The sequence below is a fragment of the Salmo salar genome, chromosome 03 (genome assembly GCF_965601325.2).
Source record: "Salmo salar chromosome 03, fSalSal1, whole genome shotgun sequence".
In the NCBI taxonomy this organism is placed as follows: domain Eukaryota; kingdom Metazoa; phylum Chordata; class Actinopteri; order Salmoniformes; family Salmonidae; genus Salmo; species Salmo salar.
In genome coordinates this window covers 14259649-14331737 of record NC_138293.1, presented here as the reverse complement: position 1 = coordinate 14331737, position 72089 = coordinate 14259649, and the positions used below count along the sequence as shown (strand labels likewise).

General features: G+C 42.3%; 4 protein-coding genes and 1 long non-coding RNA gene across 7 annotated transcripts in view; 4 read left to right on the top strand and 1 right to left on the bottom strand.

Annotated features, from left to right (window-relative positions):
• LOC106598872 (CMRF35-like molecule 1) overlaps window positions 1-2698 on the top strand; it is a 19780-nt gene extending 17082 nt beyond the window's left edge. For both annotated transcript variants that reach the window (XM_014189890.3, XM_014189889.3), the window contains one exon: window positions 1-2698. This exon is cut by the window's left edge and continues 3206 nt beyond it. The gene's annotated coding sequence lies outside the window, so the exon portion shown is untranslated.
• Window positions 2699-5191: 2493 nt separating this feature from the next.
• LOC123741610 (uncharacterized) lies at window positions 5192-13039 on the top strand. Its single transcript, XR_006769070.2, has 4 exons — window positions 5192-5410; window positions 7406-7870; window positions 8625-8668; window positions 10758-13039. It is a non-coding gene; the product is annotated as an uncharacterized LOC123741610 (long non-coding RNA).
• Window positions 13040-19917: 6878 nt separating this feature from the next.
• On the top strand, window positions 19918-27425 carry LOC106598870 (uncharacterized). Of its 2 annotated transcripts, XM_014189884.3 has the most exons (6): window positions 19918-20086; window positions 20267-20614; window positions 22682-22816; window positions 23880-23999; window positions 24289-24338; window positions 24886-27425. In XM_014189884.3, the coding sequence occupies exons 1-6, from the start codon at window positions 20041-20043 to the stop codon at window positions 25177-25179; spliced, it is 993 nt and encodes a 330-aa protein (XP_014045359.3). In that variant the 5' UTR covers window positions 19918-20040; the 3' UTR covers window positions 25180-27425. The 2 variants fall into 2 exon arrangements, with proteins under 2 accessions (XP_014045359.3, XP_082829410.1); XM_082973284.1 differs by lacking the exon at window positions 23880-23999.
• An 8063-nt stretch (window positions 27426-35488) lies between these two features.
• Window positions 35489-42207, top strand: LOC106598744 (uncharacterized). Its single transcript, XM_014189760.3, has 7 exons — window positions 35489-35668; window positions 35944-36273; window positions 36510-36687; window positions 38539-38608; window positions 39149-39293; window positions 39610-39659; window positions 40179-42207. The coding sequence occupies exons 1-7, from the start codon at window positions 35623-35625 to the stop codon at window positions 40470-40472; spliced, it is 1113 nt and encodes a 370-aa protein (XP_014045235.3). The 5' UTR covers window positions 35489-35622; the 3' UTR covers window positions 40473-42207.
• Window positions 42208-46097: 3890 nt separating this feature from the next.
• On the bottom strand, window positions 46098-57448 carry LOC106598868 (uncharacterized). The gene is made up of 6 exons (XM_014189883.3): window positions 57277-57448; window positions 56654-57001; window positions 54454-54597; window positions 53284-53379; window positions 53016-53065; window positions 46098-52258 (listed from the first exon to the last, which is right to left on the bottom strand). The coding sequence occupies exons 1-6, from the start codon at window positions 57320-57322 to the stop codon at window positions 51935-51937; spliced, it is 1008 nt and encodes a 335-aa protein (XP_014045358.3). The 5' UTR covers window positions 57323-57448; the 3' UTR covers window positions 46098-51934.
• Window positions 57449-72089: the final 14641 nt, after the last annotated feature.

Sequence of the window (72089 nt, the reverse complement as noted above, 5' to 3'; positions counted from 1 at the left end):
CCTTCCACATAAGACAAGCGTCGGAGCCGGTGTAGTATGATTCAATCTTAGCCCTGTATTGACGCTTTGCCTGTTTGATGGTTCGTCGCCGGGCATAGCAGGATTTAGCAGGGTTAGAGCAGGGTTAGAGTCTCGCACCTTGAAAGCGGCAACTCTACCCTTTAGCTCAGTGTGAATGTTACCTGTAATCCATGGCTTCTGGTTGGAGTATGTACGTACAGTCACTGTGGGGACGACGTCATCGATGCACTTATTGATAAAGCCAGTGACTGATGTGGTGTACTCCGGAACATATTCCAGTCTGTGCTAGCAAAACAGTCCTGTAGTTTAGCATCTGCTTCATCTGACCACTTCTTTATAGACTGAGTCACTGGTGCTTCCAGCTTTAATTTTTGCTTGTAAGCAGGAATCAGGAGGTTAGAGTTGTGGTCGGATTCACCAAATAGAGGGCAAGGGAGAGCTTTGTATACATCTCTGTGTGTGGAGTACAGGTGATCTAAAAAAAAAATCCCTCTGGTTGCACATTTAACATGTTGATCGAAATTTGGTAGAACCGATTTCAGTTTCCCTGCATTAAAGTCTCCGGCCACTAGGAGCGCCGCCTCTGGGTGAGTGGTTTCCTGTTTGCTTATTTCCTTACACAGCTGACTGAGTGCGTTCTTAGTGCCAGCATCTGTCTGTGGTGGTAAATAAACAGCCACGAAAAGATTAGCTGAAAACTCTCTAGGCAAGTAGTGTGGCCTGCAATTTCTAACAATATACCCTACTTCAGGCGAGCAAAATCTAGAGACTTCCTTAGATTTCGTGCACTAGCTGTTGTTTACAAATATGTACAGATTGCCCCCCCCAACCCCCTCGTCTTACCGGAGTGTGCTATTCTATCTTGCCAGTGCAGCGTATATCCCGCTAGCTGAATATCCATGTCGTCATTCAGGCCACGATTCCGTGAAACATAGGATATTACAGTTTTTGATGTCCAGTTGGTAGGATATTCGTGATCGTACCTCGTCTAATTTATTTACCAATGATTGCACGTTGGCGAGTATTATTGACGGTAACGGCAGCTTTCCCAGATGCCTTCTCCGGGTCCTGACCAGGCATCCGGCTCTTTGTCCTCTGTACCTGCGTCACTTCCTCTTGCAAATAACGGGGATGTCGGTCCTGTGGGATGTTTAGAGAATGTCTTGTGCATCGTCCTTGTTGTAGAAAAAATCTTTGTCTAATCCGAGGTGAGTGATCGCTGTCCTGATATCCAGAAGCTCTTTTTTGCCGTAAGATACGGTTGCAGAAACATTATGTACAAAATAAGTTACAAATAATTACGAAAAAAACCACATAAGCTCAATAGCTCAATTGGTTGGGCGCCGTAAAACTGCTGCTATTTCTTCCGGCGCCTTCCGGGCCTGGGAGGGAATTTCTGCTTTATTACAGACAGAAGTTGGTTATGTAATTATAAACTCCTTATAAAGGGTGCCTTAATGTAAACTTTGATACAACCCATTGAAGGCACTCTCCTCACAAGGAGCCGGTCTGCTTACCGTACCTAGATGCAGAACCAAGACGGGGGGTGAAGCGTTCTCTATCAAACCCTCAAATAGGGAACAGCTTGCCCTGTCAAGTAAGAGGGGCAGACACCATTGAGGTTTTTAAATCAGTTTTAAAAATGCACCTTTTAAAATCACAGTTAACAATGTACCTTTTAGCTTGGCCTTTAATCAATGATTGTTTAAGACATCTTCTGTGTTTTATGTTCTTTTATTCATCCTTTTTCTGCTTCCTGTTTGCTTCTACCTTAATTCTGTCATGCCCTGATCTGTTTCACCTGTCCTTGTTATTGTCTCCACCCCCTCCATGTGTCGCTTATTCTCCCGTGTATATATCCCTATGTTTCCTGTCTCTCTGTGCCAGTTCATCTTGTATGTTAGTCAAGTCAACCAGCGTGTTTTTCCCATACTCCTTTTGCTATTCTCTTTTTGATGGTCTTCCCGGTTTTGACCCCTGCCTGACTCTGGACTACTATCCCTTCTGCTCATCCTGCCTGCCCTGACTTTGGTACCTTTTGGACTCTGAACTGGTTTTGACCCTTTTGCCTGTCCACAACCATTCTCTTGCCTTACCTTGGATTAATAAATATTGTAAGATTCCAACCATCTGCCTCCTTTGTCTGCATCTGGGTCTCGCCTTGTGTCATGATAAACTAGATTGTTTTAATGTAAATTGATTTGCAATTGTAAATGCACTTTAAATGAAAGGGGCAGTGCAGTTAAAAATGTGATTTGGCAATTTTTTGTAATGATATTTCTCCACTATGAGGTCGAAATAACACTCTGAAATTGTGAAATTTATGATCATGCCCTTTTTTGCAAGAGCTGTTTGGAAAAAAATGGCTGAATTTTCAGCTTGGTCAGGTGGGATGGAGTTTTTGGCCTAGATCTTGATGTCACAATCTGATCTTATTACAATAGACCAATGACTGTTCCTCTGGGTAAAGGGGTGAGCTCTAGACCAATCAGGGCTGTGCATGTCAATATATTAAAATGTGTTTTCTAACGCCCACACGAACAGACTAAGCATTTCAATGGCCAAAAGAGGCTCAGGGAAATACATTATAAAAAAAATGTTATTGTTATTTTTATTACATAAACACACACAGTGATTTATTAGACATACAATGATGATTAAAAAATACAAGACTGCATTAAGTTTGATTTCATTAGATATTTTCACATCATTGGGAAAATGTAAATGTTTATGAATGTGTGTTGTCCCTGTCAACTAGATACATGATACATAAACACACTCCCTCTCAAAACGACTTGTCATTTGCCTGAGAAAATCACATAGTGATTGTTGGTCAAACATGGAACTGATTTAACAGTCAACAGGGTTACAGACACCTTACAAGTCACGTCTGTAACCCTGGTGCTGGACTCCCCCTAGTGGTGGTATTCCGTCTTTGCAGTCTTTTACGCGTCCTGCATTCAATTTCACACTAAACTGTATCTGCCATTTCTAAAATGCATACCCATATTCCCCGTTCTAAATCAGACCCGTCCTGAAACTGTACATGTATATTACTCCGTCTGGAAAACGCGCCTCATTCCCCTATTCTAACGGCCTATTTGCTGAATAATTGGGAACAATATAGTATGGAATTGGCAGTTTCTAAAACGAAAATCAATGACAAATCTGATCAAATGTTTTTGGGATGTGTCGGCAGAATGTTTTAATCTTTTGCAGTGACTTTGATGTATTTAACAAAGGACACTGACCGTTTCTGAAAAGAAAACGGAATGGCTGTAGATACAAATTCTCTGAAACCGTCTTCATACAAGTCAGAATGTTCTGCGCATGTGCAGGATTCTCTACTTCTCCCACAGTCTCTGCTGTACTGTTTGGCTGCCCAGAGAACAGACTACTACTACAAGTTTCAGTGATGACTGGAGAATGGTGCTTGGAATAGGCCGGTTACAATGATACATTGTTGTGGACCTGTTAGATCGTTTCAATTCAACAATGTTTTTCATTGACTTTTCCACAAATCTAAATATTCTGCACTGCTGCCAATTCTGAAACATACAGTAGTTTACTGAAAATTTTAAATTACAGTAGGACTACTTACAGTAGTAGCCTCAACTGTCTGTTTACCTGTTAAATTCTACTGTAAGCCTATGTTATAAACCACACTCCTATGTGATCGCAGAGAGCAAAATACCTGAAATACATAACCTATTTATTTTCTGTAGGCTGTAGGGACAATTAAATGATAGATGGTAATTTGTTGTATGACTACTTTGAGAATATGAAGCCATCAGGGCCAGAAAAGGGAAGTAATTTGTTCTGCAATGGATATTAACATAAAATAAATAGGAAATATATTCCTTTGTCTAATTATTTTACATTTAAAAATTAAATACATACATTTTCACTATTCTCACTAACGAATGGATGCATCTTGCTATTATGTTTTCCATTAAAAAAATTAAAATAATTATATGAATAAGTGTGTCATCATATCATCCATTTGCACAAAAAAATACTTTCCTGCTTGCAATGCAATACTTCAACCACTAGAAATTGTGTGTACACATTGTCTGAAGTTTGCATAGAAATAATCACATTCTCAAGTCAGGTTCAGTTTTTATGAAAGTCAACTTTTGGGTGAAACCTGGCACACACGTTTTTAGTACCTTGATAGAGGCTAACCGTTTCTTGTCGACCTCCAGTCATTGTGCTAAAGCTAATTAGCAATGACGTGTGAAAAGACCTTCAACTTCCTTCAAACTACATGCAGGGACATACAAATGGTACCCATGAGTTCATCTGACTCTGGGTAGAAAAGGGCTTAATTGCCAAAATCTCACACTGTCCCTTAAATCATTATTTGTCTGATAGGATCTCTGTCACAAGTATTAATCCTTAATGTGTGACCATGTTTATACTGTCACCCAGATGGGTAACATTGTAATAATTTATAAATGTGTTGTAAACCATTAATAAACCATTTTAACTCAGTGGTCAAAATAGTGCGATAGCTGTTCAATGCTTTTTACCAAATAGTATTTATATTTATTTACCTGCCGTTTATAACACTTTATGAAAACACTATCAAATGCTTATAACATGAACCCTTGTGACATCCTGCAGCCTAATTTCAATGGTTGCACAGCTGAACAAGAGATCTTTTCTCACTGTTGGCTGTGATGCATTGGTCAGTGGGTTTGTGCTCAACAAAATGTGTCCTTTTAGACATTATAGATGTTCTTAAATGATTTGTTAATGGTCAGTGGGTTTAAACTTACATTTAAGCAATCGTTTGGGCAGTTATAAATGTAACTCATTAATACATGTTAATACATGTTCATAGGTTTCCACTTTACAATAAGGTATCCTTTCTGTAGTTTTACATTTTGGGAATTTATATGCACACGATCAGTGAGATTACAACGTATTATTAATGTAAATGTAAATCATTTATTGATCATTTAAGCATCCTGATTTGCGTACTTATTCCTTTACCGTTGATATGTTCTTGGTCATTTATGACCTTGTGGAGTTTCAGGAATCTTTACCAATGGTATGTCCAACTTTTTGGAAGATATTCCAATAGTCATTCAAAACATCGAAGTGAATGGTTTCAGGAAGTACTTAGTCAAACAGCAGGACTTCCGTGACTCAGCATAGACACACACACAAATACACAGACTCACAAACAATCAGAGGGGTTCTCGTACACACTGCAGGAGCAGACCTTTCTGTTCTGGAGGTGGTAAATGGACGTACTGTAGAAGTCTGAAGTGACTGAAGTAAGCAGGATGTACAGGGTCTAAAGAGACTTGAACTAGCTGGGAGCCACAAGTCATCATGGTTATCCTGCTGGTCCCCACACTGAAGATTGTCCTCCTCTTAGGTGAGTACATCAGACTGAATGAACACATCTCCAGTGACTCCTCTCTATAGTTGGATACATTTGGTTATAACATTTTACAGTGTAACTCCATTCACTCACTGATAATGTTGTTAGATAAAGGGGAGGGGACACTGAGGAACACAAGGTCCAGTATGTACTGATGGATGTGATGGATCACCAGTGGTGTACCAGACCAGAATCCACTCTTACAGTATGTGAAATGGAAGCTGGGGTGTTTGTACTGGTGTGTCCTACAGCTGCTGTGTGGAGTGTGTGTACAGCAGAGTTGATCACAGTGGAAAGATATGAAGAAAGGTTCAGATCAGATCAGATGCTCCTATAGAGAGGAGTGGAGGAGCCACCACTCTTGCCCCATAGACCTAACTTGAGATCCTTCCACTTTATTCCATATTTTTCATTCACTTTTGCAAATTGTTTTTTAAATTAATGACATATACCCATTTATTCTTGAAATATATAACTTTTAGATGACTCATGAGCTTAGTTCAACTGTCATACCCCACTAATATTCAAAATATTCACTTGTTTAACTTGTAAACAATGTAATTGTAAACATAAACACTATAAAGACTCAAACCATGGTTAAAACTACAATGTTGATCTCATGGATGGTCAGTCCTTGCATCTATAGCTCTGTTTATAAATGTTAGTGGTTAAATTTCTCCAGCCCAAACCCTCAGCCGTTTACCAAAAACAGTGATGGGGTGGCCGCTTTGTTGATGTTTGAACTGCGGATATCCCCTTTAAGAGAACCGCATTTCACATCAAAATTCTGCCCTAAATGAGTCCAGCTCATTCAACTGGCGTGAACAATGTGATCAAACACACACAGTATAGTACATGTATTGGAGGACCACAGATCACACATCATTAATACATTAGACATGGAAGTTTCATGGTGTGCAAGTCCTTGTCATTGCCGTTTCCAAACCACTCTTGTTCTGTTATGGTATATATTTATTTGATAATAAATCGGCTGAACTTCTTTCTGAGCGCTAGGCCTACATGTTTGTTTAAAATGACAGATTGGTGCTGTGAGAATCCCACTGCAGTGACTGGCTACTGTATGAAGAACGGTCAGTCTCCATCCACTGTGTTCATGATGAAAAGTATGAAGACAATCAGAAATACTTCTGCAAAGAGAAGACACGATCTAAGTGTCTAGGTGATGTTAAAGTGACAACAACCAAAAGCCAGAACGGGAGGTTCTCACTGTTCCACAACAAGACAGACAGAGTTTTCACCATGACCATCACCAGACTAACCCAAGAGGACGCTGGGAGATATTTATGTGGCGTACAGGATAACTACATAATCGATACCCTGTCAGTAGTCAGACTATAGACTGAGTGGACAAAACATTAGGAGCACTTTTCTAATATTGAGCTGCACCCCCTTATGCCCTCAGAACAGCCTCAATTTGTCAGAGCATGGACTTTCCAAGGTTTCGAAAGCATTCCACAGGGATGCTGGCCCATGTTGACTCCAATGCTTCCAACAGTTGTGTCAAGTTGGTTGGTAGTGGATCTCTACTCCGAATATCTTGTTCCATCTCATCCCACAGATAATCAATTAGATTGAGATCTGGTGACTGGGCAGGCCACTGCAGTGAGCTGAATTCACTGTTGTGTTCGTGGTCCAGACATCACTAGAGCACACAGATCATATTATCACCATTCAGATAAGTGAAGAGCATATTACTTCCTGGTACACATTATGATGCTGTGTTATTATTTAGTTATTATTAAGGCACATTTCATTCTATCACATAAACATATTTGTGTATTGTACATAGATGGATCTGGCGTCAAATCCCCCCTCTTAGTGGTGTAGTGTAAAGACATGGTGCTCCGACAACACATCTCTGTGTAATAACTACTTTAATACCAGTAGACAACATTTTGTTGTGTTAGCCCAGTGAAAAATGTCCACACATTGTCACAACAACTGTGTTTTGTGGTCCTTTGTTTTTAGCGACACCAACAATAACCACCACAAGAAAACCTGCTACAACAACAACAGCATCAAACCGAGGTTTACCAACGCTGTCATCCTTAACCACCTCCATCTCACCACCATCATCCATCTCTCCACCATCATCCATCTCACAATCACCATCCATCTCACCATCATCATCCATCTCTCAACTATCATCCATCTCTCCACCATCATCCATCTCATCATCATCATCCATCTCTCCATCATCCATCTCACCACCATCATCCATCTCACCACCATCATCAATCTCATCATCATCATCCATCTCACCACCATCATCCATCTCATCACCATCATCCATCTCATCATCATCATCATCCATCTCTCAACTATCATCCATCTCTCAACTATCATCCATCTCATCATCATCATCATCCATCTCATCATCATCATCCATCTCATCATCATCATCCATCTCATCATCAACACACAATGGATTTGGTAAATAAACTTTATGGCCAAAAATCTGACCAATCAGATCAGCCCCGAAAAAGATAGGATGTGAAAAGATCTGGTGCTTGGTCAAAATACCAATTAGTGGAAAAAAGCTTTGTCAATGTAGCCTATGAGCCTTTTTACGCTGCACTAGTTTGAAATCAGTTTCTCTTTGTAACCGGTTTCACAACACATCATTTTGTAATGTAAAGAGACTGATCTGGCGTCAAATCTGACTTTAGGTAATGTGTGACACTTCTATACCAGATTCCTCCTTCTGAGTGGTAGTGAAAAGATAATGTCTCTCCGATTCCACATGCCCCTGCAATAATTACTTTAATACCAGTCGACAGCATTTGTGTTGTGTTAGGCTGCGTTTAAACGTTGTAGACCACCACATCCAAGGCTAATGTCAGGACAGGAAGTAAACAGAAAAGTTACACATCTGATGAGGAAGAGAGGCAGATCTTACTTCACATATTAGTGTAAAAGGCCCTATGTAAGTTGAACAGAAGTGCTGATTGTAAAGTATGTGTTCTAATGGTACTGTTTGTGTTTGTTCAGATACATCCAGTTTTCATTTCCAAGAAACCATTTGCATGTACAATAATCCTTTGGCCCTGGTTGAGAAATAGAGGTCTCATTGTGAACAGGGCTCTGAAACCACTAATAGTGACATGCGTGAAGTGTATGACACTGTGTGTGTGTGTGTGTGTGTGTGTGTGTGTGTGTGTGTGTGTGTGTGTGTTGTCTTCCACAGCTGACTCCTCAGCACCAAGGGTGTACACTGGGATCGACATAGAGGTCAGTGTGTGTGCGTGCAAGTGCCTGCATTTGAGCATCGTTGCATGTCTGTCTTTGTGTGACAGAGAGAGAGAGTTAGAGAGAGTTAGAGATATATATATTCATATATATAGAGCGAGAGAGAGAGATTTAGAGATATATATAGTTATATATATATATGTGTAGAGAGAGATGTAGAGAGAGATTGAGATGTGTTACTCTCCACAATTCAAATGTTAAATGCCTACTCTTCGCAGATGCCTGCTGTCACTCACAGCACATGGCCTACAGCAGAGCCTGGACCTGCTAGAGCAGTACTGCCAGACCTAGGCCCTGGTAGTAAACCCCAAAAAGACTAAAATAATGATTTTCCAGAGAAGATCCAGATCTCAGGGAATTAGACCAAAGTTCTTAATTGGTACAAAATATATAGAGTACTGTACAATTACTTAGGTTTAAAAATAAGCTCAACTGGACACCTTAATGAGGCAGTGAATGAACAGAGAGAGAAAGCACGCAGAGCATTCTACGCCATTAAAAAACCAATTCAAATTGAAATATGTGTCAATCTGTCATTGAACCAATTGCACTTTATGGTCCACTTGCAAAACAAGATTTCACTAAATGGGCCAACACCCCATTGAAACCCTGCATGCAGAGTTCTGTAAGATTCTCCTACATGTCCAGAGGAAAACTACAAACAATTCATCCAGGGCAGAATTAGGCCAATATCCACTAATAATATAAACTCAAAAAAGAGAAATTAAGTTTGGGAAAAATTTAAAATACAGTGACCCCCTATCATATCATTACCAAGCCCTGCAATGCCAAGAGCTGAGCAAAGAAAAGAGTACCCTCATCCAGCTGGTGTCATGGTTGTCGTAGGAAGGGGCGGACCAAAGTGCAGCGTGTGTATCGTTCCACATTTTTATTGAACTGTGAAACTATGCAATACATATAAATAAACTGAATAACAAAACAACAAACCGTGATGCAGAGGTGAAACAAACACTAACTCAAAGACAATCTCCCACAAACCCAGGTGGAAAAAAACCCTACTTAAGTATGATCTCCAATTAGAGACAACGAGGACCAGCTGCCTCTAATTGGAGATCATCCCAAACAAAATCCAACATAAAAATACAAAACTAGAACCTGACAACATAGAAAAAACTAAACTAGAACACCCCCCTGTCATGCCCTGACCTACTCTACCATAGAAAATAACAGCTTTCTATGGTCAGGACGTGACAGCGGGTCCTGGGGCTGAGTTCACAAACCTGTTCTACTAACACACTGAAGCCTCAGGACCAGAACATCCAATCAATCAGAATAAACCAAATTACAACACAATCAAAACAAAACTTAATTTCTTATTGGGAAACACAAGCACAAGCACAAAGCAAAATACAGTGCTATCTGGCCCTAAATCGACAGTACACCATGGCTAACTATTTGAACATGGTTACTGATCAAAACCTTAGAAAAACCTTAACAAAGTACAGGCTCAGTGAGCACAGCCTTGGCATTGAGAAGGGTAGACACAGGAAAGCCTGGCTCCTTGTAGAGGAAAGGCTGTGCAACCACTGCACAACAGCAGAACCTGAGACAGAGCTCCATTTCCTGACAAAATGTAAAAAATATAAAACAATTAGAGACTGTCATTTCACCAAATTTGAAACCCTTATTCAAGGTTTCAAAGACCTCTCTGATGAGAGTAGGCTACCCATCCTGTTGGGGGAGGATGCAGAGCTGTGGGTTGGCAGCGCACTACATTGCTGCCTGCCATAAGATGAGGGACAGTGTCTGACAGACCAATCAACCTGCACATGTCCTCTACTGTATGCTTATTGTTATTGCTCAATGTATGGTTATTTTGACCCTTGGTTATTGTTGTTACCGTTGTCCCGTTGACAATTTTGATTCTTATTATTTTCATATTGTAAATATCAAAAGTAAGCTTTGGCAATATGTACATCGTTACGTCATGCCAATAAAGCAAATTGAATGAATGAATGAGAGAGAGAGAGAGAATGTTCTAATCTACTAATCTATGTTCTTCACTCCCTTATCATGTCCTCCCATCCCTCCTCCCTTTCCTCCTCTCCAGGGTTGTCATGGTGACAATAAGGAGGTAAAGGATCGCCCCCTACAGTCCAGCTCAGGTAGTGAGACCACCACCATCTACTCCACCGCCAACTTACCCACAAGCTCCTCTGACTCTCTCAACTACGCCAGCGTCAACTTCCACAAGAACCCCAGCTGCCCCAATGAAGCCACTGTCGCCATCGCTAAAGAGGGTACTTTTTCTGGTGACTATGCCACTGTCAAAGTCAGTTAAAGACACCCCTACTCTACTGTCAATCATCCACACAGATACTCTGAGGCTCCTCCCATCTACTCCACAGTGAACAAAACCAGAGACACCTGAGTCACTGACAACCAATCACGAGGGACATGCACACACTGGCAACCAATCACAAGAAACATGTCATGAACTACGTTTGCCACTAACAGCCTCTTGAGCACTGAGCTCTGTTTTTAGCAGACAGCTGCATCATGTGTTTCATGTCCTCACAATGTGTTTCCCTGACTTCTCTCTTCCATCAGATGTGTTACCCTGACTTCTCTCTTCCATCAGATGTGTTTCCCTGACTTCTCTCTTCCATCAGATGTGTTTCCCTGACTTCTATCTTCCATCAGATGTGTTTCCCTGACTTCTCTCTTCCATCAGATGTGTTACCCTGACTTCTCTCTTCCATCAGATGTGTTTCCCTGACTTCTATCTTCCATCAGATGTGTTTCCCTGACTTCTCTCTTCCATCAGATGTGTTTCCCTGACTTCTCTCTTCAACTTGTCTTAATGTTAGTCACTTAATTGCATGTTAATATCTGCAGATAAATATTGTCTCAATATTTTCCAAGCACTGAAAAAGGTATCACACCTTTTGACCAAGGCATTATAACTGTCTATTAACTGGGTTTTTTACACATTTATAAATAATTAAATAAGCATTAATGATGTCATGATAAACTCCCTATAAAGGGTGCCTTTAAAACCACCCCCTTTTAGCTTGGCCTTTAACCAGTGATTGTTTTAGACATCCTCTGTGTTTTATGTTCTATTATTCATCCTTTTTACTGCTTCCTGTTTGCTTCTACTTTTTTATTTGATTGTTTTTATGCAAATTGGGATGCGATTTTCAATGCAATTGAAATTAAAGAGGCAGTGCACTTTAAAATGTTAATTTCCAGTTGTTTTAATGATATTTCCACCATATGAGGTCGAATTAACACTCTGAAATTCTGAGAATGATGAGAATGCCCTTTTGTGTGAGAGCTGTTTGAAAAGAATACCTGGAATTTCAGCATGTTCTTGATGCCACAATCTGATCTGATTGTAATAGACCAATGACTTGTCATTTGGGTAAGTGGGTGGTCTCTAGACCATCCTATCAGCCAGTCAGGGCTGTTTAAGTAAATATCTTCACATTTGTTTCCTAACGCCCACACGATCAAACTGAGAATTTCAATGTCCACAAGAGGCTCAGGGAAATACATTATAAAAAATATACTTTTGAGTTATTTTTATCAAATATACACACACAGTGACTATATACAAATGACATTGAAATAACTGCATGGGGGCCTTAAGTTGGATTTGATATTTTCACATACAGTATGTTGCAGTTGGTACAAAACAGAGCAGCACGTATTGCACTTAGATGTACACGGAGGTTCAAATGTCAACGACATGCATGTCTATCTCTCCTGACTCAAAGTTGAGGAGAGATTGACTGCATCACTATTGGTCTTTGTGTGAGATGTTGATGTGTTGAAGCTACCGAACTGTCTGTTTAGGCAGTTGGTTCACAGTTCAGACACTCATTGGTACCAGACAAGACATGCAACCAGAGGTCCCTTCACATTCCCCAGGGCCAGAACAGAGGCTGGGAAACACAGTATTAAATAGAGCCATGACTACATGGAACTCTCTGCCACCTCAGGTAACTCAAGCTAACAGATACAAGACCACCTTATTGCAGGATAGAGACTGTGAAGAGACACAGACATGTTTATGCATTTTGTATTGTTTTCTGCATTGTATTATGTGTTGCATTATGTATGTGATACGTGGTTAGGATCCGACTTTGATATGTGGTTGTCTCATCTGGCTATCTTAAGATGAATGTACTGGCTGTGGGTCACTGTGGATGGGAGCGTCTGCTGTATGGCTCAATTGTAATGTAAATGTAGTGCTGTATACTTATGTATATTTTGTATTTTATTTGTTATTTTGTTTCATGTTTGGACCCCAGGAAGAGTAGTTGCCTCAGCAACAGCTAAAGGGGATAATAATAAATACCAAATACATCAATGTGAAAATGTAAATGTCTGTGAATGTGCTTTGTCCCTGTCAACTAGATACATAAACACACTCCCTCTCAAAATGATTTGTCATTTGCCTGAGAAAATCACACAGTGATTGGTGGTCATACGGTGAACTGATATAACAGTCTCTTACTGTTACATCCTGTGGCGTTCTGCATTAGCATCGAATAGCCCCCGTGATATGCAACTTTTCAGGGAAGTTAGGAACAAATATACACAGGCAGTTAGGAAAGCTAAGGCTAGCTTTTTCAAGCTGAAATGTGCATTCTGTAGCACAAACTCAAAGAAGTTCTGGGACACTGTAAAGTCCATGGAGAATAAGAGCACCTCCTCCCAGCTGCCCACTGCACTGAGGCTAGGAAATATTTTCACCACCGATAAATCCACAATAATTGAGAATTTCAATAAGCATTTTTCTACGGCTGGCCATGCTTTCCACCTGGCTACCCCTACCCCGATCAACAGCCTTCCACCCCCCCACAGCAACTCGCCTAAGCCTCCCCATTTCTCCTTCACCCAAATCCAGATAGCTGATGTTCTGAAAGAGCTGCAAAATCTGGACCCCTACAAATCAGCCGGGCTAGACAATCTGGACCCTCTCCCTCTCTCTCCTAAAATTATCTGCTGAAATTGTTGCAACCCCATATTATTAGCCTGTTCAACCTCTCTTTCGTATCGTCTGAGATTCCCATAGATTGGAAAGCTGCCGCAGCCATCCACCTCTTCAAAGGGGAGACACTCTAGACCCAAACTGCTACAGACCTATATCTATCCTACCCTGCCTTTCTAAAGTCTTCAAAGCCAAGTTAACAAACAGATTACCGACCATTTTGAATCCCACCGTACCTTCTCCGCTATGCAATCTGGTTTCAGAGCTGGTCATGGGTGCACCTCAGCCACGCTCAAGGTCCTAAAGGATATCATAACCACCATCAATAAGAGACATTACTGTGCAGCCATATTCATCGACCTGGCTAAGTCTTTCGACTCTGTCAATCACAACATTGTTATTGGCAGACTGAACAGCCTTGGTTTCTCAAATGACTGCCTCGCCTGATTCACCAACTACTTCTCTGATAGAGTTCAGTGTGTCAAATCGGAGGGCCTGTTGTCCGGACCTCTGGCAGTCTCTATGGGGGTGCCACAGGGTTCAATTCTCGGGCCGACTCTCTTCTCTGTATACATCAATGATGTCGCTCTTGCTGCTGGTGATTCTTTGATCCACCTCTACACAGACGACACCATTCTGTATACCTCTGGCCCTTCTTTGGACACTGTGTTAACCTGTCTGGGCTAGGGGGCAGTATTTTCACTGCCGGATAAAAAACGTACCTGATTTAAACTGGTTACTACTCTTGCCCAGAAATGAGAATATGCATATTATTAGTAGATTTGGATAGAAAACACTCTGAAGTTTCTAAAACTGTTTGAATGGTGTCTGTGAGTATAACAGAACTCATATGGCAGGCAAAAACCTGAGAAAATTCCAAGCAGGAAGTGGCCTGTCTGAGAATTTGTAGTTCTTCTTTTGATTCTCTATCAAAACTACAGTATCTCTGGGTTTACGTAGCACTTTCTAAGGCTTCCATTGGCTCTCTAAAGCCTTCAGAAAGCGGATTGAGGCGTCTCCTGTCTCTGGGCAGAGTATAGTAGCTCAGTTTGTCAGTGGTCTGCCTGGTGACAAAGAGATTGGATATGCTTGTTCACGTACCGCGTTCACATATATGAATATGCTCGTTCACGTAAAAACGCAGTTTTTTCTTTTCCTCTTTGAATGAATACACTATTGTCCGGTTGGAATATTATCGCTATTTTACGAGAAAAATACCATAAAAATGGATTTTAAACAGCGTTTGACATGTTTCTTAGTACGGTAATGGAACATTTTGAATTTTTTTGTCTCTAAATGCGCTCGCGCGTTACCCTTTGGATAGTGAGCTGAACGCACGAACAAAACGGAGGTATTTGGACATAACTATGGATTATTTGGAACAAAAACAACATTTCTTGTGGAAGTAGCAGTCCTGGGAGTGCATTCTGACGAAGATCAGCAAAGGTAATACAATTTTTCTAATACTAATTTTGAGTTTAGTGTGCGCCGAAGTTGGCGGGTGTCAAAATAGCTAGCCGTGATGGCTGAGCTATGTACTCAGAATATTGCAAAATGTGCTTTCGCCGAATAACTATTTTAAAATCTGACATAGCGATTGCATAAAGGAGTTCTGTATCTATAATTCTTAAAATAATTGTTATGTATTTTGTCAACGTTTATGATGGGTAATTTAGTAAATTCACAGGAAGTTTTCGGTGGGGATACATTTTCTGAACATCACATGCCAATGTAAAAAGCTGTTTTTTTTCATATAAATATGAACTTGATTGAACAAAACATGCATGTATTGTTTAACCTATTAGGGCTAGGGGGAAGTATTGACACGGCCGGATAAAAAACGTACCCAATTTAATCTGGTTACTACTCCTGCCCAGTAACTAGAATATGCATATAATTATTGGCTTTGGATAGAAAACACCCTAAAGTTTCTAAAACTGTTTGAATGGTGTCTGTGAGTATAACAGAACTCATATGGCAGGCAAAAACCTGAGAAGATTCTGAACAGGAAGTGGCCTGTCTGACAAGTTGTTGTTCATCTTGGCTCTTTTCATTGAAGACTGAGGATCTTTGCTGTAACGTGACACTTCCTACGGCTCCCATAGGCTCTCAGAGCCCGGGAAAAAGCTGAATGATATCGAGGCAGCCCCAGGCTGAAACACATTATCGCGTTTGGATAGTGGCTGGTCAGAGTACTCTGAGACTCAGGCTCGTGCACGAGGGCACGAGATGTTTTTATTTTCTCTCTCGTTGTACGTATACACGCTTTCCCGGTCGGAATATTATCACTTTTTTACGAGAAAAATTGCATAAAAAAAGATTTTAAACAGCGGTTGACATGCTTCGAAGTACGGTAATGGAATATTTAGAATTTTTTTGTCACGAAATGCGCCATGCTCGTCACCCTTATTTACCCTTTCGGATAGTGTCTTGAACGCACGAACAAAACGCCGCTATTTGGATATAACAATGGATTATTTGGGACCAAAGCAACATTTGTTATTGAAGTAGAAGTCCTGGGAGTGCATTCTGATGAAGAACAGCAAAGGTAATAACATTTTTCTTATAGTAAATCTGACTTTGGTGAGTGCTAAACTTGCTGGGTGTCTAAATAGCTAGCCCTGTGATGCCGGGCTATCTACTTAGAATATTGCAAAATGTGCTTTCACCGAAAAGCTATTTTAAAATCGGACATATCAAGTGCATAGAGGAGTTCTGTATCTATAATTCTTAAAATAATTGTTATGTTTTTTGTGAACGTTTATCGTGAGTAATTTAGTAAATTCACCGGCAGTGTTCGGTGGGAATGCTAGTCACATGCTAGTCACATGCTAATGTAAAAAGCTGGTTTTTGATATAAATATGAACTTGATTGAACAAAACATGCATGTATTGTATAACATAATGTCCTAGGGTTGTCATCTGATGAAGATCATCAAAGGTTAGTGCATTTAGCTGTGGTTTGGGTTTATGTGACATTATATGCTAGCTTGAAAAATGGGTGTCTGATTATTTCTGGCTGGGTACTCTGCTGACATAATCTAATGTTTTGCTTTCGTTGTAAAGCCTTTTTGAAATCGGACAGTGTGGTTAGATTAACGAGAGTCTTGTCTTTAAAATGGTGTAAAATAGTCATATGTTTGAAAAATTTAAGTTTTTGCATTTTTGAGGTATTTGAATATCGCGCCACGGGATTACACTGGCTATTGAGTACGTGGGACGATTTCGTCCCACCTAGCCCAGAGAGGTTAAATTCTTGTTAATCTAACTGCACTGTCCAATCTATTACAGTGAAATAATACCATGCTATTGTTTGAGGAGAGTGCACAGTTTTGAACATGAAAAGTTATTAATAAACAAATTAGGCACATTTGGGCAGTCTTGATACAACATTTTGAACAGAAATGCAATGGTTCATTGGATCAGTCTAAAACTTGGCACATACACTGCTGCCATCTAGTGGCCAAAATCTAAATTGCAGCTGGGCTGGAATAATACATTATGGCCTTTCTCTTGCATTTCGAAGATGATGGTACAACAGAAAATACAAAAGAATGGTTGTTTTTTTTCTTTGTATTATCTTTTACCAGATCTATTGTGTTATATTCTCCTACATTTACACAAACTTAAAAGTGTTTCCTTTCAAATCGTACCAAGAATATGCATATCCTTGCTTCAGGGCCTGATTTACAGGCAGTTAGATTTGGGTATGTAATTTTAGGCGAAAATTGAAAAACTTCTTAGGGATAGGCGTTCTGTCAACGGGACAACTGTAAATCAGGTAGCGCCGTGTTTCATGATCACACATTTTAGAGAAACAACAAATGTTGGTTCATATAAGTGTCTTATATTGGCTGAAAGCATAAATTCTTGTTAATATAACTGCACTGTCCAATTTACAGTAGCTATTACTGCAAAAAAAATGCCATGCTATTGTTTGAGGAGAGCTAAAAACAACAATACACTTTTCACCGCGACAGGTTTGATAAATTCACCTCTGAAGGTAAAATGTGTACTTCCATTCTGAAATCTTGCTCTGATTTATCATCCCAAGGGTCCCAGAGATAACATGAAGTGTCGTTTTGTTAGATAAAATCCTTTTTCATATTCTAAAAAGGTCTCTGTGAAAATCTAACCCTAAACGTTGTTTCAACCAGTCAAATTACTTTTGTATTTATTCTTCAGAGATCCTAGAACGTAACCAGACTTCACTATATCATTAGGAGTGTAGTATATCCTATAGGACACCAAATTTGGTCAGAGAACGACGCCTTCATGGCGCACCGATGACATGGGCGGTCTTCACTTGATTGACTAAAACTTTGTCAAATAAGCACCAATCGGAGTCAAACAAAGCTTGCTAGATAGCCAATGAGCTGGGCTTTACGGGATTATGTGTATCTGTCGCACAACCCCATATCTGTCACACAATTTTGCTGCTAACCTTGTGCGACAGCAAGCCTTTTTCTTTTGGACAAAATTTGCAAGAATATGGAGAGTTATAAAGTTATGAAAACTGTGTGTTTTGCAAATGGTAGCCATTTACAATATGGCTACTAATACTGTAAAAGCTAAATCAAAGTCCAAATATATAGATTTAACAATATTCTTGCAGAAAAATGTAATGTAAATGTAAACGTGTCCTTCACGATTTGGCCAAATGTACCTGGGTGACTTCACACTAAATGTCATGTAGCTTGCTCATACTTCAAGTTATCAGTCTGAAACTTTGCACATACACTGATGCCCTCTTGTGGACACCATTGGAATTACAACTAGAGTGATGGCTATATTTGGGACCTTTCGGGACCTTTCTGTTGCATTTCAAAGATAAATCAATCAATCAAATGTATTTAAAAAGCCCTTCTTACATCAGCCGATGTCACAAAGTGCTGTACAGAAACCCAGCCTAAAACCCCATACAGCAAGCAATGCAGGTGTAGAAGCACGGTGGCTAAGAAAAACAGAAAACAATATCCCTATAATGGCCAGAACCTATGAAGAAACCTAGAGAGGAACCAGGCTATGAGGGGTGGCCTGTCCTCTTCTGGCTGTGCCGGGAGGCGATTATAACAGAACATGGCCAAGATGTTCAAATGTTCATAGATGACCAGCAGGCTCAAATAATAATAATCACAGTGGTTGTCGAGGGTGCAACAGGTCAGCACCTCAGGAAAAAATGTCAGTTGGCTTTTCATAGCCGATCATTCAGAGTATCTCTACCACTCCTGCTGTCTCTAGAGAGTTGAAAACTGCAGTTCTAGGACAAGTAGCACGTCCGGTGAACAGGTCAGGGTTCCATAGCCGCAGGCAGAACAGTTGAACCTGGAGCAGCAACACGACCAGGTGGACTGGGGAAAGTAGGGAGTCATCAGGCCACGTAGTCCTGAGGCATGGCCCTAGGGCTCAGGTTCTCCGAGAGAGAGAAAGAAAGAAAGAAATAGAGAAAGAGAGAAAGAAAGAGAGAAAAAGAGAGAGCATACTTAAATTCACACAAGACACCGGAAAAGACAGGAGAAATACTCCAGATATAACAGACTGACCCTAGCCCCCCGACACATAAACTACTGCAGCATAAATACTGGAGGCTGAGATGGTAGTTTTTTTTTTTTTTAAACGGTTCATTTGTGTTGTATTCTCCTACATTCAATTATATTCTCCTACATTCAATTCACATTTTCCACAAACTTCAAAGTGTTTCCTTTCAAATGGTACCAAGAATACGCATATCCTTGCTTCAGGGCCTGAGCTACAGGCAGTTAGAGTTGGGTTTGTCATTTTAGGTGAAAATTGAAAAAAAAGGGGCTATCCCTAAGTTAAAATAATTCCATATCTAAGTTTATAATATAAGGATCTATATGTTATTAATCATTTACATTTTCATCATTTCACAGACGCTCTTATCTGGAGTGACTTACAGGAACATTTAAGGTTAAGTGCCTTGCTCAAGGGCACAGACAGATTATTCATTTAGTCTGCTTGGGGATTTGAACCAGCAAGCTTTCAGTTACTGGCCCAATGCTCCTAACTGCTGGGCTACCTGCCACCCTAATTAATAACCATTAATACATATTTTAAAAGTTGTTTGAATAACTGTCCATATATATTATGATTAATGAATGATGAGAAAGCTATTTATAAATGACTCATATACGGTTTATTGCTGGATGTTATTAAAAAGTTTTACAGAGTAGTGAAATGATTTCAGGAAGTACTTAAACAGCAGGACTTCCTGCACTAAACACACTAACAGAGTGGTTCTCATGCACACTGCAGGAACAGACCTTCCTGTACTGGGTGGTAACTGGACGTAGAAGTATTGAGGGGACTGGAGTAAACAGGATGTACAGGGTCTAAAGAGACTTGAACTAGCTGGGAGCCACAAGTCATCATGGTTATCCTGCTGGTCCCCACACTGAAGATTGTCCTCCTCTTAGGTGAGTACATCAGACTGAATGAACACATCTCCAGTGACTCCTCTCTATAGTTGGATACATTTGGTTATAACATTTTACAGTGTAACTCATTCACCAGAGTAGAATCCCCTTTTACAGTATGTGAAATGGATGCTGGGTTGTTTGTACTGTTTGTAATGAGACTGTTGGTGTGTCCTACAGCTGCTGTGTGGAGTGTGTGTTCAGCAGAGTTGATCACAGTGGAAGGATATGAGGGGGGCAAGGCAGAGATCAGATGCCCCTATAGAGAGGAGTGGAGGAGCCACCATAAGTACCTCTGTAAAGGGGATTGTTCTCTTTATTATAAAGACAAAGTTATTAAGACTGAGGCGGGGGAAAACAGCACTTCTAGAGGGAGATACTCTCTGAAGGACATCAGAGAGGAAAGTGTCTTCCTTGTAACCATCACGAACTTGACATTAAACGATGCTGGGAGATACTGGTGTGGAGAGGAAACAGCCACATGGAAACCTGATCATTACGTTGAAATCAACCTTATTGTCTCTGAAGGTACTGTAAACCTTTCATTCTCAAAACTTTAGCACTTCCAAACTAAACATATTATAATACACATTCCTAATCAAGCTTCTACACTTGTCCTGAATCCTAACCTGAGATCCCTGCACATTAGTACATTTTTATCCACATTATTCAGTGACACAATGCATGGGTTTTGTACATGTTGACTTAAAGGGGCAATCTGTGATTGCTACATACTGTACTTTTAAATTATTTATATTTGCCCATTGATTCTTGAAGAATATAACTTATAAATGCCTCATGAGCTTAGTTAAACTGTCGTAACCCACTAAAACTCAAAATATACTTGTTTTACTCCATTTTTTGTAACCAATGTAATTCTTAACATAAACACTGTAAAGACTCAAACCATGTTTAAAACTACAATGTTGATCTTGTGGATGGTCAGTCCTTGCATCTATAGCTCTGTTTATAAATGTTAGTGGTTAAATTTCTCCAGCCCAAACCCTCAGCTGTTTACCAAAAACAGTGATGGGGTGCCGACTTTGTTGTTTGATCTGCAGATTTTCCCTTTAAGGGAACTGCATCTCAACAAGATTCCACCCTAAATGAGGACAGGTCATTCAACTTTCATGAACAATGTGATCAAACACACCACACAGATCACATCATTAATACATTAGACAAGGAAGTTAGATGTGTTTAAAATGACAGATTGGTGTTGTGAGAACCTTACTGAAGTGACAGGCTGTGAAGAACTGTCAGTCTCCATCCATTGTGTGTATGAAGAAAAGCATGAAAACAATGACATGTAAAAGTGACAACCAAAAGCCAGTACTGGAGGTTCTAACTGTTCGACAACAAGACAGTCAGCGTTGTCAGCGTTACCATCACCAGCCTAATCCAAGAGGATGCTGGGAGATGTCTGTGGCGTGCAGAACAACCACACTCTTCGTACCCCGTCAACAGTCCAGCTAGATATCAAGAGTAAGGGTTCTATTGCATGAGCCTGTTCTGCATTGTGAGACAGATTGATCAGGACAAAACGTAACTTTCTGTGTGATGTATTGCATGTTTATACGTCTGTCTCGGATTCAGAAACCTGCCAGTATTACTCAGTCTTCAGCTGTTGTATATTTAGGGTATTTGCTCCTATGTATGAGAGAGAGATGTGGATCTTTAAATGACAACTACAATATCTGCACAGGAAGAGCAGAAACCACACTTCCTTCTATGCATCTGCCAGTGAGTATTGGTCAGGGTACATTTACATTTCAGGAATTATACAGAAATTCAGCTTCTCTTTAATGCTTATCATTAACCATGCTTCCATCCAGTTTTTATGCGAGTAAAGTTGTACCATATGACAAAAAAAAAATATATATATATATATAAAAATCAGGACAGATGTGATGGAAACAGGAAGTGTCGGTACAATTTTATAAATGCTGACAGATAATTTGTTCTTTCGACATGGTTGGGTCTTTTTGTCGGTAAAATTAATTTTGCGAGAAATAGCAGTGGAAACACCTTTATGCACTAACATTTATTTAATAAACATCATATCGAAGTAAACTAGGAGACAATCAGATATTCTCACACTTATCCATAATAATCTCATAGTGTATACTAGTCTACGCAGTACCCTCACAGCCGACTGTATCTTTGAGCTGTTGGCTAGAGCACACATGCCAAGTCCAGAGGTGAAACATTCGCTATATAACGCAGCAGTTTTTGGGAAAACTATTGGTGGAGTTGAAAATGAGATGGAAACACATTGAACTTCAGATTTGTATTCTGTACATGAAAACTGAAGCGAAAAAGTACATTTTGTGTGAAGTACATCATCACGTTCCGCAACAAGTTTGTTAATAAGTGGAAACCACTTATTCTTTATGCAGATTTAATAATATTTGCATGAAAATCTGTCACCAATTGGAGGGAAACCTAGATAAAGACAAATCATTTTGGAATTTGGTTTACTTCCTGAATTGACTGTAATTGAAATGACCCCAACCCGGGTAGTATTTGAGTAATTTCACCTGTCACACACTCAAGCATACTATATGTGTCTCTTTCTCTCCCTCTAAAACCCAGTGTCACCAGCTCTATCATCCCCACCTACCACCACCACCTCACCACCTACTGCCAACTCCATCTCACCATCACCCATATCCATGTCTTCACCATCACCCATATCCATGTCTTCACCATCATCACACAACAGATCTGGTGAATAAACAATGAGCCTTTTTACACTATGCTAGTTTGTAAACACATTTTTGAAGTGTAAAGACACAGATCTGGGGTCAAATCTGACTTTGGAATGAGATTCCCAGGGTCTAAAGAGACTTGAACTAGTTGGGAGCCACACATCATCATGGTTATCCTGCTGGTCCTCACACTGAAGATTGTCCTCCTCTTAGGTGACTACATCTGTCACGTTCGTCTAAAGGAGTAGACCAAGGCGCAGCGTTCTTAGAGTTCCACATGTTTAATAAATATGAAACTCACCAAAACAATACAGACGAAAACGAAGCATGACGTTCTGGGCTGCTCACAGGCAGCCACACAAACACAAGATCCCACAAAGCACAGGTGGGAAAAGGCTGACTAAGTATGATTCCTAATCAGAGACAACGATAGACAGCTGCCTCTGATTAGGAACCATACTTGGCCCAAAACAAAGAAATACTAAAACATAGAAAAAGGAACATAGAACGCCCACCCTAGTCACACCCTGGCCTAACCAAAATAGAGAACAAAACCCTCTCTATGGCCAGGGTGTGACAACATCAGACTGAATGAACACATCTGCAGGTATTGTGGGACACTATGGTGGGACACTCATACCAAAACTATGTCTCTCCGAAAGCACATGTCCCTGCAAGAATAACTTTAATACCAGTACACAGCATTTGTTGTGTTAGCCAACTGAAGAATTAAACTCTTTAAAAATATCAACACATTTGTGAATTGATGCCTAATTCAAGTGTGCAATATGGTTTAGATGAGAATCTCCTGTATAGTTTGAACAGCTAGCCTTCTTTTGTCAGTCTACATACTATGGTGTATACAGTATGCTAATAGCTGCACCCAGACATGAAGCATGAATGTTGGCCACCACATCCAAGGCTAATGTGAGGACAGGATGTAAACAGAAAAGTTACACATCTGATGAGGAAGAGAGGCATATCTTACTTCACATATTAGTGTAAAAGGCCCTATGTAAGTTGAACAGAAGTGCTGATTGTAAAGTTTGTGTTCTAATGGTACTGTTTGTGTCTGTGTTCAGATACATCAGTGGTCATCATAGTATCTGGGATTCTGGTCATGCTGCTATTGGTGCTTGTGGTCAGCCTGCTTGTGGTCAGCCTGCTCATAGTCTATAGAGGGAAATTCAACAAGGAAACAGGTGACACACACACACACACACACACACACACACACACACACACACACACACACACACACACACACACACACACACACCTGTGTTAAATAAGGGGCAATTAATATTTTTGCACCCAGTTTTCATTTCAAAGAAAACATTTGCATATACAATCCTCCTTTGACCCTGGTTGAGAAATAGAGGTGTCATTGTGAACACGGCTCTGAAAACCACCTGAACAGACTTCTGCAGCCCAATAGTAACATGTGTGAATTGTATGACACTCTGTGTACGTGTGTGTTGTGTTCCACAGCTGACTCCTCAGCACCCAGGGTGAACACAGACACTAGGATCAACAGAGAGGTCAGTGTGTGTGCGCGGGCCTGTCTGTTTGACTGACTGAGTGTGTGTGTGTGTGTGTGTGTGTGTGTGTGTGTGTGTGTGTGTGTGTGTGTGTGTGTGTGTGTGTGTGTGTGTGTGTGTGTGTGTGTGTGTGTGTGTGTGTGAGTGAGTGTGAGAGAGAGAGAGCGAGAGAGAGAGAATTATCTAATCTATGTTCCACAGCTGACTCCTCAGCACCCAGGGTAAACACAGAGGTCAGTGTGTGTGGGCCGGCCTTCGTGCGGCGTTGTGTGTGTGAGAGAGTGAGTGAGTGAGTGAGTGAGTGAGTGAGTGAGTGAGTGAGTGAGTGAGTGAGTGAGTGAGTGAGTGAGTGAGTGAGTGAGTGAGTGAGTGAGTGAGTGAGTGAGTGAGTGAGTGAGTGAGTGAGTGAGTGAGTGAGTGAGTGAGTGAGTGAGTGAGAGAGAGAGCGAGAGAGAGAGAGAGAGAGAGAGAGAAAGAATGTTCTAATCTATGTTGTTCCTGTCTCATCATGTCCTCTCGTTCCTCTCCTCCTTTCTCTCCTCTCCAGGGTTGTCATGCTGATGGTGACAGTGAGGAAATAAAGGACCGCCCCCTACAGTTCAGCTCAGGTAGTGAGACCACCACCATCTACTCTACCACCAAGTTACCCACTAGCCCCTCTGACTCTCTCAACTATGCCAGCGTCAACTTCCACCAGAACCCCAGCTGCCTCAATGAAGCCAGAGTCGCCTTCTCTAAAGTGGCCACTTGTTCTGGTGACTATGCAGCTGTCAACATTGGTCAAAGCCCCACCTACTCTACTGTCATCTACTCTACAGTGAGCCAATCCGGAGAACTCTGAGTCACTGACAGCCAATCTCAAGGGACGTACACATACTGGCAACCAATCACAAGAAACATGTCATGAACTACGTTTGCCACCAACAGCCTATTGAGCACTGAGCTCTGTTTTTAGCAGACAACTGCATTATGTGCTTCATGTCCTCACAATGTGTTACCCTGACTTCTCTCTTCCATCAGATGTGTTTCCCTGACTTCTCTCTTCCATCAGATGTGTTTCCCTGACTTCTCTCTTCATTCTGATGTGTTTCCCTGACTTCTCTCTTCCATCAGATGTGTTACCCTGACTTCTCTCTTCCATCAGATGTGTTTCCCTGACTTCTCTCTTCCATCAGATGTGTTTCCCTGACTTCTCTCTTCCATCAGATGTGTTACCCTGACTTCTCTCTTCCATCAGATGTGTTTCCCTGACTTCTCTCTTCCATCAGATGTGTTTCCCTGACTTCTCTCTTCCATCAGATGTGTTTCCCTGACTTCTCTCTTCCATCAGATGTGTTAACCTGACTTCTCTCTTCCATCAGATGTGTTTCCCTGACTTCTCTCTTCCATCAGATGTGTTACCCTGACTTCTCTCTTCCATCAGATGTGTTTCCCTGACTTCTCTCTTCCATCAGATGTGTTAACCTGACTTCTCTCTTCCATCAGATGTGTTTCCCTGACTTCTCTCTTCCATCAGATGTGTTTCCCTGACTTCTCTCTTCCATCAGATGTGTTTCCCTGACTTCTCTCTTCCATCAGATGTGTTACCCTGACTTCTCTCTTCCATCAGATGTGTTTCCCTGACTTCTCTCTTCCATCAGATGTGTTTCCCTGACTTCTCTCTTCCATCAGATGTGTTTCCCTGACTTCTCTCTTCCATCAGATGTGTTTCCCTGACTTCTCTCTTCCATCAGATGTGTTTCCCTGACTTCTCTCTTCCATCAGATGTGTTTCCCTGACTTCTCTCTTCATTCTGATGTGTTTCCCTGACTTCTCTCTTCCATCAGATGTGTTACCCTGACTTCTCTCTTCCATCAGATGTGTTACCCTGACTTCTCTCTTCCATCAGATGTGTTACCCTGACTTCTCTCTTCCATCAGATGTGTTTCCCTGACTTCTCTCTTCCATCAGATGTTTCCCTGACTTCTCTCTTCCATCAGATGTGTTTCCCTGACTTCTCTCTTTCCATCAGATGTGTTTCCCTGACTTCTCTCTTCCATCAGATGTGTTTCCCTGACTTCTCTCTTCCATCAGATGTGTTTCCCTGACTTCTCTCTTTCCATCAGATGTGTTTCCCTGACTTCTCTCTTCCATCAGATGTGTTTCCCTGACTTCTCTCTTCCATCAGATGTGTTTCCCTGACTTCTCTCTTCATTCTGATGTGTTTCCCTGACTTCTCTCTTCAATCAGATGTGTTTCCCTGACTTCTCTCTTCATTCTGATGTGTTTCCCTGGCTTCTCTCTTCCATCAGATGTGTTACCCTGACTTCTTGTCTTAATGTCATTTAATTGCATGTTAATATCTGCAGATAAATATTGTCTCACTTTTTGGCAAGCACTGAATAAGGTATCACACCTTTTGACCAAGGCATTATAACTGTCTATTAACTGTTTTTTTTACACAGTTGTAAATAATTAAATAAGCATTAATGATGTCATGATAAACTCCCTATAAAGGGTGTCATTTAAAACCACCCCCTTTTAGGTTGGCCTTTAACCAGTGATTGTTTTAGACATCCTCTGTGTTTTATGTTATTTTATTCATCCTTTTTACTGCTTCCTGTTTGCTTCATCATTTTAATTTGATTGTTTGTATGCAAATTGTGTTGCGATTTTCAATGCATTTGAAATTAAAGGGGCAGTGCAATTAAAATTTGATTTTCCAGTTGTTTTAAGATTATTTCCACCATATTAGGTCGATTTAACACTCTGAAATTCTGAGAATGATGATAATGCCCTTTTGTGTGAGAGCTGTTTGAAAAGAATACCTGGAATTTCAGCCTGTTCATGATGCCACAATCAGATCTGATTATAATAGACCAATGTCATGTCATTTGGGTAAGTGGGTGGTCTCTAGACCATCCTATCAGCCAGTCAGGGCTGTTTATGTAAATATCTTCACATTTGTTTCCTAACGCCCACACGATCAGACTGAGAATTTCAATGTCCAAAAGAGGCTCAGGGAAATACAATATAAAAAATATACTTTTGAGTTATTTTTATCAAATGTACACACACAGTAACTATTAATAAATGACATTGAAATAACTGCATGGGGGCCTTAAGTTTGATTTGATATTTTCACATACAGTATGTTGCAGTTGGTACAAAACAGAGCAGCACGTATTGCACTTAGATGTACACAGAGGGCAAATGTCAACGACATGCATGTCAATCTCTCCTGACTCAAAGTTGAAGAGAGATTGACTGCATCACTATTGGTCTTTGTGTGAGATGTTGATGTGTTGAAGCTACTGAACTGTCTGTTTAGGCAGTTGGTTCACAGTTCGGACACTCATTGGTACCAGACAAGACATGCAACCAGAGGTCTCTTCACATTCCCCAGGGCCAGAACAGAGGCTGGGAAACACAGTATTAAATAGAGCCATGACTACATGGAACTCTCTGCCACCCCAGGTAACTCAAGCTAACAGATACAAGACCACCTTATGGCAGGATAGAGACTGTGAAGAGACACAGACATGTTTATGAATTTTGTATTGTTTTCTGCATTGTAATATGTGTTGTATTATGTATGTGATATGTGGTTAGGATTCGACTGTGATATGTGGTTGTCTCATCTGGCTATCTTAAGATGAATGTACTGGCTGTGGGTCACTGTGGATGGGAGCGTCTGCTGTATGGCTCAATTGTAATGTAAATGTAGTTCTGTATACTTCTGTACTTTATTTGTTATTTTGTTTCATGTTTGGACCCCAGGAAGAGTAGTTGCCTCAGCAACAGCTAAAGGGGATTATAATAAATACCAAATACATCAATGTGAAAATGTAAATGTCTGTGAATGTGCTTTGTCCCTGTCAACTAGATACATAAACACTCTCCCTCTCAAAATGATTTGTCATTTGCCTGAGAAAATCACACAGTGATTGGTGGTCATACGGTGAACTGATATAACAGTCTCTTACTGTTACATCCTGTGGCGTTCTGCATTAGCATCGAATAGCCCCCGTGATATGCAACTTTTCAGGGAAGTTAGGAACAAATATACACAGGCAGTTAGGAAAGCTAAGGCTAGCTTTTTCAAGCAGAAATTTGCATCTTGTAGCACAAACTCAAAAAAGTTCTGGGACACTGTAAAGTCCATGGAGAATAAGAGCACCTCCTCCCAGCTGCCCACTGCACTGAGGCTAGGAAACACTGTCACCACCGATAAATCCACTATAATTGAAAATTCCAATAAGCATATTTCTACAGCTGGCCATGCTTTCCACCTGGCTACCCCTACCTTGATCAACAGCCCTCCACCCCCCACAGCAACTCACCCAAGCCTCCCCCATTTCTCCTTCACCCAAATCCAGATAGCTGATGTTCCGAAAGAGCTGCAAAATATGGACCCCTACAAATCAGCCGGGCTAGACAATCTGGACCCTCTCTTTCTAAAATTATCTGCCGAAATGGTTGCAACCCCTATTATTAGCCTGTTCAACCTCTCTTTCTTATCATCTGAGATTCCCATAGATTGGAAAGCTGCCGCGGTCATCCCCCTCTTCAAAGGGGGAGACACTCTAGACCCAAACTGCTACAGACCTATATCTATCCTACCCTGCCTTTCTAAAGTCTTCGAAAGCCAAGTTAACAAACAGATTACCGACCATTTCGAATCCTACCGTACCTTCTCCACTATGAAATCTGGTTTCAGAGCTGGTCATGGGTGCACCTCAGCCACGCTCAAGGTCCTAAACGATATCATAACCGCCATCAATAAGAGACATTACTGTGCAGCCATATTCATCGACCTGGCTAAGGCATTCGACTCTGTCAATCACAACATTCTTATTGGCAGACTGAACAGCCTTGGTTTCTCAAATGATTGCCTCGCCTGGTTCACCAACTACTTCTCTGATAGAGTTCAGTGTGTCAAATCGGAGGGCCTGTTGTCCGGACCTCTGGCAATCTCTATGGGGGTGCCACAGGGTTCAATTCTCGGGCCGACTCTTTTCTCTGCATACATCAATGATGTCGCTCTTGCTGCTGGTGATTCTTTGATCCACCTCCACGCAGACAATACCATTCTGTATACCTCTGGCCCTTTTTTGTTAACTACCCTCCAGACGAGCTCCAATGCCATGCATCTCTCCTTCCTTGGCCTCAAACTGCTCTTCAATGCAAGTAAAACTATATGCATGCTCTTCAACCGATCGCTGCCTGAACCTGCCCGCCCGTCCAGCATCACTACTCTAGACGGTTCCAACTTAGAATATGTTGACAACTACAAATACCTAGGTGTCTGGTTAGACTTTAAACTCTCCTTCCAGACTCACATTAAACATCTCCAATCTAGAATTGGCTTCCTATTTTGCAACAAAGCAACCTTCACTCATGCTGCCAAACATACCCTCATTCAACTGACCATCTTACCGATCCTCGACTTCGGCAATGTCATTTACAAAATAGGAGACACTCTACTCAACAAATTGGATGCAGTCTATCACAGTGACATCTGTTTTTTCACCAAAGCCCCATATACTACCCGCCACTGCGACCTGTACAAACTCTCGTTGGCTGGCCCTCGCTTCATACTCATCGCCAAACCCACTGGCTCCAGGTCATCTACAAGTCTCTGCTAGGTAAAGCTCTGCCTTATCTCAGCTCACTGGTCACCATAGCAGCACCCACTCGTAGCACACGCTCCAGCAGGTATATCTCACTGGTCACCCCCAAAGCCAATTCTTCCTTTGGCCACCTCTCCTTACAGTTCTCTGCTGCCAATGACTGGAACGAACTGCAAAAATCACTAAAGCTGGAGACTCTTATCTCCCTCACTAGTTTTAAGCACCAGCTGTCAGAGCAGCTCACAGATCACTGCTCCTAGCCCATCTGTAAGTAGCCCATCCAACTACCTCATCCCATTACTGTATTTATTTATTTATCTTCCTCCTTTGCACCCCAGTATCTCTACTTACACATTCATCTTCTGCACATTCTACCATTCCAGTGTTTAATTGCTATATTGTAATTACTTCGCCACCATGGCCTATTTACTGCCTTACCTCCCTTATCCTAACTCATTTGCACATGCTGTATATATACTTTTTCTACTGTATTATTGATTGTATGTTTGTTTATTCCATGTGTAACTCTGTGTTGTTGTATGTGTCGAACTGCTTTGCTTTATCTTGGCCAGGTCACAGTTGCAAATGAGAACTTGTTCTCAACTAGCCTACCTGGTTAAATAAAGGTAGGCTAGGGCTACCCCTTAGTGGTGGTGTATAGTCTTTGCAGTCTTTGACTTCAATTCAAATTGTATTAGTCACAAATACAACAGGTGTAGACCTTACAGAGAAATGCTTACTTACGAGCCCCTAAACAGCAATGCAGTTAAAAAAAATACGGATAAGAATAAGAAATGAAAGTATCAAGTAATGTGTTCTGCAGTCAGGTCATCCAATGGGACGAGGAGTATTGTATTGAGATGATTCTCAGTTCAACTAGTTGGTATATAGGCTGTACTGATTGCATTATAATAGAAATCTGGTACAACATCTGCAACACAGCCTTTCAATCAAATTTGTTTTGCTCTCTCTGATGTATCCCGTCATGTGCAGTTGATCAATATCCCAACAACGTCTTGTGGATAGACCAATTACCCTCAGGGGTACCAATACCACAGGTTGAGAAACGTTGCTTTAGAAGTGGGAACCTAACTGGTTGTATGCTGGTCAGGGGGGCCTGCACTCTGGGGTAGCTGTCCTGGTTGTAGTCCTTGGCCAGGTTGGTCCAGAAGGCTTGGATGGTGGTCCTACTCTGCTCAAGGAGCCTGGAGAACAGGGAGTCCATGGTTTTGTGGATCTCCTCTCTGCCCTCTCTCTCCAGAGTCTCCTATGGGTGGTCATAGCAAAACATTTATCAGTCATACAATGTTCCATGTAGAAAATGGTACAGTGAAACATAGACAGATTTTTAAAGAGATAAAGAATAAGATATTGATGATCTACAAGGTAATCTCTGCACCCAGAATACAATCGGTCCACTAACCCATAGAGCAGTGGAAAGGGATCATCGATTGCCATGGAGATGTCTGTGCAGAATTTCTTGAGCTGTGAACGCGATTCAGAATCCCAGAAGCCTCGACTCTGGGCATGGCTCACAGTTAGCATAAATAGTATGATGTTTATTAATATTTGAGTTTAAGCTAGAGATATGTTTTTTTGCATGGGCTGCATCTCAATCCACCGCATCCACCTATGTCGCAGAACTACAGTGCTGTTTGTCAGATATGAGACATCCCAAAAATAGGTCTTCTCATGAAAACGTCTGATGCATCCGAACGGTTTGGTTTTGCTCTATGACCCACCATGAGTGCCATGGGATTCGTCGGAAGTCAGTAACACCAATGTTCCAACTTTTGTCTGTAGCATCTGACCCATTTGGGCTACAAACTAATATGACCCCACTGTAGAAAGTGGAGACTGTCACAAACACAATTGTGTTCACGTGACTCGTCTGAAGGTAACCCAAATGAATGAAAGTATGGAGGCAGTTTTGTGGCAACAAAAATAAGGGGTTAAAACTTCTTCGGGGTCGGTGTCCCTTCCATGGGACGGTTGAGCTAATGTAGACTTGTGATTAGCATGAAGTTGTAAGTAACAAGAACATTTCCCTGGATATAGACATATCTGATATTTGCAGAAAGCTTAAATTCTTGTTAATCTAACTGCACTGTCCAATCTATTACAGTGAAATAATACCATGCTATTGTTTGAGGAGAGTGTACAGTTTTGAACATGAAAAGTTATTAATAAACAAATTAGGCACATTTGGGCAGTCTTGATACAACATTTTGAACATAAATGCAATGGTTCATTGGATCAGTCTACACCTTTGCACATACACTTCTGCCATCTAGTGGCCAAAATCTAAATTGCAGCTGGGCTGCAATAATACATTATGGCCTTTCTCTTGCATTTCAAAGATGGTACAAAAGAAAATACAAAAGAACGGTTGTTTTTTTCTTTGTATTATCTTTTACCAGACCTATTGTGTTATATTCTCCTACATTTCCACAAACTTCAAAGTGTTTCCTTTCAAATGGTACCAAGAATATGCATATCCTTGCTTCAGGGCCTGAGTTGCAGGCAGTTAGATTTGGGTATGTCATTTTAGGCGAAAATTGAAACACTTCTTAGGGATAGGCGTTCCGTCAATGGGGCAGTTGTAAATCATGTAGCGCCGTGTGTCATGATCGCACATTTTAGAGAAACAACAAATGTCGGTTCATATAAGTGTCTTATATTGGCTGAAAGCATAAAATCTTGTTAATATAACTGCATTGTCCAATTTACAGTAGCTATTACTGCGAAAAAATTCCATGCTATTGTTTGAGGAGAGCTCAAAACAACAAAACACTTTTTTCACCGCAACAGCTTTGATAAATTCACCTCTGAAGGTGAAATGTGTACTTACATTCTGAAATCTTGCTCTGATTTATCATCCCAAGGGTCCCAGAGATAACATGAAGTGTCGTTTTGTTAGACAAAATCCTTTTTCATATTCTAAAAAGGTCTCTGTGAAAATCTAACCCTAAACGTTGTTTCAACCAGTCAAATGACGTTTGTATTTATTCTTCAGAGATCCTAGAACGTAACCAGACTTCACTATATCATTAGGAGTGTAGTATATCCTATAGGACATCAAATTTGGTCAGAAAGCGATGCCTTCATGGCGCGCCGATGACACGGGCGGTCTTCACTTGATTGACTATAACTTTGTCAAATAAGCACCAATCGGAGTCAAACAAAGTTTGCTAGATAGCCAATGAGCTGGGCTTTACGGAAGTATGTGTCACGTCCTGGCCAGTATATAAAGTTAATTGTTTTGTAGTTTGGTCAGGGCGTGGCAGAGGGTATTTGTTTTATGTGGTTCGGGGTGGTGTGTTTGTTAAAAGGGTGTTTGGTTTAGTATTTCCGGGTTTTGGTTTATGTCTAGGTAGTTCTATGTGGAGTCTAGTGAGTGTATGTCTATGTTTGGTTAATTGGGGTTGTGACTCTCAGTTGAAGGCAGGTGTGGTCTATCTGCCTTTGATTGAGAGTCCCATATATTAGGGTGTGTTTGTGTTTGTGATTTGTGGGTGATTGTTCTGTGTTGAGCCTATGCTAGCCAGACTGTTTGTAGTTGTTCGTTCGTTCTTTTTGTTTTGTGATTTTGTACGTTCATTTTTTGAAGTTAATAAATTCTCAAGATGAGCATACACGTACCTGCTGCGTATTGGTCCTCCTTCAACGACAACAACCGTGACAGTATGTGTATCTGTCTCACAACCCCATATCTGTCACACAATTTTGCTGCTAACCTTGTGCGACAGCAAGCCTTTTCCTTTTGGACAAAAATTGCAAGAATATGGAGAGTTATGAAGTTATGAAAACTGGGTGTTTTGCAAATGTTGAACTTACAATATGGCTATTAATACTGTAAAAGCTAAATCAAAGTCCAAGTATACAGATTTAAAGATATTCTTGCAGAAAAATGTAATGTAAATGTAAATGTGTCCTTCACGATTTGCCCAAATGTACCTGGGTGACTTCACACTAAATGTCATGTAGCTTGCTCATACTTCAAGTTATCAGTCTGAAACTTTGCACTGCTGCCCTCTTGTGGACACCATCGGAATTACAACTAGAGTGATGGCGATATTTGGGACCTTTCGGGACCTTTTAAAAGATAAATCAATCAATCAAATGTATTTATAAAGCGCTTCTTACATCAGCCGATGTCACAAAGTGCTGTACAGAAACCCAGCCTAAAACCCCATACAGCAAAAACATAGAAATAAATATCCCTATAAAAGGCCAGAACCTAGGAAGAAACCTAGAGAGGAACCAGGCTATGAGGGATGGCCAGTCCTCTTCTGACTGTGCCGGGTGGCGATTATAACAGAACATGGCCAAGATGTTCAAATGTTCATAGATGACCAGCAGGCTCAAATAATAATAATCACAGTGGTTGTCGAGGGTGCAACAGGTCAGCACCTCAGGAGTAAATGTCAGTTGGCTTTTCATAGCCGATCATTGAGAGTATCTCTACCGCTCCTGCTGTCTCTAAAGAGTTGAAAACAGCAGGTCTGGGACAGGTAGCACATCCGGTGAACAGGTCAGGGTTCCATAGCCGCAGGCAGAGCAGTTGAACCTGGAGCAGCAGCACGACCAGGTAGACTGAGGAAAGTAGGGAGTCATCAGGCCAGGTAGTCCTGAGGCATGGTCCTAGGGTTCAGCTCCTCCGAGAGAGAGAAAGAAAGAAATAGAGAAAGAGAGAAAGAAAGAGAGAAAAAGAGAGAGAATAAGAGAGAGCATACTTAAATTCACACAGGACACCGGATAAGACAGGAGAAATACTCCAGATATAACAGACTGACAATAGCCCCCCGACACATAAACTACTGCAGCATAAATACTGGAGGCTGAGATGGTGATAGAAAAAAAATTACAAAAAAACGGTAGTTTTTTTCTTTGTATTTTCTTCTTCCAGATCATTTGTGTTATATTCTCCTACATTCAATTATATTCTCCTACATTCAATTCACATTTTCCACAAACTTCAAAGTGTTTCCTTTCAAATGGTACCATGAATACGCATATCCTTGCTTCAGGGCCTGAGCTACATGCAGTTAGAGTTGGGTTTGTTATTTTAGGCGAAATTTAAAAAAAAAAGGTGCTATCACTAAGTTAAAATAATTCAATATCTAAGTTTATAATATAAGGATCTATATCTTATTAATCATTTACATTTTCATCATTTCACAGACGCTCTTATCTGGAGTGACTTACAGGAACATTTAAGGGTAAGTGCCTTGCTCAAGGGCACAGACAGATTTTTCATTTAGTCTGCTTGGGGATTTGAACCAGCAAGCTTTCAGTTACTGGCCCAATGCTCCTAACTGCTGGGCTACCTGCCACCCTAATTAATAACCATTAATACATATTTTAAAAGTTGTTTAACTGTCCATATATATTATGATTAATGAATGATGAGAAAAGCTATTTATAAATTATTCATAAACGGATGTTATTAAAACGTTTTACGGAGGAGTGAAACGATTTCAGGAAGAAATTAATCAAACAGCAGGACTTCCTGCACTACACAGACTAACAGAATGGTTCTCATGCGCACTGCAGGAACAGACCTTCCTGTACTGGGGTGGTAACTGGACGTAGAAGTATTGAGGGGACTGGAGTAAACAAGATGTACAGGGTCTAAAGAGACTTGAACTAGCTGGGAGCCACAAGTCATCATGGTTATCCTGCTGGTCCCCACACTGAAGATTGTCCTCCTCTTAGGTGAGTACATCAGACTGAATGAACACATCTCCAGTGACTCCTCTCTATAGTTGGATACATTTGGTTATAACATTTTACAGTGTAACTCACTTCACTCACTGATAATGTTGTTAGATAAAGGGGAGGGGACACTGAGGAACACAAGGTCCAGTATGTACTGATGGATGTGATGGATCACCAGTGGTGTACCAGACCAGAATCCACTCTTACAGTATGTGAAATGGAAGCTGGGGTGTTTGTACTGTTGGTAATGAGACTGATGGTGTGTCCTACAGCTGCTGTGTGGAGTGTGTGTTCAGCAGAGTTGATCACAGTGGAAGGATATAAGGGAGGCAAGGCAGAGATCAGATGCCCCTATAGAGAGGAGTGGAGGAGCCACCAGAAGTACCTCTGTAAAGGCAGCAAAATGGAGTGTATAACATTTTTGGGAGACAATGATATTGAGACTGAGGATGAAGAATGGACCTCTAAATGGAGATACTCCCTACATGATGACAAAGGGGTCAGAGTCTTCATTGTGACCATCACCAACATGATGTCAGATGGTGCTGGAACATACTGGTGCGGAGTGGAACGAATTGGACTGGACCCTGAAGTGTATGGAGGTACTGTAAACCTTTGATTCTCATCCTCAAAACTTTACCACTTTCATCCTCAACATTTTACATTAAACATTCCTAATGAGGCCTCTGCTATTGGCCCGACTCCTAATTTGAGATCGCTGCACATTACTCAAGATTTTAGGCATATTTTTTATTGACTCAATGCATGAATTAAGCGATCCTCAACAAAAGGGAACACATTTCATTCTGTGCTCCGACATGTTTGTTTACAATTACAGATTGGTGTTGTGAAAACCCCACTGAAGTGACAGGCTCTGAAGAAGTGACAGGCTATGAAGAACTGTCAGTCTCCATCCATTGTATGTATAATGAAAAAAATGAAGACAGAACAACCACACAATCGATATCCTGTCAGCAGTCCAGCTTGATATCAAGAGTAAGACTGTTCTTTAATTAGCCTGTTCTGCATTATGAGACAGATTGATCAGGACACAGTTGTACGTCAGTGAAGTGAGAAGCTTCAGAGGACACAATAATGGAGAGGGCTGGGTGTGTCTGTGTGAGTAGAGACAACATCTTAACTTCCTATGTGTTTAAATGTACTTACTTCATGTACATATGTATTTAGGGCATTTGCACCCGTGTATGAAAAAAGAGAAAGATATATAGAGAGGAGTAGTTCGCTAAATGAGAACCCAAATATCTGAACAGGAAGAGCAGAAACCACACTTCTTTCTTTACGCCTGTCTGTGGGGATCAAATCAAATCAAATTGTATTAGTCACATGCTCTTAATACAATGAGTGTAGACCTTGCAGTGAAATGCTTACTTACAAGCACCTAACCAACAATGCAGTTTAAAAAAAATAAGAATAAGAAAATAAGAATAAGAAATAAAAGTAACAAGTAATTAAAGAGCAGCGGTAAAATAACAATAGCCAGACTATAGACAGGGGTACAGAGTCAATGCACCGGTTAGTCGAGGCAATTGAGGTAATATGTACATGTAGGTAGCGTTATTAAAGTGACCATGCATAGATCATAACAACAGAGAGTAGCGGGAGGGGGTGGAGGGGCAATGCAGATAGTCTGGGTAGCCGTTTGATTAGATGTTTAGGAGTCTAATGGCTTGGGGGTAGAAGCTGTTTAGAAGCCTCTTGGATCTAGACTTGGTGCTTGTTATCGCTTGCCGTGCGGTAGCAGAGAGAAGAATGAATGACTAGGGTGGCTGGAGTCTGACAATTTCTAGGGCCTTCCTCTGACACCGCCTGGTTTAGAGGTACTGGATGGCAGGCAGCTTAGCCCCAGTGATGTACTGGGCCGTAAGCACTACCCTCTGTAGTGCCTTGCGGTCGGAGGACGAGCAGTTCCCATACCAGGCAGTGATGCAACCAGTCACGATGCTCTCGATGGTGCAGCTGTAGAACCTTTTGAGGATCTGAGGACCCATGCCAAACCTTTTCAGTCTCCTGATGGGGAATAGGTTTTGTCGTGCCCTCTTCACGACTGTCTTGGTGTGCTTGGACCATGTTAGTTTGTTGGTGATGTGGATACCAACGAACTTGAAGCTCCCACCTGCTCCACTACAACCCTGTCGATGAGAATGGGTGCGTGCTCGGTCCTCTTTTTCCTCTAGTCCACAATCATCTCCTTAGTCTTGATCACTTTGAGGGAGAGGTTGTTGTCATGGCACCACACGGCCAGGTCACTGACCTCGTCCCTATAGGCTATCTCATCGTTGTCGGTGATCAGGCCTACCACTGTTGTGCCATCGGCAAACTTAATGATGGTGTTGGAGTCGTGTATATAGTATAGTGGTCAGGGTACATTTACATTTCAAACAATTCAGGAAGTACACTGAAATTTAGCTTCTCTTCAATGCTTTCATTTACTACGCTTCTATTCACAATTCTTATGAAGACATTTTTTTTCATAACAGCTGTGATTAGATTCAGCTAGTTTTGATACAATTAGTATAGATATGATGAGAGATCATTTGTTCTTTTGACATGGTGGGGTCTTCTTGTGTTGGTAAAATACATTTTGAGAGATATAGTTGTGGAAACACCTTTATGCACAACTATTTATATAATAACCATCATATCAAAGTAAACTTTGCCGTTTATTACGCTACAGATGAAATAACTTGTGATGAAGTTCAAAGGGTGGTGAAAGTACACGGGAGAGCTTGATGGTCGTTTCCAATGACTATCGAGGGTCTTATTCTGGTGAAATACTGATCGATGCTTGACTGCCATTTGACAAATATAAATATTCTTATCCATAATAATCTCATAGTGTATGCTAGTCTACGCAGTACCCTCACAGCCGACTGTATCTTTGAGCTGTTGGCTAGAGCACACATGCCAAGTCCAGAGGTGAAACATTCACTATATAACGCAGCAGTTTTTGGAAAAACTATTGGTGGAGTTGAAAATGAGATGGAAACACATTGAACTTTCTATTTTTATTCGGTAAATTAAAACTTAAGTAAAAAAGTACATTTTGTGTGAACTACGTCAACACATGCCCCTGCAAGAATGACTTTAATACCAGCACAAAACATTTGTAGTGTTAGCTAACTGAAAAAGTAAAACCTTTTAAAATATCAACACATTTGTGAATTGATGCCTAATTCAAGTGTGCAATATGGTTTAGATGAGAATCTCCTGTATAGTTTGAACAGCTAGCCTTCTTTTGCCAGTCTACATACTATGGTGTATACAGTATGCTAATAGCTGCACCCAGACATGAAGCATGAATGTTGGTCACCACATCCAAGGTTAATGTCAGGACAGGATGTAAACAGAAAAGTTACACATCTGATGTGGAACAGAGGCAGATCTTACTTCACATATTAGTGTAAAAGGCCCTATGTAAGTTGAACAGAAGTGCTGATTGTAAAGTATGTGTTCTAATGGTACTGTTTGTGTCTGTGTTCAGATACATCAGTGGTCATCATAGTATCTGGGACTCTGGTCATGCTGCTATTGGTGCTTGTGGTCAGCCTGCTTGTGGTCAGCCTGCTCATAGTCTATAGAGGGAAATTCAACAAGGAAACAGGTGACACACACACACACACACACACACACACACACACACACACACACACACACACACACACACACACACACACACACACACACACACACACACACACACACACACTGTGTTAAATAAGGGGCAATTAATATTTTTGCACCCAGTTTTCATTTCAAAGAAAACATTTGCATATACAATCCTCCTTTGACCCTGGTTGAGAAATAGAGGTGTCATTGTGAACACGGCTCTGAAAACCACCTGAACAGACTTCTGCAGCCCAATAGTAACATGTGTGAATTGTATGACACTCTGTGTACGTGTGTGTTGTGTTCCACAGCTGACTCCTCAGCACCCAGGGTGAACACAGACACTAGGATCAACAGAGAGGTCAGTGTGTGTGCTCGGGCCTGTCTGTTTGACTGACTGAGTGTGTGTGTGTGTGTGTGTGTGTGTGTGTGTGTGTGTGTGTGTGTGTGTGTGTGTGTGTGTGTGTGTGTGTGTGTGTGTGTGTGTGTGTGTGTGTGTGTGTGTGTGTGTGTGTGTGTGTGTGTGTGTGTGTGTGTGTGAGTGAGTGTGAGAGAGAGAGAGAGAGCGAGAGAGAGAGAATTATCTAATCTATGTTCCACAGCTGACTCCTCAGCACCCAGGGGGAACACAGAGGTCAGTGTGTGTGGGCCGGCCTGCGTGCGGCGTTGTGTGTGTGAGTGAGTGAGTGAGTGAGTGAGTGAGTGAGTGAGTGAGTGAGTGAGTGAGTGAGTGAGTGAGTGAGTGAGTGAGTGAGTGAGTGAGTGAGTGAGTGAGTGAGTGAGTGAGTGTGAGAGAGAGAGAGAGAGAGAATGTTGTAATCTATGTTGTTTCTCTCTCATCATGTCCTCTCGTTCCTCTCCTCCTTTCTCTCCTCTCCAGGGTTGTCATGGTGATGGTGACAGTGAGGAAATAAAGAACCGCCCCCTACAGTCCAGCTCAGGTAGTGAGACCACCACCATCTACTCCACCGCCAAGTTACCCACTAGCCCCTCTGACTCTCTCAACTATGCCAGCGTCAACTTCCACCAGAACCCCAGCTGCCTCAATGAAGCCAGAGTCGCCTTCTCTAAAGTGGCCACTTCTTCTGGTGACTATGCAGCTGTCAACATTGGTCAAAGCCCCACCTACTCTACTGTCATCTACTCTACAGTGAACCAATCCGGAGAACTCTGAGTCACTGACAGCCAATCTCAAGGGACATACACATACTGGCAACCAATCACAAGAAACATGTCTTAAACTATGTGTGACACCAACAGCCTCTTGAGCACTGAGCTCTGTTTTTAGCAGATAGCTGCATTATGTGCTTCATGTCCTCACAATCACATGTGTTTCCCTGACTTCTCTCTTTCATCAGATGTCTTTCCCTGACTTCTCTCTTCCATCAGATGTGTTTCCCTGACTTCTCTCTTCCATCAGATGTGTTTCCCTGACTTCTCTCTTCATTCTGATGTGTTTCCCTGACTTCTCTCTTCCATCAGATGTGTTTCCCTGACTTCTCTCTTCCATCAGATGTGTTTCCCTGACTTCTCTCTTCCATCAGATGTGTTACCCTGACTTCTCTCTTCCATCAGATGTGTTTCCCTGACTTCTCTCTTCCATCAGATGTGTTTCCCTGACTTCTCTCTTCCATCAGATGTTTCCCTGACTTCTCTCTTCCATCAGATGTGTTACCCTGACTTCTATCTTCCATCAGATGTGTTTCCCTGACTTCTCTCTTCCATCAGATGTGTTACCCTGACTTCTCTCTTCCATCAGATGTGTTACCCTGACTTCTATCTTCCATCAGATGTGTTTCCCTGACTTCTCTCTTCCATCAGATGTGTTACCCTGACTTCTCTCTTCAACTTGTCTTAATGTCTTTTAATTGCATGTTAATATCTGCAGATAAATATTGTCTCAATATTTTCCAAGCACTGAAAAAGGTATCACACCTTTTGACCAAGGCATTATAACTGTCTATTAACTGGGTTTTTTACACATTTATAAATAATTAAATAAGCATTAATGATGTCATGATAAACTCCCTATAAAGGGTGCCTTTAAAACCAACCCCTTTTAGCTTGGCCTTTAACCAGTGATTGTTTTAGACTTCCTCTGTGTTTTATGTTCTATTATTCATCCTTTTTACTGCTTCCTGTTTGCTTCATCATTTTAATTTGATTGTTTGTATGCAAATTGTGTTGCGATTTTCAATGAATTAGAAATTATAGGGTCAGTGCAATTAAAATTTGATTTTCCAGTTGTTTTAAGGATATTTCCACCATATTAGGTCGATTTAACACTCTGAAATTCTGAGAATGATGATAATGCCCTTTTGTGTGAGAGCTGTTTGAAAAGAATACCTGGAATTTCAGCCTGTTCATGATACCACAATCTGATCTGATTATAATAGACCAATGACTTGTCATTTGGGTAAGTGGGTGGTCTCTAGACCATCCTATCAGCCAGTCAGGGCTGTTTAAGTAAATATCTTCACATTTGTTTCCTAACATCCACACGGTCAGACTGAGTATTTCAATGTCCAAAAGAGGCTCAGGGAAATACAATTTAAAAACCACCTTATGGCAGGATAGAGACTGTGAAGAGACACAGACATGTTTATGCATTTTGTATTGTTTTCTGCATTGTATTATGTGTTGTATTATGTATGTGATACGTGGTTAGGATCCGACTGTGATATGTGGTTGTCTCGTCTGGCTATCTCTAGATGAATGTACTGGCTGTGGGTCACTGTGGATGGGAGCGTCTGCTGTATGGCTCAATTGTAATGTAAATGTAGTCCTGTATACCTGTGTACTTTATTTGTTATTTTGTTTCATGTTTGGACCCCAGGAAGAGTAGTTGCCTCAGCAACAGCTAAAGGGGATAATAATAAATACCAAATACATCAATGTGAAAATGTAAATGTCTGTGAATGTGCTTTGTCCCTGTCAACTAGATACATAAACACACTCCCTCTCAAAATGATTTGTCATTTGCCTGAGAAAATCACACAGTGATTGGTGGTCATACGGTGAACTGATATAACAGTCTCTTACTGTTACATCCTGTGGCGTTCTGCATTAGCATCGAATAGCCCTCGTGATATGCAACTTTTCAGGGAAGTTAGGAACAAATATACACAGGCAGTTCGGAAAGCTAAGGCTAGCTTTTTCAAGCAGAAATTTGCATCTTGTAGCACAAACTCAAAAAAGTTCTGGGACACTGTAATGTCCATGGAGAATAAGAGCACCTCTTCCCAGCTGCCCACTGCACTGAGGCTAGGAAACACTGTCACCACCGATAAATCCACTATAATTGAAAATTCCAATAAGCATATTTCTACAGCTGGCCATGCTTTCCACCTGGCTACCCCACCTTGATCAGCAGCCCTCCACCCCCCACAGCAACTCACCCAAGCCTCCCCCATTTCTCCTTCACCCAAATCCAGATAGCTGATGTTCTGAAAGAGCTGCTAAATCTGGACCCCTACAAATCAGCCGGGCTAGACAATCTGGACCCTCTCTTTCTAAAATTATCTGCTTCGTTTTACTGAAGGCGATAGCCAAATCGGCATATTCAGAGGGAATGTGCACGGTAGTGACTGGGTCTGGACTTTCCACCATGGTCGCACCGATGGAAACTCCTATACACCTGACTGAGCACTCCCCGACCACCAACCTGTATGGGATAGTGGGCAGTATTTTCATGGCCGGATAAAAAACGTACCCGATTTAAACTGGTTACTACTCTTGCCCAGAAACGAGAATATGCATAGTATTAGTAGATTTGGATAGAAAACACTCTGAAGTTTCTAAAACTGTTTGAATGGTGTCTGTGAGTATGACAGAACTCATATGGCAGGCAAAAACCTGAGAAAATTCCAAGCAGGAAGTGGCCTGTCTGCGAATTTGTAGTTCTCCTTTTGCTTCTCTATCAAAACTACAGGATCTGTGGGTTTACATGACACTTTCTAAGGCTTCCATTGGCTCTCTAAAGCGTTCAGAAAGCAGATTGAGGCGTCTCCTGTCTCTGGGCAGAGTATAGGAGCACAGTTTGTCAGTGGACTGCCTGGTGACTAAGAGATTGGAAATGCGCGTTCACGAGACCTCGCCATTTTTTCTTTTGTCCTTTGAATGAATACACTATTGTCCAGTTGGAATATTATCGCTATTTTACGAGAAAAATACCATAAAAATTGATTTTAAACAGCGTTTGACATGCTTCTAAGTACGCTAATGGAACATTTTGAAATGTTTTGTCTCGAAATGCGCTCGCGCGTTACCTTTTGGATAGCGACGTTAATGCACGAACAAAACAGAGGTATTTGCACATAACTATGGATTATTTGGAACAAAAACAACATTTGTTGTGGAAGTAGCAGTCCTGGGAGTGCATTCTGATGAAGAACAGCAAAGGTAATCCAATTTTTCTTATAGTAAATCTGAGTTTGGTGAGTGCCAAACATGGCGGGTGTCAAATTAGCTAGCCGTGATGGCTGAGGTATGTACTCAGAATATTGCAAAATGTGCTTTCGCCGAAAAGCTATTTTAAAATATGACATAGCGATTGCATAAAGGAGTTCTGTATCTATAATTCTTAAAATAATTGTTATGTATTTTGTCAACGTTTATCATGAGTAATTTTGTAAATTCACCAGAAGATTTTGCTGGGAATGCATGTTCTGAACATCACACGCCAATGTAAAAAGCTGTTTTTGGATATAAATATGAACTTGATTGAACAAAACATACATGTATTGTATAACATAATGTCCTAGGAGTGTCATCTGATGAAGATCATCAAAGGTTAGTGCTGCATTTAGCTGTGTTTTGGGTTTTTGTGACATATATGCTTGCTTGAAAATGGCTGTGTGGTTATTTGTGTCTATGTACTCTCCTAACATAATCTAATGTTTTGCTTTCGCTGTAAAGCCTTTTTGAAATCGGACAATGTGTTTAGATTAACGAGAGTCTTATCTTTCAAAGGGTGTAAAATAGTCGTATGTTTGAAATATTGAAATTATTGCATTTTTGAGGTTTTCGTATTTCGCGCCACGCTCTTCCACTGGCTGTTGAATAGAGTGGGACGCTAACGTCCCACCTTGCCCATAGAGGTTAAGAGCCCTCTGCCTCCACAAAATCTTAGGGTTGTGAGTGGCTAGCCAGGGAATTCCCAGTACCACCGGAAATGCCGGGGAATCAATGAGGAACAGGCTGATACGTTCCTCATGCCCCACCCCCGCGTCACCATGACCAGTGGCACTGTGACCTCCCTCACTTGGCCGGACCCTAGTGGTCGACTATCTAGGGCGTGCACGGGGTAGGGTTGGTCCAGCTGAACCAGGGGAATCTCTAACTTCTTGGCGACCCCACGGTCCATAAAACTCCCAGCTGCGCCTGAATCGACTAGTGCCTTATACTGGAAGTGAGAGGAAAACTCAGGAAAAGAAACAGAGGTGTACATGTGGTCGACAGGGGGCTCTGGGTGTGGCTGTTGCTGACTCACCTGGGGGGTCGATGTGGTGCTCTGCCTGCCATCTGAACTCCCGGGTGGACCTCTCCAGCACCGGTCTGCAGTGTGTCCTCTACGACTACAGTGGGCGCAGGAGAGGCCCCCCCCTCTGGTCCTCCTAGCTGCAGCCCCTCCTATCTCCATGGGCATTGGAGCAGGAGGGCTGGGAGGTCGAACAAACAGGCCCCGACTGGAACGCCCCCGGGCAGCCAGCAGGTTGTCCAGCCTGATGGACAAATCTTTGAGCTGGTCCAGGGTGGTAGTATTGTCCCAGCAAGCCAGCTCCCGGCAGACGTCCTCACAAAGACTACATCCGTAGTGGTCAATCAGGGCCCGCTCATTCCACCCTGATCCTGCTGCGAGAGTCCGGAAATCCAGGGCAAAGTCCTGAGCGCTCCTCATCTCCTGCCTCAGGTGGAATAATCTCTCACCCGCCGCCTTGCCCTCCGGGGGATGATCGAATACCGCCCGGAAGCGGTGGGTGAACTCCGGGTAGTCGCCCCTAGCCGAGTCTGGGCCCTCCCAGACTGCGTTGGCACATTCTAGGGCTCTACCCGTGAGGCATGAGATGAGGACGCTCACCTATCTGACCTGATGACTCTTTGCTGTCCCCAGTCCACCTGGTTGTGCTACTGCTCCAGTTTTAACGGTTCTGCCTGCAGCTATGGAACCCTGGCCTGTTCACCGGACATTCTCCCAGACCTGCTGTTTTCCACTCTCTCTCTCTGCCGCACCTGCTGTCTCTAACTCTGAATGATCGGCTATGAAAAGCCAACTGACATTTACTCCTGAGGTGCTGACATTTTGCACCCTCTACAACAACTGTGATTATTATTATTTGACCTTGCTGGTCATCTGTGAACGTTTAAACATCTTGGCCATGTTCTGTTCTGTTATAATCTCCACCCGGCACAGCCAGAAGAGGACTGGCTACCCCTCAGAGCCTGGTTCCTCTCTAGGTTTCTTCCTGGGTTCCTGCCTTTCTAGGGAGTTTTTCCTAGCCATCGAGCGTCTACATCTGTAGTGCTTGCTGTTTGGAGTTTTAGGCCGGGTTTCTGTACAGCACTTTGTGACATCGGCTGATGTAAAAAGGGCTTTATAAATACATTTGATTGATTGACTGATGAACAGTCATTGGTCTCTTATAATCAGATCAGATTGTGTGATCATGAACAGGCTGAAATTCCAGGCATTCTTTTCAAACTGCTCTCACACAAAAAGGGCATTATCATAATTTTCACAATTTCAGAGTGTTATTTCCACCTCATAGTGTGGAAATATCATAAAAAATGAAAAATCAAGTTAACTCCACTGCCCATTTAATTTAAATTTCATTGAAACTCGCAACACAATTCACATTAAAACAATCAAATAAAAAAGTAGAAGCAAACAGGAAGCAGTAAAAAGGATTAATAAAATAACATAAAACACAGAGGACGTCTAAAACAATCACTGGTTAAAGGCCAAGCTAAAAGGGGGTGTTTTTAAAGGCACCCTTTATAAGGACTTTCCAAATACATCATTCATGGTTATTTAATCAATTATACATTTGTAAAAAAAACATTAATAGACTGTTATAATGCCTTGGTCAAAAAGGTGTGATAGCCTTGTCAGTGCTTGCCAAATAGTGAGCCAATATTTATCTGCAGATATTAACATGCAATTAAATGACATAAACATTAAGACAAGTTGAAGAGAGAAGTCAGGTTAACACACCTGATGGAAGATAGAAGTCAGGGTAACACATCTGATGGAAGAGAGAAGTCAGGAAAACATATCTGATGGAAGAGAGAAGTCAGGGTAACACATCTGATTGTGAGGACATGAAGAAGGGCCCGGTTCCCCAAAAGCATCTTAAGACTAAGTTCATCGTTAGAACCTTCGTAGGAGCATCGTTAAATCTCTGAGCTGTTTCCCAAAACCATCTTTACTAAAGTTGCACTTGAAAACGCTAAATGAAGCTGTGATTTTGTGCATCGTTATTGGGTAGCCGCCACAATACTTGCAGGCAGCTATACGTGGTAATATACTGAACAAATATACTGCTCAAAAAAATAAAGGGAACACTTAAACAACACATCCTAGATCTGAATGAAAGAAATAATCTTATTAAATACTTTTTTCTTTACATAGTTGAATGTGCTGACAACAAAATCACACAAAAATAATCAATGGAAATCCAATTTATCAACACATGGAGGTCTAGATTTGGAGTCACACTCAAAATTAAAGTGGAAAACCACACTACAGGCTGATCCAACTTTGATGTAATGTCCTTAAAACAAGTCAAAATGAGGCTCAGTAGTGTGTGTGGCCTCCACGTGCCTGTATGACCTCCCTACAACGCCTGGGCATGCTCCTGATGAGGTGGCGGATGGTCTCCTGAGGGATCTCCTCCCAGACCTGGACTAAAGCATCCGCCAACTCCTGGACAGTCTGTGGTGCAACGTGGCGTTGGTGGATGGAGCGAGACATGATGTCCCAGATGTGCTCAATTGGATTCAGGTCTGGGGAACGGGCGGGCCAGTCCATAGCATCAATGCCTTCCTCTTGCAGGAACTGCTGACACACTCCAGCCACATGAGGTCTAGCATTGTCTTGCATTAGGAGGAACCCAGGGCCAACCGCACCAGCATATGGTCTCACAAGGGGTCTGAGGATCTCATCTCGGTACCTAATGGCAGTCAGGCTACCTCTGGCGAGCACATGGAGGGCTGTGCGGCCCCCCAAAGAAATGCCACCCCACACCATGACTGACCCACCGCCAAACCGGTCATGCTGGAGGATGTTGCAGGCAGCAGAACGTTCTCCACGGCGTCTCCAGACTCTGTCACGTCTGTCATGTGCTCAGTGTGAACCTGCTTTCATCTGTGAAGAGCACAGGGCGCCAGTGGCGAATTTGCCAATCTTGGTGTTCTCTGGCAAATGCCAAACGTCCTGCACGGTGTTGGGCTGTAAGCACAACTCCCACCTGTGGACGTCGGGCCCTCATACCACCCTCATGGAGTCTGTTTCTGACCGTTTGAGCAGACACATGCACATTTGTGGCCTGCTGGAGGTCATTTTGCAGGGCTCTGGCAGTGCTTCTCCTGCTCCTCCTTGCACAAAGGCGGAGGTAGCGGTCCTGCTGCTGGGTTGTTGCCCTCCTACGGCCTCCTCCACATCTCCTGATGTACTGGCCTGTCTCCTGGTAGTGCCTCCATGCTCTGAACACTACGCTGACAGACACAGCAAACCTTCTTGCCACAGCTCGCATTGATGTGCCATCCTGGATGAGCTGCACTACCTGAGCCACTTGTGTGGGTTGTAGACTCCGTCTCATGCTACCACTAGAGTGAAAGCACCGCCAGCATTCAAAAGTGACCAAAACATCAGTCAGGAAGCATAGGAACTGAGAAGTGGTCTGTGGTCACCACCTGCAGTACCACTCCTTTATTGGGGGTGTCTTGCTAATTGCCTATAATTTCCACCTGTTGTCTATTCCATTTGCACAACAGCATGTGAAATTTATTGTCAATCAGTGTTGCTTCCTAAGTGGACAGTTTGATTTCACAGAAGTGTGATTGACTTGGAGTTACATTGTGTTGTTTAAGTGTTCCCTTTATTTTTTTGAGCAGTGTATATAAACACAACATGGAAAGTGTTGGTCCCATGTTTCATGAGCTAAAATAAAAGAGCCCAGAAATGTTCCATATTGTCACGTCCTGGCCAGTATAAGGTTAATTGGTATTGTAGTTTGGTCAGGACGTGGCAGAGGGTATTCGTTTTATGTGGTTCGGGGTGGTGTGTTTTGTTGAAGGGGCATTTGGTTTAAGTATTCCCGGGGTTTTTGGGCACTGTTTGGTTTTCAGGTATTCTATGTTTAGTCTAGTATGTCTGTTTCTATGTTTGGTTAATTGGGGTTGGGACTCTCAGTTGAAGGCAGGTGTTGTCTATCTGCCTTTGATTGAGAGTCCCATATATTAGGGTGTGTTTGTTATTGGTGGGTGTTGTTCTGTGTTAGCCTTGTGCCTTGCAGACTGTCAGTCAATCGTTATTTCTGTTTGTTATTTTGGTGTTCATTTTGTATTCATTAAAACGTTGAGATGAGCATTCACATACCTGCTGCGTTTTGGTCCTCTTTAACCGACGACAAGCGTGACAGAATTACCCACCAACTATGGACCAAGCAGCAGAGGAAGAAGCAGAGGGACTTCCAGTTGGACTGGCGGGAGAAGTGGACCTGGGAGGAAGTTCTGGACGGGGCCGGACCTTGGCACCAGGCTGGGGATTATCGCCGCCCGCAGTGGGAAATTGAGGCAGCCAAGGCAGAGAGGCGGAGGTACGAGGCCATGGACGCGCTGAGGGAGAAGCACGAGAGGCACCCCCAATAAAAAAAATTGGGGGGGCACACGGGTAGTTTGGCTAGGCCTAGGAAGAGCCGGAAGCCAGCTACCCGTGGTTATATGGAGGAGCGTATGGGGGGGAGAGCGCCATGTTTCGCTGAGGAGCGCACTATCTCACCCATACGCACGCACAGTCCGGTGTGCGTTGTTCCAGCCCCTCGCAGGTGCCGTGCTAGAGCGGGCATCCAGCCTGGTAGGAGGATGCCTGCGCAGCGCATCTGGTCGCCGGTACGCCTCCGAGGACCAGGCTACCCAACTCCCGCTCTACGCACGGCTACCATCAGGCCCCTGCACAGCCCAGTCTGCCCTGTACCAGCACCCCGCTCGTACAGGGCTACTAGTTCCATCCAGCCAAGACGGGTTGTGCAGGAGGTAAGATCAAGACCGACTGTGCGCCTCCATAGCCCTGGGTTTCCAGCTCCTGTCTCTCGTGCGGACCCGGAAGTGCGTCAACCCAGTCCGACTCGTCCTGTTCCCGCTCCCCACACTAGCCTTCAAGTGCGTAAACCCAGCCACGCCAGTCAACAGTCACCGGAGCTGTCCGCCAGTCAACAGTCATCGGAGCTGCCCGCCAGTCAACAGTCGTCGGAGCTGCCCGCCAGTCAACAGTCGTCGGAGCTGCCCGCCAGTCAACAGTCGTCGGAGCTGCCCGCCAGTCAACAGTCGTCGGAGCTGCCCGCCAGTCAACAGTCGTCGGAGCTGCCGGAGTGGCCAGACTGCCCTGAACTGCCGGAGTGGCCTGACTGCCCTGAACTGCCGGACTGCCCTGACTGCCCAGACTGCCCCGAGTGGCCAGACTGCCCGGACTGTCCCGAGTGGCCAGACTGCCCGGACTGTCCCGAGTTGCCAGACTGCCCGGACTGTCCCGAGTTGCCAGACTGTCCCGAGTTGCCAGACTGCCCGGACTGTCCCGAGTTGCCAGACTGCCCGGACTGTCCCGAGTTGCCAGACTGTCCCGAGTTGCCAGACTGCCCGGACTGTCCCGAGTTGCCGGACTGTCCCGAGTTGACAGACTGCCCGGACTGTCCCGAGTTGCCAGACTGTCCCGAGTTGCCAGACTGCCCCGACTGTCCCGAGTTGCCAGACTGTCCCGAGTTGCCAGACTGCCCGGACTGTCCCGAGTTGCCAGACTGTCCCGAGTTGCCAGACTGCCCCGACTGTCCCGAGTTGCCAGACTGTCCCGAGTTGCCAGACTGCCCGGACTGTCCCGAGTTGCCAGACTGCCGGGACTGTCCCGAGTTGCCAGACTGCCCGGACTGTCCCGAGTTGCCGGACTGTCCCGAGTTGCCAGACTGCCCGGACTGTCCCGGGTTGCCAGACTGTCCCGAGTTGCCAGACTGCCCGGACTGTCCCGAGTTGCCAGACTGCCCGGACTGTCCCGAGCTGCCAGACTGCCCCGACAGCCTGGAACGGCCTGAGCCGGAGCCACCTCCAGAGATAGGTCGGTTGGGGAGGGGGGGTGTAGCACAGTGCCGTCGTTGACGGCAGCCACCCTCCCTTCCCTCCCTTTAGTAAGGGGGAATTTTTATTTTTGGTGTTGCTTGGGGTTATTTTTGTTAAGGTGCTTCCGGGGTTAGCACCTTTAAGGGGGGGGTCCTGTCACGTCCTGGCCAGTATAAGGTTAATTGGTATTGTAGTTTGGTCAGGACGTGGCAGAGGGTATTCGTTTTATGTGGTTCGGGGTGGTGTGTTTTGTTGAAGGGGCATTTGGTTTAAGTATTCCGGGGTTTTTGGGCACTGTTTGGTTTTCAGGTATTCTATGTTTAGTCTAGTATGTCTGTTTCTATGTTTGGTTAATTGGGGTTGGGACTCTCAGTTGAAGGCAGGTGTTGTCTATCTGCCTTTGATTGAGAGTCCCATATATTAGGGTGTGTTTGTGTTTGTTATTGGTGGGTGATTGTTCTGTGTTAGCCTTGTGCCTTGCAGACTGTCAGTCAATCGTTATTTCTGTTTGTTATTTTGGTGTTCATTTTGTATTCATTAAAACGTCGAGATGAGCATTCACATACCTGCTGCGTTTTGGTCCTCTTTAACCGACGACAAGCGTGACACATATGTACAAAAAGCTTATTTCTCTCATATTTTGTGCGCAAGTTTGATCACATCCCTGAGGAGTATTTCTGTCTGTAATAAACCCTTTTGTGGAGAAACTCATTCTGATTGGCTGGGCGTGGCTCCGCACTGGGTGGACCTGGCTCCCAAGTGGGTGGGCCTATGCCCTCCCAGGCCCACCCATGGCTGCGCCGCAGCCCAGTCATGTGAAATCTATAGATTAGGGCCTAATGCGTTTCTTTCAATTGGCTTATTTCTGTAAATGAACTGTAACTCAGTAAAATCTTTGAAATTGTTGCATGTTGCGTTTATTTCTTTGTTCAGTATATCTCTCTAGGAGCTGAACAGTCGTCAATATTGTGCAATAATTCTAATGCCAAGATAAGATTTGAATGGAGGAAGTGACACTGCCTTTCTTTCCATCCTATCAGTATCAACATATGGTCCAATTAATCACTTAGCGAACGTTCTAGCTGCGTGGGAAACGCAGGTTACATCTTCGGCTGTTGTAGGAACCACACATCGTTAAAACACTCGTAAGCCTAAGTTCCATCGCTATCAGGAACTCAGGCCCTGATCATGCAGCTGTTTTCTAAAAACAGAGGCTGTCGGTGGAACATATAGTTATAACTATTATAATAATATGTCACTTATGATTGGTTGCCAATGTGTGTATGTCCCTCGTGATTGGTTGTCAGTGACTCAGGTGTCTCTGGTTATGCTCAATGTGGAGTAGATGGGAGGAGCCTCAGAGGAGCTGTGTGGATGATTGACAGTAGAGTAGGCAGGGTTTTGACTGACGTTGACAGTGGCATAGTCACCAGAAGTGCCCTCTTTAGTGATGGCGGCAGTGGCTTCATTGGGGCAGCTGGGGTTCTTGTGGAAGTTGACGCTGGCGTAGTTGAGAGAGTCAGAAGGGCTTGTGGGTAAATTGGCGGTGGAGTAGATGGTGGTGGTCTCACCACCTGAGCTGGACAGTAGCGGGCGGTCCTTTATCTCCTCATAGTCACGATCACCATGACAACACTGGAGGAGAGGGACAGGAGGACATAATGAGGGAGGAAAGAATTAAGCAATAAGGCACGAGGGGGTCTATATACCATGGTAAAGGGCTGGTCAAAGGGCTGTTCTTTCGCACAACGCAACGCGGAGTGCCTGGATACAGCCCTTAGCCGTGATATATTGGCCATATACCTCAAACCCCTGAGGTCCCTTATTGCCATTATAAACTGGGACCCAACATATTTATAGCAGTAAAAATAATTGTTTTGTTATACCCACGGTATGCGCTCTGAAAAACCATGGCTGTCAGCCAATCAGCATTCAGAGCTCAAACCACCCAGTTTTTTACATAGATTAGAACATGATCTCTCTCTCTCTCTTTCCCACACACACACACACACACACACACACACACACACACACACACACACACACACACACACACACACACACACACACACACACACACACACACACACTCAGTCAGTCAAACACACAGGCCCGCACACACACTGACCTCTCTGTTGATCCTAGTGTCTGTGTTCCTAGTGTCTGTGTATCATGGCTGTCAGCCAATCAGCATTCAGAGCTCAAACCACCCAGTTTTTTACATAGATTAGAACATGATCTCTCTCTCTCTCTTTCCCACACACACACACACACACACACACACACACACACACACACACACACACACACACACACACACACACACACACACACACACACACACACACACACACACTCAGTCAAACAAACAGGCCCGCGCACACACACTGACCTCTCTGTTGATCCTAGTGTCTGTGTTCACCCTGGGTGCTGAGGACTCAGCTGTGGAACACAACACACACGTACACAGAGTGTCATACAATTCACACTATTGGGCTGCAGCAGTCTGTTCAGGTGGTTTTCAGAGCCCTGTTCACAATGAGACCTTTATTTCTCAACCAGGGTCAAAGGAGGATTGTATATGCAAATGTTTTCTTTGAAATGAAGACGGGGTGTGAGTAACTTCCCCTTGTGTGTGTGTGAGAGGGATTGTTACCCACCTGTTTCCTGGTTGAGTTTCCATCTATAGACTATGAGCAGGCTGACCACAAGCACCAATAGCAGCATGACCAGAATCCCAGATACTATGATGACCACTGATGTATCAGAACACAGACACAAACAGTACCATTAGAACACATACTTTACAATCAGCACTTCTGTTCAACTTACATAGGGCCTTTTACACTAATATGTGAAGTAAGATCTGCCTCTGTTCCACATCAGATGTGTAACTTTTCTGTTTACATCCTGTCCTGACATTAGCCTTGGATGTGGTGGCCAACATTCATGCTTCATGTCTGGGTGCAGCTATTAGCATACTGTATACACCTGTATACACCACCGTATGTAGACTGACAAAAGAAGGCTAGCTGTTCAAACTATACAGGAGATTCTCATCTAAACCATATTGCACACTTGAATTAGGCATCAATTCACAAATGTGTTGATATTTTTAAAGAGTTTAATTCTTCAGTTAGCTAACACTACAAATGCTGTGTACTGGTATTAAAGTTATTCTTGCAGGGACATGTGCTTTCGGAGAGACATAGTTTTGGTATGTGTCCCACAATAGTGTCCCACAATACCTGCAGATGTGTTCATTCAGTCTGATGTTGTCACACCCTGGCCATAGAGAGGGTTTTGTTCTCTATTTTGGTTAGGCCAGGGTGTGACTAGGGTGGGCGTTCTATGTTCCTTTTTCTATGTTTTTGTATTTCTTTGTTTTGGGCCAAGTATGGTTCCTAATCAGAGGCAGCTGTCTATCGTTGTCTCTGATTAGGAATCATACTTAGGCAGCCTTTTCCCACCTGTGCTTTGTGGGATCTTGTGTTTGTGTGGCTGCCTGTGAGCAGGCCAGAACTTCACGCTTCGTCTGTATTGTTTTGGTGAGTTTCATATTTATTAAACATGTGGAACTCTAAGAACGCTGCGCCTTGGTCTACTCCTTTAGACGAACGTGACAGATGTAGTCACCTAAGAGGAGGACAATCTTCAGTGTGAGGACCAGCAGGATAACCATGATGATTTGTGGCTCCCAACTAGTTCAAGTCTCTTTAGACCCTGGGAATCTGATTCCAAAGTCAGATTTGACCCCAGATCTGTGTCTTTACACTTCCAAAATGTGTTTACAAACTAGCATAGTGTAAAAAGGCTCATTGTTTATTCACCAGATCTGTTGTGTGATGAGGGTGATGGTGAAGACATGGATGAGGGTGATGGTGAAGACATGGATGAGGGTGATGGTGAAGACATGGATATGGGTGATGGTGAAGACATGGATATGGGTGATGGTGATGATAGAGCTGGTGAAACTGGGTTTTAGAGGGAGAGAAAGAGACACATATAGTATGCTTGAGTGTGTGACAGGTGAAATTACTCAAATACTACCCGGGTTGGGGTCATTTCAACTACAGTCAATTCAGGAAGTAAACCAAATTCCAAAATGACTTGTCTTTATCTAGGTTTCCCTCCAATTGGTGACAGATTTTCATGCAAATATTATAAAATCTGCATAAAGAATAAGTGGTTTCCACTTATTAACAAACTTGTTGCGGAACGTGATGATGTACTTCACACAAAATGTACTTTTTCGCTTCAGTTTTCATGTACAGAATAAAAATCTGAAGTTCAATGTGTTTCCATCTCATTTTCAACTCCACCAATAGTTTTCCCAAAAACTGCTGCGTTATATAGCGAATGTTTCACCTCTGGACTTGGCATGTGTGCTCTAGCCAACAGCTCAAAGATAGTCGGCTGTGAGGGTACTGCGTAGACTAGTATACACTATGAGATTATTATGGATAAGTGTGAGAATATCTGATTGTCTCCTAGTTTACTTCGATATGATGTTTATTAAATAAATGTTAGTGCATAAAGGTGTTTCCACTGCTATTTCTCGCAAAATTAATTTTACCGACAAAAAGACCCAACCATGTCGAAAGAACAAATTATCTGTCAGCATTTATAAAATTGTACTGACACTTCCTGTTTCCATCACATCTGTCCTGATTTTTCTTTTTGTCATATGGTACAACTTTACTCGCATAAAAACTGGATGGAAGCATGGTTAATGATAAGCATTAAAGAGAAGCTGAATTTCTGTATACTTCCTGAATTGACTGAAATGTAAATGTACCCTGACCAATACACTCACTGGCAGATGCATAGCAGGAAGTGTGGTTTCTGCTCTTCCTGTGCAGATATTGTAGTTGTCATTTAAATATCCACATCTCTCTCTCATACACAGAAGCAAATACCCTAAATATACAACAGCTGAAGACTGAGTAATACTGGCAGGTTTCTGAATCCGAGACAGACGTATAAACATGCAATACATCACACAGAAAGTTACGTTTTGTCCTGATCAATCTGTCTCACAATGCAGAGCAGGCTCATGCAACAGGACCCTTACTCTTGATATCTAGCTGGACTGCTGACGGGGTATGAAGAGTGTGGTTGTTCTGCACGCCACAGAGACATCTCCCAGCATCCTCTTGGATTAGGCTGGTGATGACAACGCTGACTGTCTTGTTGTCGAACAGTTAGAACCTCCAGTACTGGCTTTTGGTTGTCACTTTTACATGTCATTGTTTTCATGCTTTTCTTCATACACACAATGGATGGAGACTGACAGTTCTTCACAGCCTGTCACTTCAGTAAGGTTCGCACAACACCAATCTGTCATTTTAAACACATCTAACTTCCTTGTCTAATGTATTAATGATGTGATCTGTGTGGTGTGTTTGATCACATTGTTCATGAAAGTTGAATGACCTGGCCTCATTTAGGGTGGAATCTTGTTGAGATGCAGTTCCCTTAAAGGGAAAATCTGCAGATCAAACAACAAAGTCGGCACCCCATCACTGTTTTTGGTAAACAGCTGAGGGTTTGGGCTGGAGAAATTTAACCACTAACATTTATAAACAGAGCTATAGATGCAAGGACTGACCATCCACGAGATCAACATTGTAGTTTTAAACATGGTTTGAGTCTTTACAGTGTTTATGTTAAGAATTACATTGGTTACAAAAAATGGAGTAAAACAAGTATATTTTGAGTTTTAGTGGGTTATGACGGTTTAACTAAGCTCATGAGGCATTTATAAGTTATATTCTTCAAGAATCAATGGGCAAATATAAATAATTTAAAAGTACAGCATGTAGCAATCACAGATTGCCCCTTTAAGTCAACATGTACAAAACTCATGCATTGTGTCACTGAATAATGTGGATAAAAATTTACTAATGTGCAGGGATCTCAAGTTAGGATTCAGGACAAGTGCAGAAGCTTGATTAGGAATGTGTATTATAATATGTTTAGTTTGGAAGTGCTAAAGTTTTGAAAATGAGAATGAAAGGTTTACAGTACCTTCAGAGACAATAAGGTTGATTTCAACGTAGTGATCTGGTTTCCATTTGGCTGTTTCCTCTCCACACCAGTATCTCCCAGCATCATCTAATGTCAAGTCAGTGATGGTTACAAGGAAGACACTTTCCTCTCTGATGTCCTTCAGAGAGTATCTCCCTCTAGAAGTGCTGTTTACCCCCGCCTCAGTCTTAATAACTTTGTCTTTATAATAAAGAGAACAATCCCCTTTACAGAGGTACTTATGGTGGCTCCTCCACTCCTCTCTATAGGGGCATCTGATCTCTGCTTTGCCCCCCTCATATCCTTCCACTGTGATCAACTCTGCTGTACACACACTCCACACAGCAGCTGTAGGACACACCAACAGTCTCATTACAAACAGTACAAACACCCCAGCTTCCATTTCACATATTGTAAGAGTGGATTCTGGTCTGGTACACCACTGGTGATCCTTCACATCCATCAGTACATACTGGACCTTGTGTTCCTCAGTGTCCCCTCCCCTTTATCTAACAACATTATCAGTGAGTGAAGTGAGTTACACTGTAAAATGTTATAACCAAATGTATCAAACTATAGAGAGGAGTCACTGGAGATGTGTTCATTCAGTCTGATGTACTCACCTAAGAGGAGGACAATCTTCAGTGTGGGGACCAGCAAGATAACCATGATGACTTGTGGCTCCCAGCTAGTTCAAGTCTCTTTAGACCCTGTACATCCTGTTTACTCCAGTCCCCTCAATACTTCTACGTCCAGTTACCACCCCAGTACAGGAAGGTCTGTTCCTGCAGTGTGCATGAGAACCACTCTGTTAGTGTGTGTAGTGCAGGAAGTCCTGCTGTTTGATTAAGTACTTCCTGAAATCATTTCACTACTCTGTAAAACTTTTTAATAACATTCAGCAATAAACCGTATATGAGTGATTTATAAATAGCTTTCTCATCATTCATTAATCATAATATATATCGACAGTTAAACAACTTTTAAAATATGTATTAATGGTTATTAATTAGGGTGGCAGATAGCCCAGCAGTTAGGAGCATTGGGCCAGTAACTGAAAGCTTGCTGGTTCAAATCCCCAAGCAGACTAAATGAAAAATCTGTCTGTGCCCGTGAGCAAGGCACTTAACCTTAAATGTTCCTGTAAGTCGCTCCGGAAAAGAGTGTCTGTGAAATGATGAAAATGTAAATGATTAGTAAGATATAGATCCTTATATTATAAACTTAGATATGGAATTATTTTAACTTGGGGATAGCCCTTTTTTTTCAATTTTCAAATCTAACTGCCTGTAGCTCAGGCCCTGAAGCAAGGATATGCGTATTCATGGTACCATTTGAAAGGAAACACTTTGAAGTTTATGGAAAATGTGAATTGAATGTAGGAGAATATAATTGAATGTAGGAGAATACAACACAAATGATCTGGTAGAAGAAAATACAAAGAAAAAAACAACCGTTAAAAAAAAAAAAAATCTACCATCTCAGCCTCCAGTATTTATGCCTCAGTAGTTTATGTGTCGGGGGGCTATGGTCAGTCTGTTATATCTGGAGTATTTCTCCTGTCTTCTCCGGTGGCTTGTGTGAATTTAAGTATGCTCTCTCTTTTTCTCTCTTTTTCTCTCTTTCTTTCTCTCTTTCTCTATTTCTTTGTTTCACTCTCTCGGAGAACCTGAGCCCTAGGACCATGCCTCAGGACTACGTGGCCTGATGACTCCCTGCTTTCCCCAGTCCACCTGGTCGTGCTGCTGCTCCAGGTTCAACTGCTCTGCCTGTGGCTATGGAACCCTGACCTGTTCACCGGATGTGCTACTTGTCCCAGAACCGCAGTTTTCAACTCTCTAGAGACAGCAGGAGTGGTAGAGATACTCTGAATGATTGGCTATGAAAAGCCAACTGATATTTACTCCTGAGGTGCTGACCTGTTGCACCCTCGACAACCACTGTGATTATTATTATTTGAGCCTGCTGTTCATCTATGAACATTTGAACATCTTGGCCATGTTCTGTTATAATCGCCACCCGGCACAGCCAGAAGAGGACTGGCCATCCCTCATAGCCTGGTTCCTCTCTAGGTTTCTTCCTAGGTTCTGGCCTTTTATAGGGATATTTATTTCTATGTTTTTCCTAGCCACCGTGCTTCTACACCTGCATTGCTTGCTGTATGGGGTTTTAGGCTGGGTTTCTGTACAGCACTTTGTGACATCGGCTGATGTAAGAAGGGCTTTTTAAATACATTTGATTGATTGATTTATCTTTGAAATGCAACAGAAAGGTCCCGAAAGGTCCCAAATATAGCCATCACTCTAGTTGTAATTCCGATGGTGTCCACAAGAGGGCAGCAGTGTTTGTGCAAAGTTTCAGACTGATAACTTGAAGTATGAGCAAGCTACATGACATTTAGTGTGAAGTCACCCAGGTACATTTGGCCAAATCGTGAAGGACACGTTTACATTTACATTACATTTTTCTGCAAGAATATTGTTAAATCTGTATATTTGGACTTTGATTTAGCTTTTACAGTATTAGTAGCCATATTGTAAATGGCTACCATTTGCAAAACACCCAGTTTTCATAACTTCATAACTCTCCATATTCTTGCCATTTTTGTCCAAAAGGAAAAAGCTTGCTGTCGCACAAGGTTAGCAGCAAAATTGTGTGACAGATATGGGGTTGTGCGACAGATACACATACTTCCGTAAAGCCCAGCTCATTGGCTATCTAGCAAGCTTTGTTTCACTCCGATTGGTGCTTATTTGACAAAGTGTTAGTCAATCAAGTGAAGACCGCCCGTGTCATCGGCGCGCAATGAAGGCGTCGCTCTCTGACCAAATTTGATGTCCTATAGGATATACTACACTCCTAATGATATAGTGAAGTCTGGTTACGTTCTAGGATCTCTGAAGAATAAATACAAACGTAATTTGACTGGTTGAAACAACGTTTAGGGTTAGATTTTCACAGACACCTTTTTAGAATATGAAAAAGGATTTTGTCTAACAAAACTACAATTCATGTTATCTCTGGGACCCTTGGGATGATAAATCAGAGCAAGATTTCAGAATGTAAGTACACATTTCACCTTCAGAGGTGAATTTATCAAAGCTGTTGCGGTGAAAAAAGTGTTTTGTTGTTTTGAGCTCTCCTCAAACAATAGCATGGAATTTTTTCGCAGTAATAGCTACTGTAAATTGGACAGTGCAGTTATATTAACAAGAATGTATGCTTTCAGCCAATATAAGACACTTATATGAACCGACATTTGTTGTTTCTCTAAAATGTGCGATCATGACACACGACGCTACATGATTTACAACTGCCCCATTGACGGAACGCCTATCCCTAAGAAGTGTTTCAATTTTTGCCTAAAATGACATACCCAAATCTAACTGCCTGCAACTCAGGCCCTGAAGCAAGGATATGCATATTCTTGGTACCATTTGAAAGGAAACACTTTGAAGTTTGTGGAAATGTAGGAGAATATAACACAATAGGTCTGGTAAAAGATAATACAAAGAAAAAAACAACCATTCTTTTGTATTTTCTGTTGAACCATCATCTTCGAAATGCAAGAGAAAGGCCATAATGTATTATTCCAGCCCAACTGCAATTTAGATTTTGGCCACTAGATGGCAGCAGTGTATGTGCAAAGTTTTAGACTGATCCAATGAACCATTGCATTTCTGTTCAAAATGTTGTATCAAGACTGCTCAAATGTGCCTAATTTGTTTATTAATAACTTTTCATGTTCACAACTGTGCACTCTCCTCAAACAATAGCATGGTATTATTTCACTGTAATAGATTGGACAGTGCAGTTAGATTAACAAGAATTTAAGCTTTCTGCAAATATCAGATATGTCTATGTCCTGGGAATTGTTCTTGTTACTTACAACCTCATGCTAATCACATTAGCCTACATTAGCTCAACCGTCCCGTGGAAGGAACACCGATCCCGAAGAAGTTTTAACCCCTTATTTTTGTTGCCACAAAACTGCCTCCATACTTCCATTCATTTGGGTTACCTTCAGATGAGTCACGTGAACACCATTGTGTTTGTGACAGTCTCCACTTTCTACAGTGGGGTCATATTAGTTTGTAGCCCAAATGGTTCGGATGCTACAGACAAAAGTTGGAACATTAGACAAACAGTACTGTAGTTCTGCGGCATAGGTGGATGCGGTGGATTGAGATGCAGCCCATGCAATAAAACATATCTCTAGCTTAAACTCAAGTATTAATAAACACCTTACTATTTATGCTAACTGTGAGCCATGTCCAGAGTCGAGGTTTCTGGGATTCTGAATCGTGTTCACAGCTCAAGAATTTCTGCACAGACATCTCCATGGCAATCGATGATCCCTTTCCACTGCTCTATGGGTTAGTGGACCGATTGTATTCTGGGTGCAGAGATTACCTTGTAGATCATCAATATCTTATTCTTTATCTCTTTAAAAATCTGTCTATGTTTCACTGTACCATTTTCTACATGGAACATTGTATGACTGATAAATGTTTTGCTCTGACCACCGATAGGTGACCCTGGAGAGAGAGGGCAGAGAGGAGATCCACAAAGCCATGTACTCCCTGTTTTCCAGGCTCATGGAGCAGAGTAGGACCACCATCCAGGCCTCCTGGACCAACCTGGCCAAGGACTACAACCAGGACAGCTACCCCAGAGTGCAGGCCCCCCTGACCAGCATACAACCAGTTAGGTTCCCACTTCTAAAGCAACGTTTCTCAACCTGTGGTATTAGTACCCCTGAGGGTAATTGGTCTATCCACAAGACGTTGTTGAGATATTGATCAACTGCACATGACGGGATACTTCAGGGGGAGCAAAACAAATTTGATTGAAAGGCTGTGTCGCTGAGTTGAAGCAGTTTAGTTGAAGTGACATAGGAGCACTGCTGTAATTTAATTAGAATAGATTCTATGGGTGGTGTTCATTCAGTCAGGTAGGGAGGTGATGGGCTCAAAGCAGGGGAAGAGATTCCCTGGAGGGTCTCGAGGGTCCCACAGTAGGAAGAGGAGCCTGGGGGAGAATCAGCTCTATACAATACTCCTCTGTCCCACTGAATGACCTGACTGCAGAACACATTACTTATTACTTTTATTTCTTATTCTTATCCCAAAAAATTCTAATGCATTGCTGGTAAGTGGCTTGTAAGTAAGCATTTCTCTGTAAGGTCTACACCTGTTGTATTTGTGACTAATACAATTTGATTTGAAGTCAAAGACTGCAAAGACTATATACCACCACTAGGGGTAGCCCTAGCCTACCTTTATTTAACCAGGTAGGCTAGTTGAGAACAAGTTCTCATTTGCAACTGTGACCTGGCCAAGATAAAGCAAAGCAGTTCGACACATACAGCAACACAGAGTTACACATGGAATAAACAAACATACAATCAATAATACAGTAGAAAAAGTATATATACAGCATGTGCAAATGAGGTCGGATAAGGGAGGTAAGGCAGTAAATAGCCCATGGTGGCAAAGTAATTACAATATAGCAATTAAACACTGGAATGGTAGAATGTGCAGAAGATGAATGTGTAAGTAGAGATACTGGGGTGCAAAGGAGCAAGATAGATAAATAAATACAGTATTGGGATGAGGTAGTTTGATGGGCTATTTACAGATGGGCTATGTACAGGTGCGGTGATCTGTGAGCTGCTCTGACAGCTGGTGCTTAAAACTAGTGAGGGAGATAAGAGTCTCCAGCTTTAGTGATTTTTGCAGTTCGTTCCAGTCATTGGCAGCAGAGAACTGTAAGGAGAGGTGGCCAAAGGAAGAATTGGCTTTGGGGGTGACCAGTGAGATATATATGCTGGACCGTGTACTACGGGTGGGTGCTGCTATGGTGACCAGTGAGCTGAGATAAGGCAGAGCTTTACCTAGCAGAGACTTGTAGATGACCTGGAGCCAGTGGGTTTGGCGATGAGAATGAAGCGAGGGCCAGCCAACGAGAGTGTACAGGTCACAGTGGTGGGTAGGATATGGGGCTTTGCTGACAAAACGGATGGCACTGTTGTAGACTGCATCCAATTTGTTGAGTAGAGTGTTGGACGCTATTTTGTAAATGACATCGCGGAAGTCGAGGATCGGTAAATTCGTCAGTTCTACAAGGGTATGTTTGGTAGCATGAGTGAAGGTTGCTTTGTTGCGAAATAGGAAGCCGATTCTAGATTTAATTTTGGATTGGAGAAGTTTAATGTGAGTCTGGAAAGAGAGTTTACAGTCTAACCAGACACCTAGGTATTTGTAGTTGTCCACATATTCTAAGTCAGAACCGTCCAGAGTAGTGATGCTGGACGGGCGGGCAGGTGCGGGCAGCAATCGGTTGAAGAGCATGCATTTAGTTTTACTTGCATTTAAGAGCAGTTGGAGGCCACGGAAGGAGAGTTGCATGGCATTGAAGCTTGTCTGGAGGTTAGTTAACCTCTCTGGGCTAGTGGGACGTGACCGTCCCACTCTATTCAACAGCCAGTGGAACAGCGTGGCGCGAAATACAAAAACCTCAAAAATGCAATAATTTCGATTTTTCAAACATACGACTATTTTACACCATTTTAAAGATAAGACTCTCGTTAATCTAACCACATTGTCCGATTTCAAAAAGGCTTTACAGCGAAAGCAAAACATTAGATTATGTTAGGAGTGTACATAGCCCAAAATAATCACACAGCCAATTTCCAAGCAAGCATATATGTCACAGAAACCCAAAACACAGCTAAATGAAGCACTAACCTTTGATGATCATCATCAGATGACACTCCTAGGACATTATGTTATACAATACATGCATGTTTTGTTCAATCAAGTTCATATTTATATCAAAAAACAGCTTTTTACATTGGCGTGTGATGTTCAGAAAATGTATCCCCACCGAAAAACTTCCGGTGAATTTACTAAATTACTCATCATAAACGTTGACAAAATACATAACAATTATTTTAAGAATTATAGATACAGAACTCCTTTATGCAATCGCTATGTCAGATTTTAAAATAGCTTTTCGGCGAAAGCACATTTTTAAATATTCTGAGTACATAGCTCAGCCATCACGGCTAGCTATTTTGACACCCGCCAACTTCGGCGCACACTAAACTCAAAATTAGTATTAGAAAAATTGCATTACCCTGCTGATCTTCGTCAGAATGCACTCCCAGGACTGCTACTTCCACAAGAAATGTAGTTTTTTTTCAAAATAATCCATAGTTATGCCCAAATACCTCCGTTTTGTTCGTGCGTTCAGCTCACTATCCAAAGGGTAATGCGCGAGCGCATTTCGAGACAAAAAAATCAAAATGTATTACCGTACTTAGAAGCATGTCAAACGCTGTTTAACCTCTCTGGGCTAGGCGGGACGAATTCGTCCCACCTACGTAACAGCCAGTTCAATCCTGTGGCGCGATTTTCAAAACGTTTGAAATGCTATTACTTCAATTTCTCAAACATATGACTATTTTACAGCTATTTAAAGACAAGACTCTCGTTAATCTAACCACACTGTCCGATTTCAAAAAGGCTTTACAATGAAAGCAAAACATTTGATTATGTCAGCAGAGTACCAAGCCAGAAATAATCAGACACCCATTTTTCAAGCTAGCATATAATGTCACAAAAACCCAGAAGACAGCTAAATGCAGCACTAACCTTTGATGATCTTCATCAGATGACAACCCTAAGACATTATGTTATACAATACATGCATGTTTTGTTCAATCAAGTTCATATTTATATCAAAAACCAGCTTTTTACATTAGCATGTGACTAGCATTCCCACCGAACACTGCCGGTGAATTTACTAAATTACTCACGATAAACGTTCACAAAAAGCATAACAATTATTTTAAGAATTATAGATACAGAACTCCTCTATGCACTCGATATGTCCGATTTTAAAATAGCTTTTTGGTGAAAGCACATTTTGCAATATTCTAAGTACATAGCCCAGGCATCACGGGCTAGCTATTTAGACACCCGGCAAGTTTAGGACTCACCAATATCAGGTTTACTATTATAAAAGTTTGATTACCTTTTGTTGTCTTCATCAGAATGCACTCCCAGGACTGCTACTTCAATAACAAATGTTGGTTTGGTCCAAAATAATCCATCGTTATATCCGAATAGCGGCGTTTTGTTCGTGCGTCCCAGACACTATCTGAAATGGTAAATCAGGGTCGCGCGCATGGCGCAATTCGTGACAAAAAAAATCTAAATATTCCATTACCGTACTTCGAAGCATGTCAACCGCTGTTTAAAATCCATTTTTATGCCATTTTTCTCGTAAAAAAGCGATAATATTCCGACCGGGAATGTCCATTTAGCTAAACAGAGGAAAGTAAACAAAGCTTTCGGTCGACGCGGGCACGAGCCTGAGTCTCACAGTACTGTAACCAGCCACTACCCAAACGCGCTACTTTGTTTCAGCCAGAGCCTGCAAAGCCACGATTCAGCTTTTTACCGCCTTCTGAGACCCTATGGCAGCCGTAGGAAGTGTCACGGGACAGCTAAGATCCTCACTCTTCAATAAACAGAGACAAGAAGAACGACACCTTGTCAGACAGGCCACTTCCTGAATGAAACCTTCTCAGATTTTTGCCTGCCAAATGAGTTCTGTTATACTCACAGACACCATTCAAACAGTTTTAGGGTGTTTTCTATCCATATGTAATAAGTATATGCATATTCTAGTTACTGGGTAGGAGTGGTAACCAGATTAAATCGGGTACGTTTTTTATCCAGCCGTGTCAATACTGCCCCCTAGCCCTAACAGGTTAAAATAATTTTGGATTGTATTTTTCTCGTAAAATAGCGATAATATTCCAACCGGACAATAGTGTATTCATTCAAAGAGGAAAAGAAAAAACAGCGTGCTCATGTGAACGACCATATCCAATCTCTTTGTCACCAGGCAGACCACTGACAAACTGAGCTTCTATACTCTGCCCAGAGACAGGAGACGCCTCAATCCGCTTTCTGAAGGCTTTAGAGAGCCAATGGAAGCCTTAGAAAGTGCTACGTAACCCCACAGATACTGTAGTTTTGATAGAGAATCAAAAGAAGAACTACAAATTCTCAGACAGGGCACTTCCTGCTTGGAATTTTCTCAGGTTTTTGCCTGCCATATGAGTTCTGTTATATCACAGACACCATTCAAACAGTTTTAGAAACTTCAGAGTGTTTTCTATCCAAATCTACTAATAATATGCATATTCTCATATCTGTGCAAGAGTAGTAACCAGTTTAAATCGGGTACGCTTTTTATCTGGCCGTGAAAATACTGCCCCCTAGCCCAGACAGGTTAACTGTGATTTTAAAAAGGTGAGTTTTAAACTGTGATTTAAAAACCTCAATGATGTCTGCCCCTCTTACTTGACAGGGCAAGCTGTTCCCTATTTGAGGGTTTGATAGAGAACGCTTCGCCCCCCGTCTTGGTTCTGCATCTAGGTACGGTAAGCAGACCGGCTCCTTGGGAGGAGAGTGCCTTCAATGGGTTGTATCAAAGTTTACATTAAGGCACCCTTTATAAGGAGTTTATAATTACATAACGAACTTCTGTCTGTAATAAAGCACTTTTGTGGGGAAAAACTCATTCTGATTGGGTGGGCCTATGCCCTCCCAGGCACACCCATAGCTGCGCCCCTGTCCAGTCATGTGAAAACCATAGATTAGGGCCTAATGAATTTATTTCAATTGACTTATATCTTTATATGAACTGTAAGTAAGCAAAATCTTTGAAATTGTTGCATGTTGCGTTTATATCTTTGTTCAGTATATCTCTCTAGGAGCTGAACAGTCGTCAATATTGTGCAGGAATTCTAATGCCAAGGTAAGATTTGAATGGAGAAAGTGACACTGCTTTTCTTTCCATCCTATCAGTATCGACACATGGTCCAATGAATCACTTAGCGAATGTTCTCGCTGCGTGGTGTTTTAGAAAACGCAAGTTACATCTTCGGCTGTAAGCCTAAGTTCCATCGCTATATGGAACTCAAGCAGCCGTTTTCTAAAAACAGAGGCTGACGGTGGAACATGTAGTTAGAACTTGTTAAGCAGAGCAGCACAGGGGCACCCAAGAGCAGACTCAGACCAGGAAACGGGGATGAATGAACCAAGATATTTATTGTAACACAGGGAGAGATGAAGGGCAGATCCAGGGAAGCTTGGATGAGTTGTTGGAAACCAGATGTGGAGGCTGAGGTTGGAGTGAGCTGGGTTGGGACAGGGTGAACAGGTCTGGAGGGGAATCCAAGGGAGTGATGATGAGTTGAATCCAGAACAGGGTAGCAGGGTGGTGAGATGTGGAACAGGAGACAGGAGTCAGAGGAGTAAAACTGCAGTGAGAGGAGAAACAGCGTCAGGCAAATAAATAGGCACAGCAGGATACAAGATCTTAAATAACAACAAATAGCTAGAAGCATGACTGACTGAACGGAGAATGCGATCCGGCAGAGTGGAAGTGGCAGGACTGAGTATTTGTAGAGGTCTTGATAATGGAACGGGTTGCAGCTGGTGAGGATCCACTCTGGCTCCAGCACACCTGTCTCCAACCACACAATCACACACAAACAGAAAGGGAGGGGGCGAGAGAGAGGGTGTACTGGAGGAGTGGCTGCAGGTCAAGGAGACACCGGATGTCCACTAGGGGGTGTGGCAGGAGCAGATGTGACAATAACTATTATAATAACAGGTCACTTATGATTTGTTGCCAGTGTGTATATGTCCCTTGTGATTGGTTGTCAGTTAGTCAGGTGTCTCTGAGTTTACTGACTGTATAGTAGATGGGAGGAGCCTCAGGGCTTTGACCAATGTTGACAGTGGCTTAGTCACCAGAAGAAGTGCCCTCTTTCGCGATGGCGACAGTGGCTTCATTGGGGTAGCTGGGGTTCTTGTGGAAGTTGACGCTAGAGGAGTTGAGAGAGTCAGAGGGGCTTGTGGGTAAGTTGGCGTAGATGCTGGACTGTAGGGAGCAGTCCTTTATTTCCTCATAGTCACCATCACCATGAAAACCCTGGATAGGAGGAAAAGGAGAAGGACAGGAGGACATGATGAGAGAGGGAAGAACATACACTGAACAAAAATATAAACGGAGCATGTAAAGTGTTGGTCCCATGTTTCATGAGCTGAAATAAAAGATCCCAGAAATGTTCCATACGCACAAAAAGCTTATTTCTCTCAAATTTTGTTCACACATTTGTTTACATGCCAAAATAATCCATCCACCTGACAGGTGTGGCATATCAACAAGCTGATTAAACAGCATGATCATTACACAGGTGCACCTTGTGTTGGGGACAATAAAAGGCAACTCTAAAATGACTCAAGTTTTGAGGGAGCGTACAGTTGACATGCTGACTGCAGGAATGTCCAGCAGAGCTGTTGCCACAGAATTTAATGTTAATTTCTCTACCATAAGCTGCCTCCAACATCATTTTTTGAGAATTTGGCAGTACATCCAACCAGCCTCACAACCGCAGACCACGTGTAACCACGCCAGCCGAGGACCTCCACATCCGGCTTCTTGACCCGCTGGATCGTCTGAGACCAGCCACCCGGACAGCTGATGAAACTAAGGACTGTTTCTGTCTATAATAAAGCACTTTTGTGGGGAAAATCATTCTGATTGGCTGGGCCTGGCTCCCAAGTGGGTGGGCCTATGCCCTCCCAAGTCCACCCAAGTCCACCCAAGTTCTGTGCCCCTGCCAAGTCATGTGAAATCCATAGATTAGGGCCTAATTTATTTATTTCAATTGACTGATTTCTTTAAATATGAACGGTAATTCAGTAAAATCTTTGAAATTGTTGCATGTTGCGTTTATATTTTTGTTCAGTATAGATTAGAACATGCTCTCTCTCTCTCTCTCTCTCTCTCTTTCTCTCTCTCAAATCAATTCAATAGACTTTATTGACATGCAAGTAAATTACTTACATTGTCAAAGTATACATATAATCTAAATGCTGGGACCAACAGCAATAATAATAGTAGTAGTGGAAATGGGATTAGTGTTAACAGCAACTATCATAACAATATTAATGAGAATAATAATACATTAAAGCAATAGTAGTAGACCAGTCTCAACCTGACTGAAAAGACACATGACATGGTATGAAAGCCAAAAGAAAACTCAATGGGAAAAGTTATCAGATAATATCAGATAGTCTGCCACCATGTACTGTCTGTTTAGAGCCAAATAGCATTGAAGATTACTTAGATTTTTTGTGGTGTCTTTCCAATAGGTGATATATTATTATTTTTGCTTTGTGATGATTTGGTTGGGCCAGATTTTCTGAGTGATGTCTTAAGGCTCTATGGGGTTGGTTTCAGTTAGTGAACTGAGCCTCAGAACCAGCTGGCTTAGGGGACTCTTCTCTTGTTTCATCTCTTGAAATTGTAGAGCTGTGTGATGGAATGTTTTGGGATCACTTGTTTTTAGATGGTTGTAAAATTTGAGGACTCTTTTTTTCTATTCGAATGAGGAGGGGGTATTGGCCCAATTCTGCTCTACATGCGTTACTTGGAGTTTTTCTTTGCACTTGCAATACCATCTGGCAAAACTCTGCATGTAGTATTTCGATTGGATGTTTGTCCCATTTGGTCATTCATTGTTAGAGAGCGGATCCCATAATTCGCTGCCATAGAGAGAAATTGGTTCTATAACTGATTGGAACATTTTGAGACAGATTCTGATTGGAATTTCGATTTCAATGTTCCTTTTAATGGCATAAAATGCTCTTCTTGCTCTGTCTCTCAGCTCATTCACAGTCATGTGGAAGCTACCTGTGTTGCTGATATTTAGTCCTAGATACGTGTAGTTTGTGGTGTGTTCTAATAGAACTATGTAAAAATAGAATTTATATTTGTCATCCTGATTTTCGCACCTTTTTTGGAATATCATTATATTCTGTTTTTTTAGATTAACAGTCAGAGTCCAGGTCTGACAGAACCCGTGCAGATGATCTAGGTGCTGATGTAACTCCTCCTTAGTGGGAGACAGCAGCACCAGGTCATCTGCGTACAGCAGACACTTGATTTCAGTGTGCTGCCGAGACCAGGTGCTGCCGGTGCTGACCAGGTGCTGCCGATTCTTCTAATGTTTTTGCCAATTCATTAATGTAGATGTTAAATAGTGTTGGACTTATTGGGCAGCCCCTATCCACGCCCCTGAGAGAAGAAGTTTGTTTGCTTGTTGCCAACTTTAACCGCACATTTGTTTTTAGTGTACATTGATTTAATAACATCATATGTTTTCCCTCCAATACCACTTTCTATTAGTTTATAAAAAAGACCTTTGGGCCAAATTTAATCAAATGCTTTCTTGAAGTCTACAAAACACGAGTAGATTGTGCCTTTGTTTTGGTTTACTTGTTTGTCAATTAGAGTGTGGAGGGTGTAAATGTGGTCTGTTGCACGATAATTCCCCCAAAAATACAATCTGGCTTCTGCTTAGGACGTTGTGTTCATCAATGAAATTATGTAATCTGCTATTTATGATACTGCAGAGAATTTTTCCCAAGTTGCTGTTAATGCAAATTCCTCTGTAATTATTTGGGTCAAATTTGTCTCCATTTTTTATAGATTAGTGTGATCAATCCTTGGTTCCAAATATTGGGTAAAATACCTGCAGTGAGGATAATGTTGAAGAGTTTGAATATAGCCAATTTGAATTTGTGGCCTATATTTTTATTTCACCTTTATTTAACCAGGTAGGCTAGTTGAGAACAAGTTCTCATTTACAACTGCGACCTGGCCAAGATAAAGCAAAGCAGTGTGACACAGACAACAACACAGAGTTACACATGGAGTAAACAATAAACAAGGCAATAACACAATAAACAAGTCAATGACAGTAGAAATTAAAGAAAGTCTATATACAGTGTGTACAAAACGCATGAGGAGGTAGGCAATAAATAGGCCATAGGAGCGAATAATTACAATTTAGCAGATTAACACTGAAGTGATAAATGAGCATATGATGATGTGCAAGTAGAAATACTGGTGTGCAAAAGAGCAGAAAAGTAAATAAAATAAAAACATTATGGGGATGATGTAAATAGATTGGGTGGGCAATTTACAGATGGACTATGTACAGCTGCAGCTATTGGTTAGCAGCTCAGGTAGCTGATGTTTAAAGTTGGTGAGGGAAATAAAAGTCTCCAACTTCAGCAATTTTTGCAATTCGTTCCAGTCACTGGCAGCAGAGAACTGGAAGGAAAGGCCAAATGAGGTGTTGGCTTTGGGGATGATCAGTGAGATATACCTGCTGGAACGTGTGCTACAGGTGGGTGTTGTTATCGTGACCAGTGAACTAAGATAAGGCGGAGCTTTACCTAGCATAGACTTATAGATGACCTGGAGCCAGTGGGTCTGGCGACGAATATGTAGCGAGGGCCAGCCGACTAGAGCATACATGTCTCAGTGGTGGGTGGTGTAAGGTGATTTGGTAACAAAACGGATGGCACTGTGATAGACTGAATCCAGTTTGCTGAGTAGAGTAATGGAAGCTATTTTGTAGATAACATCGCCGAAGTCGAGGATCGGTAGGATAGTCAGTTTTACTAGGGTAAGTTTGGCGGCGTGAGTGAAGGAGGCTTTGTTGCGAAATAGAAATCCGATTCTAGATTTGATTTTGGATTGGAGATGTTTAATATGAGTCTGGAAGGAGAGTTTACAGTCTAACCAGACACCTAGGTATTTATAGTTGTCTACATATTCTAGGTCGGAACCGTCCAGGGTGGTGATGCTAGCCGGGCGGGCAGGTAGGTGCGGGCAGCGAACGGTTGAAGAGCATGCATTTTGTTTTACTAGCGTTTAAGAGCAGTTGGAGGCCACGGAAGGAGTGTTGTATGGCATTGAAGCTCGTTTGGAGGTTTGTTAGCACAGTATCCAAGGAAGGGCCAGAAGTATACAGAATGGTGTCGTCTGCGTAGAGGTGGATCAGGGAATCGCCCGCAGCAAGAGCGACATCATTGATATATATATAGAGAAAAGAGTCGGCCCAAGAATTGAACCCTGTGGTATTCCCATAGAGACTGCCAGAGGTCCGGACAACATGCCCTCCGATTTGACACACTGAACTCTGTCTGCAAAGTAGTTGGTGAACCAGGCGAGGCAGTCATTAGAAAAACCAAGGCTATTGAGTCTGCCGATAAGAATACGGTGATTGACAGAGTCGAATGCCTTGGCCAGGTCGATGAAGATGGCTGCACAGTACTGTCTTTTATCGATGGCGGTTATGATATCATTTAGTACCTTGAGCGTGGCTGAGGTGCACCTGTGACCGGCTCGGAAACCGGCTTGCACAGCGGAGAAGGTACGGTGGGATTCGAAATGGTCAGTGATCTGTTTATTAACTTGGCTTTCGAAGACTTTAGATAGGCAGGGCAGGATGGAAATAGGTCTGTAACAGTTTGGGTCTAGGGTGTCACCC

Coding starts and splice junctions, on each gene's coding strand:
- LOC106598870 (XM_014189884.3), top strand. CDS start 20,041: ATGGTTATCCTGCTGGTCCCCACACTGAAGATTGTCCTCCTCTTAG. Junction 20,615..22,681: donor CAACCTTATTGTCTCTGAAG/GTACTGTAAACC, acceptor TCTAAAACCCAG/TGTCACCAGCTCTATCATCC. Junction 22,817..23,879: donor ATCATCACACAACAGATCTG/GTGAATAAACAA, acceptor GTCTGTGTTCAG/ATACATCAGTGGTCATCATA.
- LOC106598744 (XM_014189760.3), top strand. CDS start 35,623: ATGGTTATCCTGCTGGTCCCCACACTGAAGATTGTCCTCCTCTTAG. Junction 38,609..39,148: donor CACACATGCCAAGTCCAGAG/GTGAAACATTCA, acceptor TATGTGTTCTAA/TGGTACTGTTTGTGTCTGTG. Junction 39,294..39,609: donor GAAATTCAACAAGGAAACAG/GTGACACACACA, acceptor TGTGTTCCACAG/CTGACTCCTCAGCACCCAGG.
- LOC106598868 (XM_014189883.3), bottom strand. CDS start 57,322: ATGGTTATCTTGCTGGTCCCCACACTGAAGATTGTCCTCCTCTTAG. Junction 54,598..56,653: donor CAACCTTATTGTCTCTGAAG/GTACTGTAAACC, acceptor TCTAAAACCCAG/TTTCACCAGCTCTATCATCA. Junction 52,259..53,015: donor ACACTAGGATCAACAGAGAG/GTCAGTGTGTGT, acceptor CCTCTCCTCCAG/TGTTGTCATGGTGATCGTGA.